At 46.6% G+C, this 56,279-nt stretch overlaps 1 protein-coding gene and 1 long non-coding RNA gene across 5 annotated transcripts; one reads left to right on the forward strand and one right to left on the reverse strand.

Annotated features, from left to right (window-relative positions):
* The first annotated feature begins 2,124 nt into the window (after window positions 1-2,124).
* Window positions 2,125-50,705, forward strand: LOC309371888. 2 transcript variants are annotated; one of them, XR_014169316.1, is made up of 4 exons: window positions 2,125-2,470; window positions 11,963-12,041; window positions 46,882-46,987; window positions 49,040-50,705. It is a non-coding gene; the product is annotated as an uncharacterized lncRNA (long non-coding RNA). The 2 variants fall into 2 exon arrangements; XR_014169317.1 differs by lacking the exon at window positions 46,882-46,987.
* On the reverse strand, window positions 3,803-41,673 carry LHX9 (LIM homeobox 9). 3 transcript variants are annotated; one of them, XM_081914929.1, is made up of 5 exons: window positions 41,273-41,552; window positions 38,269-38,471; window positions 34,261-34,631; window positions 13,743-13,945; window positions 3,803-4,935 (listed from the first exon to the last, which is right to left on the reverse strand). In XM_081914929.1, the coding sequence occupies exons 1-5, from the start codon at window positions 41,444-41,446 to the stop codon at window positions 4,879-4,881; spliced, it is 1,008 nt and encodes a 335-aa protein (XP_081771055.1). In that variant the 5' UTR covers window positions 41,447-41,552; the 3' UTR covers window positions 3,803-4,878. The 3 variants fall into 3 exon arrangements, with proteins under 3 accessions (XP_081771055.1, XP_081771056.1, XP_081771054.1); XM_081914930.1 differs by lacking the exon at window positions 3,803-4,935 and adding an exon at window positions 8,436-11,177 and having other exon boundaries at window positions 41,273-41,673; XM_081914928.1 differs by lacking the exon at window positions 3,803-4,935 and adding an exon at window positions 8,436-11,177 and having other exon boundaries at window positions 34,261-34,628.
* Window positions 50,706-56,279: the final 5,574 nt, after the last annotated feature.

The following is a 56,279-nucleotide window of genomic DNA, read 5'->3' on the forward strand; positions in this document are numbered from 1 at the left end:
CTCTCACAATTCATCTGCTAGTTACAGAACAGCTTCATTTCAAACACATTCAGCAACCTTCAGTACCTGGGACAGGCATCTGGGGCTGGGTGAAAGGTAATCCATAAACTGGCATTTCTGCGTGTATGCGTGTATAGTTGATTGTGAGACCCTTATCTAGCGCATGCGCACTAGAATACAAAACATTTCTGCCCCTGCCCCCCCCCCGACTTTTGACGTGTAGAGAACATGGCCTGTGTGCAGGGCGATGGGGGTGGAAAGATGCCTGTAGAACTGTAGTGCATCTTAATATTTTTGAAACACACCCTCAACTTCTTAAAAAAGAAAGGAGGGTCAATAATGGAGCACAGATTCCCCATGCAAATTAGGGGCAGTGCTGGCATATGATAGGACACACAGCATGTATTTAAAACACATGACTTCCCCTCCCAAAAGAATTCTGGGCCCTGTAGTTTACCTCTTTCAGAGCTACAATTCCCAGCACCCTTAAAAAACTACTGTTCCCAGGAAATCATGTGATTTAACTGTATCTTGAGCACACTGCAGAAAACAGATTCTGTGTGTGAGGGAGAGAGCAGGAGGCCTCATAACCTACAGGAGTTAGGTTTTCAGTTCAGGAAGCACCTTTATAAAATAGGCAGCAGTGGTAGTTTTAATTTCAGTTTACAAATGGGGAATGAGTGCTACCTAGTGAATTTATGTTTGGGGTGAGATTTTCATAGCTACTGTACTGCATGATCTCTGCAAGCCTGCTTTCAGGCATAACATTTTAGGCAGGCCTTAATGCAACAGGGTGGATTTCAAATTATTCCAAATTAGCATATAGAATTCCCAATTAGCTCTACTCAACTCAATAGAGGTTTACACACCAGGAATCAGCATGAGTAAAAGGAGAACAAAAACCAAAGGTAGCTATTCTGGCCAGTAAGAAACATTCTAAAAGGTAGGGCAATACCTTTCTCAGGCCAACCATAATGAGAGAATGAGCAGGGAAATGGCAAATCCAATGTAAACCAGTGTAAAGTGACACTTGTTGGAGCAAAAAAAAGGTTTAATATCACATACATACTCATAAGATGTCAACCCAGCTTATGCCGGGCCATGAAAAAGGCAAATTCCATGCCATGGATTATTAGAGAAGGAACTGAAAATTAAAGTGCCACTATTATATATATATATATTCCAGCTGGTATTTGTCTCCATCCTGAGATGAAAAACAGATTCCTTGACAGGTGGAAAACAAATGAGAGGGGAACTAGTTGAATGTTGTTGTTGTTGTTGTTAAAATTTCCATACCGCCCTCCATCATTTTAGGTGATACACTAAGAAATAATACAAATGGTATGGCATGTTCCATGACCCAGGTGGTCATTTTGAATTGATGTAATCGTCACTTAGCTCCAGACTTGCCACTTGGCAAATGGAAGGGCTCCTTCTTTTTCTAGAGGAATCTAGCCGAAGCTCCCCGCTGGAAGAAGAGGGGAGTCCATTTTTCCCCAGATTTCCTCTGCAGGCCACAGAGCCACTGCCCCCCACCGTGCCAGAGAGGGTCCCCCACCCCTTTGAAGCAGCTGTTGTGAGGCCACAGGGAGGTGGAGGAACAGACCAAAAAAATAAGAAATAAAATAAACCCCCAAAGCTGTTTCCTTCCTCCAGCACAAGCAGAAAACTGCTCATTGCAAGCCTCGAGCCAGCAACTGAGCTAGCCTTCCTTAATAAAATAGCTTCTATTTCAGAGATATCACATCTTCTCAGCCCTCAAACTGCTGTTTGAGCCTCCTGCTACTGTGGCGTTTTGTGACACGCAACGCTTATGAGTGTCAAGTGTGCAGAAAGGTCAGGAAGGGAGATTGGGATGCGTTCTGTTTCCATCCACATTTCGTGAGTTCGCTTCCATCCTTTAGGGCGGGCGTTTTCAGGTGTCCCGTTTCCGAAGGAACTTTTGCCCTGACCACCCGTGTGCTGAGCTACAGCAGATTCCTCGTGTGTTGCAAAGGATTCTGGGGCATATCCTGGCAGCTTTGGGCAGCCGTCAGGGCCCACTGCTGAGTGGACCCCCTAGAGCCCCATTTTAATAATAATAATAATAATAATAATAATAATAATAATAATAATAATATCCAGCCCAGCATTCAGAGCAGCATTGGCTTGCTGACCCAAGCTGCCAAGTCAGTTTCCCACAATGCAGCTGGCATAGCTTTGCTCTGGGGCATTGTGGGAAATTCAGCTGTTGACAATACTCAGAGACCTTGGGATGCTACCAGATGAGTCCGAAGGGTCTCATTGACCAAGGAAGAGACCTACCAGGATTCAGTTGGCCTAAGTCCCCCTCAGACCTGGAACCGACCCCAAACCAACCTAGTAGGCCTCACCCTACACTGCCTATCCGTGAATTGAGAGTATACCCTTCAACTCTGACTACATGTTGTGGGGAAGGCGGACAGTGACGGATTATGTTTTTAAAAGCCAGGTAGGTTTAAACACCTTTGATTTTCTCAACAAGAAATTCCCTCACAAGCCCCAGTGCTCTTAGGAACACGGCTTGAAAAGCACTGCTTTGAGGAAACCATAGGAGTATTTGTGTAGCTTTAAAAAGGGGTGGGAGTGGGGAGTCAAGGTGGACAGAAATTTAAAGTTCCTCATTCCCTTTGTGGCATTCCCCCTGCATTTTGCTTTAAAAGATTAAAAGTCTTTAAAGAATGGTGCTCCCTTCCTGCCTCTGAATTTCACATCTCGCTCGATTCTTTTGAATATGTAGGAAACACAAGTGCGGCCAGGCTTCTCTTCTCCATTGTGTGGGGTGTGTGAAAGCGCACAATTGGTGCAGGATTGTTCATATAATCGTACACACTAATATAAGGAAGGTCCCTGCCCCAAAGGAGCTTACAATCTGAATTCACTCAAGATAACATCCAGAGTTTCTTTTTTAAAGGGCAGTCCCATGGACACCTTCTCAAAAATTCAGTGGATCACTCACTCCTGGGAAATGTGAGTATAGGACTGCAGCCTAAAATAATCCAAACATTGTGCAATATACCTATGTTTTTCACCCTACTAATCTGGATTGAGATCACAGAACAGCAGTCACGTTTTCAACAGAAAGCATTTTTTAAAAGTTGGTCCACAGTGTGTAACTGAGAACTGTTATTATAAAAGCCACAACCTTATTTCTGGTGTTCAGAACATTACTGAAGTAATTTCTTTGTAAATTTGGTACTATGTTGTTCGGAATGGCGTAGTTTTCTTTCTTAATTTCCCCCCGGCTTTCAGAAAACCAAAGCAGCTTAGGAAAACATTCAAAATGCTGAGCATACACACATAAGCGAAATATTTTAATGTCAGTTCATATTCATAAAAGTTACATTGTTTACATAGGGTTCATTTGTATATAATAAAATTTCATTTGAATGAAAAGGGATTATTTTTTCCTTCTTCTTTTTTGGCAAGCCTGTTAAACAAATTAACATATGCTTTGGATGTACAGCTTAAGAGGAATATAGTTATCCAAAAATCTTTTGCAAGAGAGGTTGCCTTTGAACAATTTCAAGGCCTTCGTTTCTGAAGTAGTAATAGCATTTTAACCTTCATAGCTGAAATTCAGCTATGGGTTGGATGGCGCACAGATCAAGTCTTCTATTATTATTATTATTATTTTAAAAATTGTGAAGTGAATTTCCTCATTGCATAGTGAACATGTAAACTTATTAGGGATCGTTAGGTTAACACCTTTAATGGTGTTATATACTGTATTATGTTAGCCTTCCTAAAATGATGGATAAAATAATGTAGCAGGAGGGTAAAAATCCATTAGCCATTGCCACCTTAAATATTGGCAAGGAACGAGGGTGTATTCCTCATCCACAACTCTCTCTGGCTGCTAGAAAATCTTGCTGGCTCCAAAATTTGGGAGGAAGAATTACACCACTATATCAAGCCATTGGTATATTAAGCCATTGGAGAACAATCCAGCCAAATTAATCATTCTACAGTCCCATAGATTTCAATGGCAGAAATGCAAGCTGAAAGTTGGCTGGATCATGCCCATAATTCATGATGGATATTCATTATCTATGTCAGTTGTGAAGAAGAAAATGGGAGAAGAAAATGAAAAGCAGGAAAAAATTCCAAGGAAGTCATTTTACATTGTGCAACGTCCTTCGTTTGCTATCTAAAATGGTTCCCACACCCTTTGTTTTGGTGGGAGGGAAATGTACTGTTGCACCGTTTTTGTTAAATTAAATTAATTCCAACAGTTATGTCTGTGTTAACTAGGTTTGCATCAAGTAAAATATTTATTAATGAAACTACTGTACAAGAAACATCAAAGCGAAATGCATCATACAGAAAAAGTACACTCTAGGTGACAGATGAAAAAGTGCATGCAGATTGCTTTAATTTTATTTATTTTTAAGTCAGAAAACAGAATACTAATCTTGATCCCTATTGTCTTGAATTGGTGAGAATTTTCTTCTCTGAATTTACAAAATGTCATTGAACATATATGACTAATACACATTGGCAAGCAAGATGAATGAATTTCAATTTTTGGATTTTATTTTACAGGTACTTTTGCTTGACAATTGTGAGTTCTTTTAAATATTGTGTTTGTTTGTTTTTTTAAAAAGGAAGAATCTTCTCATATTGGACTGGGTGGTACTGCCAGGTTGCTCTGATGCCATACACAGCCTTCAGGTTTTTAGTTAGACACCGTCAAATAACATATGTTGTGTTAACATTCAGGAAATGACATTGAGTCTATTTTTTAAAAAATTATTTTTGGCTCAATAAATTTTAAATGTATGGTTTATCATAACCTAATATTGTCTTTGTCTTCACTGCAGTGGATATCCGATCAAACTTTCCCCTTCTTTTAATACTTTAGGGAATTTTCAAACGTCGGGATGTTTGGCTGTAATGCCCCAAGATTTGTTCTCCCTGAAAGAAATCATAGTGACAATTTATTAAACTACAGAGCAACCTGGCTTTTAGGGGTCTGTACTTTTAGATTGTGCTCAATATACCTAGCAACTAAATTGTGATGCATTTCATCATCATTATTTGTTATATTTTTCATGCAATTACTTCCACTTCTAAAGTGCCTGGGGTTGGGGGTTTGGTTTATATATATACTGTATTTTACTTTTAAAAGAACATGGTCAACCTGACCCTAAACACAAAAGGCCACAATCCAGTACGAGTTGCTTGTGATTTACAACATAATCCTATACACATTAACTCAAAAGTAAGCCCCACTGAGTTTAGTGGGGCTTACTGCCAAGTAAGTGGGTATAGGAACGCAGCCTAAGTCCCACTAAATGCAATGGCATCCATTGATTTCAATAGTGCTTCGTTTTCACCAACATTTTGGATTGTACCCCACAATAGCTTAGAAGTAGGTCCCACTGATTTTCAATGAAACATAAACTTCCAAGCAACTGACCCAATCCACTTAAAGTTAGTTGCATTTGCTTTCAGTGGGACTTGACATAGGCTAGTTGCAACTACTTTATCCAATTCATTTCAATTGGATTTAAGCACAACTAATGTTCATTGCATCAAAGCCATTGTGTTTAGCATTGCAGCCTAAGACAGGGTTATAATATCAAATCAGTGGGGCATTACTTTTCTTTTTTAAATAAAAAATAAAAACCTCTGAAATTTCATCATGGATATGTACTAGGAAGCAAAAACTTAAAAATAAATCCTGTTTTAATATAGCACTAAGATTACTGTGTCCACCATCACACACTCACACATACAGTAAAAGCAACACAACACACTGCCATGGGTAACACTCCATTAAAAAAAAAAGATGAAGACAAAAATTGATGGTAAATAAAACTCCTTCAATTCAAAATGGTTTATTCACACAAATTTAATAGGATATATCACAATTGTTTGGTCCATAAATATTTAGGGGAAATAGTTTCTATACAATGCATTTCTCAATAAAACAAAGAAACATGGACAAGTTTGCTAGACCACTTAACTGTACTAGAAACACGAAGCTCAATATATAAGATTATTGAATTTATCAACTATATCCGAAAGAGTGCACAACTGCTTTCTATGACATGTTTGTCCCCTCTACCAGGATATACACCATAAAAAGAGTTTCAGAAATAAGAGGTAAAACAGTACAAAACTAGTGAGGTGTCAAAAGGGCTTAAAACAGTTAATTTAACAAACAACACATATATATCCTGATTTTTTCCCCCACAAGCTTACTCCCAAGTTATCGCATAAGGCACATTGTAGAACTGAGTTATAATTAGTCTACTTAATAAAGTAGATCTATAGTACCATATAGTTGTTCTGTCAAAGAACAAAATTTATAAGTATCAATATTTTATTTTTTTTGTACCTGTAAAAGTGTATTAATAAAGATCTCAGCCTCTCCAAGGTTGTTTGGTCTGGTTAGTGGTAAATGCCCATAAGGTAAGAGAAACAGGAAACGTCCAAGGTTGGCACCTCAATCCTAAATGTATCAACTTGGAAGTAAATTCCACTCAAGTCATTTGAACTTACTTCCATCTAAACACGCTTCAGGTCAGCAAGCCTTAAGCGTTCTAGAAGATGATGACCACACTTGCTAAATATATAACGACAAAGACACATTTTCCTCTGTTACAGTGTTAACATCTCTTCCATTGTTTTTTTTTAAAAAATAAGCTACTTTTCTGTGCTAATTTTCTAAAAACCCTGAGCAAAAGTTACAATAATGCACTTTAATGTGGGCAGTGAAGTGTCAGTATGTATCCACGCATTAGTAGAAAACAACAAAAAGAATTCCTTTTTTTTTTAATACCAAAAAATAAAATTTAAAATGAAAAAGGAGGTCCTACTGAAGGGAGGTTTGGAGGAGGAGGAGGAGGAGGAGGAAGGGGTAAAATCCAAAGTACTTGTGCAAAAGTTAATCTTAACAATCCACCCAAAGCAATATCTTCTTGGCGGATTTTGGTTTGGTTCTGGAGTGTCTCCCGTGTCTAATTAGGGGGTTACTGGAATAAAGGATACAAATGAACATTCACCACTGCCCAGACCATTCAGACTTTTAGCTTAAATTAAAAAAATAAAAATAAAAACAAACACTTGCAAATGTAAACTAGGAAAGGTATTTCCAATTAGCAATGCATCCACAAGGCTTCTGAGTTTGGCAGCTTCAATGATTGGCAGCTTTAAATCCCTAGGGGTTCCCACCACCCCAATGCATTTTCTCTTCTTCTACATTATTTTTTAAGGGGAAACGCTAGATTTAGCACAGAGCCCTTTAATTTAAATGGGTTCACCATGCTTGGATATGTAGCCAGTGTGTCTATCAATGTACATGGTAGTGTGTTTATTATATAAATACAAGTATACACACGCATAGATAGAGATATGAACTGACGATTTGTAGAGGGCACCGTTTAGCAAAAGTTTGCCTTGATTCTCGCTCCTTTAGAAGCCACGGAACAGAACTTGGTAACAGCTAGCTGAAGTTCTGTTGATTTTAATGGGCCTTGTTTAACCAGGTCTGATGCATGTTTACTTGGAAGTAAGCTCCACTAAGTGGGCTGACTTCTAGGCAAGCATACAGCTGCAGTCTTACATTTGCTGGTTTGTGCCTTTTGAAGTTAATACATTAACGTGGCAGACAGACACCATCTCATGGGAAAAAAATCAGAAGGATGCTCAAAACAGCAATGAATACAAGATACTGGAATCAGCTTTTAAACGTCTTAAGAAATTATATTTTGCTTATTTCCATCTGTTACCTTAATAGTGGGTAGGAACACTCGAGCCAGAATTGTGTTTGTGATTTTGTAAAAGAAAAACCAACAGCACCTCCTCCCTGATCTCAGGTATGTTCCAGCCAGTCCCATTAGGACTTAAAAGTGTTTCATGTATGCTGGATTTCAGCAGCAGGAGAAAAACCCCAGCTCAGAAACGTTTCAATCTTCAATTGTTTAGCCGCCATCCCCAAGCCTCTTAACCCAGAGCAATCTAATTCATTTCAATGGAACTAGCCCAAAGCAAGCATATAGAGGACTATAGCCCTTTTTATAATACCCAGGCTTGCTACGAAGAAATATTGTCCTCAAACTACCCAGATGATGCAAGCTCTATTCACTGGCCCTCCAATTTTAAACACTTTAGGAGTGATCCAGCCAAAGCTAAACCTAATGAAGACTCCTAGTAGTTCTAAGGGAGACAGATTTAACTCTCTTGCTGAAATCAGTGGGACCCAAAGTGTTTTGTGTGGAGTGTGCCAAATACTTGTTCCATTCTAAATAAATGAAATATTGATTGGATATTTGTTTGCTCTGAACAGGGGTTCCAACTTGAATAAAATATTGGAGAGGAGGGGGAGGTTAGCCCCGCCCAGAATAATTGATCACATGCCACAGTGCACACACACCATTTGAATGGCCCATCAATTGGGCATGGCCCCCTCAAATATTTTAGGGGGGCCGAAGACACACACACACACTGCCCCCTAGGAGTTTGCTCATGTGGCTCCGAAGTAAATCCCACTCATCTGAATTAGGATTATTCCCAAGTGTGCATAGAATCAGGGGGGTTGCATCTAAAATGGGTATGTTAGAAGAAAGTCAAGTTGGTGCTGTCTAAGCAGTAGGAACTTCACAGCTACGAAGTGCGTAAACTCAGCTGGGGTTCTAAACATACCAAAGAGTTGTATAATTGAACTGTGGAGTCTTTCTCACACAGACACAACTTCTGAAAACAATTTGTCACTTCCTTCTAGGGAAACTCTGGGGGAACTTTCTACAAATTCTTGATGAAAATGTGGTAGTAGGAAGTTGGATCTGGCCTTCAAGTCACTAGCTAGTGACCTGAGCTGGACCCAACCATCCATCTAAGAAAGTCTGTAGGACTTCCCACCAGTGACCACTAAAATGTGAAGACTTGATTTCGTAGTTTCTTGGATTTATACTCCACCCTACCCAGGACACACTTTCCCCATCTGATTTTCTAAGTCACCTACATTAGGCCTGATAATAACTGTGCAAACTTCAATTAAACAAAAAACAACAACAAAAAACCCTACTGTTATGCATTAACAAAAATCTTACAAGGGTTTTGTCTGCATAGAAAATAAAAAGGAACAAAATTTAAATGTCCTGATCATAAAATAATAGCCAGCATTGGTGACCTATAGATGTTTTTGGACCCCAACTCCCATCAACTGATGGTGTCTGATGCTGTCCCATCAATCTCTGGAGGGCATCACTTAAGTTGCCTCTGCTACAAAATGAAGATTAGGAACCTAAAACCTAAAGTTGTTCCCATACAATCTTTCAGTGGTGATATACTGGTGTTGATTGAAAATGGCCACAGTGTTTTATACTAAAAAAACCTGACTGGCCACATAAGTCTAGGCCAGAATGAGATCATACTGACCTCAGGATATTAAAAGCACAGACCATCTACAAGTCAAGGTGCAGATGGTGGTATTTGAAGGGTTGAGACCCATGTTTACTTGCAAATCAGCCCTACCTCCAAGATTCTTGATATCCCCATGGTTGAGGGGGAAGGCAGATGCAGATCTCTTACCATACCCCTATACCTGAGGCGGGGTGGAAGGAATCATTATTCCAAGTAATATGGAGATGACCTCAGGGTGAAAGAACTCTCTGTGAGTATAGACTCTCTAGTACCTAGTCATCTGTCTGCACCCCAGTTCACATCCTATGCAGTAGCTACTTTCCCCTTCCGCCTTTGGTGGCTCTCTTTGGACAGCACCATCAGTCAGCTGCCTGCCGGGTTGGCAAGTCAGCACACACCACTACTCTGGTACAACTGGCAAATGAGTTGGAAAAGTGAGCCACCATGGACCAAAGAGGAAAGAGGAGAATATCTGACATAAGCTCAGCAGTCACACATGTCATTGTGACTTGCAAACTGTTAAGAGGTACATAGTCCTGACATCTATTTTCAGGAGCTACCTGTCTGCACTTTTGTAAATGAGTCGGAGTTGTTGAACTCCAACTCCCATCAGCCCCAGCTGCAGTCCAAACAACATCTGGAGGGCCACCGGTTTCCTATCTCCAATTCAGAGGCAGCTTTTAAGGCTGCAAGTTGGACCACGTGCATACCATACATTGAAAGCACATTTATACCACTGTAACAGTCACGGTTCCCCACCACCGCAAGAAACCTGGGAACTGCAATTTACCTCTCACAGAGCTACAGTTCCCAGCACCTTTAATGAATTACAGTCTCCAGGATTCTCTGGGGGAAAGGCATGTGCTTTAAATGGAGGGTGTGACCTATCCTCATTTACATAGAATTATGTTCAGCTGATGTCAATGGGAGGCCTAGCCCTGTTATGTGGCAGAAGGGAACAACTGCCTCAGGTGGCAGATTTGGGGGTGCTGAATTTGCTGACCTTTACTGCCAGACTTTCTTTCTCAGGCATCAAAACACCTCAACCTTATTTGACCGACAGGAATTTCTGACATGTTTATATGTTCTTTAAGAATAAGCTTGAGGATAACAATCCATGCCTTTTTTTAAAATAACACAATTTTCTGACTTCCATGGTAACCATTCACCCACCCCCATAAAAAAAATATCTGGAAATAAGGAACATACAATTTTAAGAGGCACTTAATAGAATGATTCAATAGTTTCCCTTTAATTAGGCAGTGGTTTAAAAAAAAATTCCAAAGACAATTTAGAGACAAAGAATACGTAGTTGTAGAACAGAAGTCTGTTACTGCAAACTCATTTACCAAGTGGCTGCAGATGCTACTGACCAAGCTGGTTTTCCCCAAACATTTTGTGGGTTTGTTTTTCTTTCAAAAAATAAAAAGTCTTGCAAATAATATTATTAATAATATAATTATAATAATAATGGAGAAAGAAGAAGAAGAAGAAAAGTAAGAATATTTTTCTTTTTTAAAAGTCAAATGTTAGAAAAGGTTTGTTAAGGTAGTTTGTGAGGGGCTTCCGGAATCGTGGCTGTCCAAGTTAGAGGTCACTGATGACACTACAGTGATAGTGGGATTGGTCAGGTCTGTTAAAGTGGTCGCAGTGCCGGGTGGAGTGAGAGCGCCGCTGTCTGCTGAGGGCGGGGCCGGAAGCGACGTGCCATCAGCTTTATCAACACCCCCATTCTCCTGCCGCAAAAGGTTCCTTCTGAATTTGGCTCGTGCGTTTTGGAACCAAACCTGCAAACCAATCCCAGTTGATTTCTTTACCAATGTTTGCCTTTTGATTTTGATGGTTTTCATAGAAATCATAGAATTGTAGGGTTGGAAGGGACCCCGAGGGTCATCTAAGTCCAACCCCCTGCATTGCAGGAATCTCTTCGTTTCTCTCTCTTTTGTAGCAGCTTAATGCATTTTAAGGGGTGTTTCGGTGACCCTTTTATAATTATTATCGGCAAATCCTCTCTTCCAGGCTTTCCGCCCATCAGTTAACTCTTTTGATACCAACTTGTCTTATGGGAAATGCCTTCAGGCCCTGTATTTTGTGGGTAATCCTAGGACATGATCACTTCAGGCACAGCACTACCGAGGCGGCTGTGGCGCCTTCGTTGCTCCGTCTGAACTGAGAGGGCAGTGCTCAGATTACCTTGATGAAATCTATAATCCACACCCACTCATCCACCCACTTTTAAGCTTAGCTAAAAGCTCAGGCCGCCTGTATCATTTTTACATCGTAAAAATGTCCCTCAAAACACACCAACACACAATACTTTCCTGCAACTGTGCATTGCAGAGAGAGTTTGATAGAGGCAGGCAAGCAACCTTTCAGAAAAGCTTGCTTGCCGTTACTGGCCTTCTCCCTAAGGAACCTCTGATGTGTTCCTACGAAGTCCCAGCTTCCCTGGGACACAGCTGGAAAACCACCGATCCACATCATAATTAGAGTCATTATTTTTTGGCTTAGATTTGTTCTGTTTAGAATGCTAAGCCAAAATCTATAGCTACTAATCCATGTCTTTCTCCAGGATACGGTGAAGCACTGCTGGAAACTGACCTGAGAAGTTCTGCTCAACTATTCATGCTAGAAGATCATTGCTTTGATGGGTATGTAACTTAGCTCTTTTCTCATCCCTGCTACAATATCTGGGTTTGCTACCCCAAACACAATTCTTAGGGTGGAATTCAGTGTCACATTATGGTGATTCTCCTGTCATCCCAAGCATTCCTGCTTGCCAGATGGAACTCCCCTCTCCTCCCACCCCAAACCCCCCACAAACAGTTCTGGGGGTTCTCTGGAACTCATTGCACGGGTTCACATTCATGCAACTATTTAGTTGAATCCAGCCCTCAGTGTTTTATCCACCAAAGTGGTCCCATCAGTGCAAGGACTTCCACATGCACAATGGTGCTTTCCCTCCTCTCCTACCCCCCCAACTCTTCCAAATTACTTCTGGGGGGGGGGTCTGAAGAACCCTCAGAACAGAGGGAAGGGAATTTGTTTTGTGCAAACGGAAGTCCTTGTGCTAACTGGTTAACTTTTTTGGACACTGCCCTAAAAGTTGCATTTGGGGTGGTTAACTTACACAGACATTTTAAAACATGAAGAAGAAATGCAAAGAGAAAGAAACTATCTCCCAATAATGAACTACTTTTCTTACACTCTTTGCATTCTGTTTCACTATCAGGTGAGTTACTGCTTTTGCTCAGACACTACTTTGCATATACTTTGCTTAATTTTATTTAAATATCTTCCATTCATTGGTGGTGGTGGTGGTTGATGGTTTCTACGAAGCTGGCTTACAACATACGATAAACTATGGGCAATTTAAAGGTATGATTAATTTATTTTTTACAAATGGGGGAAAGCCACCATGAGTCTAATTAGCATTCTTGCATGGTGATCATTTATTTTCACTGAGTAACTCAGTAGACAGACCTCAGATCTATCATATTCCCAAGAATAACCCAAAGTTGATCAATGGGAAACATTCCTAAGAAATGCTCAGTTTGTGGGAAAAGTCAGGTTAAAGGTGCATTTCCCCCCCTACATAATCAGCAAACCTGTGAGATTTATCTCTTGCTGGATTACACTACTATGGGCTTCAGGAGTAGCAGAGTCAAATGTTTGAATGCGCCCCAAGCAGAGTGAAAATTAGCATGCAAGGAAGAAGACCAAGCTAGCACCTCCTCCCTGACATGCTAGCTCTATATGTGGAGACACGTTATTTTTTTCTGGAAGGACATTGAGGAAATCTATCCCCTGCCCACATTCTAAAATGGTACAATCCAGCAACAGACGTGTCACATGGGGCTGCTGATCATGCATAGCAGCCCTCCATTCTGTTTAATAGGGAGGCCCCTTAACGGACCAAAAAAAATGGGGAACTTCCATAATGAAAAATTACTACAGGGGGAAACAAAAGTTTGTACTCAATGGCTTGACTGGATGCCCAAGGAATGTAACTTTCATTTGCCTTCAACAAAGCCTACTAGATCCTGTTTCAGTTAAGAAGGACGCTACATGAAGGTCCTACCCTGATGAGAGCAGAAGATCTGCTCTTCTGAGAGCTGGATGCCCCTTCTGCGCTGGGAGGTGTTGGCCCTGCAGGGTAGCATCATGCTTCCCTTGAGCATTCCCTGGGTGCATTTGGATCTGAAGGTATACATGTTTAGCCCTGAACCCTCTGTATCTTTGGAGGGACACAACTCAATGAAGCCTAGCACAAGGGCGATGGAAGGCGTTGGAAGTAAGGGGTGTGCTATTTTGAAGTGGAGGGGGGAAGTTTTGTAATGGAAGGCTCTTACCTGCAGAACTCTCTTAGTTAGGCCCGTCTTCTGGGCAAGCTGCTTGAGGTCCTTGGCATCTGGGTTGTGGTTAATAGCAAAGTAGGACTTCATGGTGCGGAGCTGGTGGTGCTTGAAAGAAGTGCGCATGCGCTTGGTCTTCTGAGATGGGGGATAAGGCTGCTGGTCTCTGTCCAGGTGGTCTGCCTCGTTCTCATTGCAACCTGTTTGGAGAAGCCACAGAAAACGCCCAAAGAGTTGGGTGGAGATCCTACATGAACATCTCAAGCAGGCAGATGCCATGGAGGGGAAGGGCCATAGCTCAGTGGGAGAGCATCTGTTTTGCATGCAGAAGGTCCCAGGTTCAAGCTCTGGCACTTGCAGGTAGGGCTGGGGAAAGACCCTTGCCTGAAACTCTGGAGAGCTGCTGTCAGTCAGTGTAGACAATAATGAAGTATATGGGCCAATTGTCAAACTCAGTACAGTGGTGCCTCACAAGACGAAATTAATCCGTTCTGTGAGGCTCTTCGTATAGCGGTTTTTTCGTCTTGCAAAGCAAGCCCATTGACAGCTTAGCGGATTAGCGCTATTAGCGGTTTAGCGGCTTTTAACGATCAGCTGTTAAGCAGCTTATCAGCGGATCAGCTGATAAGTGGCTTAGCGGCTTAGGAAAAGGGGGGGAAACCCGCAGGAGCTCGCAAGACATTTTTGTCTTGCGAAGCAAGCCCATAAAGAAATTTGTTTTGCGAAGCACCTCCAAAACGGAAAACCCTTTCGTCTAGCGGGTTTTCCGTCTTGCGAGGCGTTCGTCTTGCGGGGCACCACTGTATAAGGCAACTTCCTATGTTCCTAAACCTTTTTTAAAAAAATAAGGGAGAAGAGAAGGCAAATATATTTCCCCTAAGAATGGGATTAGATGTTTACCAGGCCCATATAATACTGTGGTGTGTTACATTGCCTGAATGCAGTATTATTACTACCCTCTGCAAAGAGCACATCTATATGTCACGCCAGATAAGGGGGTACAGTATTGGACTGCCACACTTCAGACAACAGGTAAGGGGAAGTGCATTTTTGAATGCTCTTGCAGGATTAAAACAGGAATAAAGGTGGTGCCTGAATGTAATATACTAATGTATCCGAGAGAAAGATTTAATATAGCATACCCGGCAACATTTCCCCAATGAAAATAGGGACATCCTATTTATTATTATTTATACCCCACCCATCTGACTGTGTTGCCCCAACCACTCTGGGCAGCTTCCAACATATATAAAAACATAATGAAATGTTAAACATTAAAAAACTTCCCTACAACTCTCAGCACCCTTAACAAACTACAGCTCCCAGAATTCCTTGAGCGAAGCCGTGGCTGTTTAAAGTAGGATCATGGTGCTTTAATAGTGGCCAGGGAGAGAGAGAGGCTCCACCAGCAAAATGCTGAGACAGAAGTGGTACAGTCCATAAATCTCCCATTTCATTTCACATTAAACCCCAGAATAGTAAGTGAAATCACTTGTGGCTGCAGGGGGAGAAGTGCTGTTTAGGCGGAAGTGCCAAAGGGTCCACCTTGGCCTTTTCCTGTTTTAAACATTTGAACATTTATTATGTTCACTGCTTCCACATCTGTTAAGGGAGCCGGTGTTTTGAGAACAAGCCTGCCAGGTTTCACTCCTTTTGCATTATTATTTAAGGGAAGCCTCTTCCCCGGGGGCGAGGAAGAGCTTTGCAGCGCGTTCCCAAGGAATTGTTTAAAATCTCGCTCAACATTTTGAGCAGCAAAAGGGAGGAAAAATTCACTCACAGAAATCGGCCAACTGTGGCAAGAACTGAACGTTGCACAGCCCTCTCATGTGCTGCTGACATCCTGAGACCCACTTTCTCTACCTGGCACAGGAGGGGGCAATTTGCACCAGAGAAGGAGGAGGCCAAAAGTGACGGGAGCAGTTAACCTCCCTACAACCACCGCCGCTCCCCAGAAGTTTGCCCAACATTTATCTGATTAAAATAGGGACGTCCTATTCAAAAAATAATAATAAATACATAATAATAATAATAGGGTTACTCCAGCACCAGCACAGAGGCTTAAACATGACCTCTGCCCTGTCTCTCCCTTTAGTTCTCTTAAATTCTCCTCCCCTTGGCCTCGGAAATGTAGGAGGTGTCAACAAGCACCCAGTTTCTCCTCTTCCATGCATGTGACTCTTAATCTCATGGCTGTGAGTTGGGCAAAAGATCCCCACATTGCAGGGGTTTAGACTAGATGACCCTCGTGGTCCCTTCCAACTATGATTCTATGATTCCTTGCCTCCCAGAACTAGAGCAAAAGCCAGGACTGGATCTTCCTCCCACCTGCACCTGCCATACGTAGGACTACAAGCATTGCAATCCGACAAGCATTCCCTGGATGGATGCTTACACGAGAGCGTCTGCTCTGCAACTCTGATAATGCATCTTGCTTGTCTGAGTGGAGGACGGATGAGCTGTATGTGAGGGGAGCGCGCACAGAAACCTGTGATTTGCGTGTGGGTGGAATGTAGCCCTGCCAGTGTTGCACCCACTGCTCGGCCCACGTTTGCCTTTGGCTGCCCCCCTGCTGGCATGTGCCTCCTCTCAAATGTGGCAGATGAGGGAATATGAAGAAGAAGAGTTTGGATTTGATATCCCGCTTTATCACTACCCGAAGGAGTCTCAAAGCGGCTAACATTCTCCTTTCCCTTCCTCCCCCACAACAAACACTCTGTGAGGTGAGTGGGGCTGAGAGACTTCAGAGAAGTGTGACTGGCCCAAGGTCACCCAGCAGCTGCATGTGGAGGAGCGGGGAATCGAACCCGGTTCACCAGATTACGAGACTACCGCTCTTAACCACTACACCACACTGGCTCTCTGGAAGGGTTCCCCATCCTTTACGCACACAAACATTACCAGCAAGTTTGAGCAGCAGCTTCAAGAAACTGGCATGTAGACTCTCACATCCTGGGATAGTCAGTTGGTACAGCATGAGACTCTTAATCTCAGCACTGTGGGTTCAAGCCCCATGTTGGGCAAAAGATTCCTGCATTGCATGGGCTTGGACTAGATCACCCTTGTGGCCAATTCTATGTCTTTAGGATTAAAAACATGGTTGGTCGGTTTTGTGTACACGTGATGAGCTGTGACTCCCGGCATGTATGCATTCCAAGTAAAACAGCCTGCATCTCAGATTACCATGCAAATTGCATCCTAAACCTATACTGGCAATAGGAAGTCTGCAATGTGTAATGATGCTGTATACCAGGCCTGTGCAAATTACAAGCGGGATATCAAGTGCAGACTGGCTACCATTAAGGGCAGCCTATCAGGAGCTGGGCACATCTTTTTGTTTCACTGCCTTCCAGATATTTTTTTTTTGGGGGGGGGGGAGACCAGTACTCTTACTCAGTTTGAGAGATCCCAGTTCTGTAACCCTGGCCTACATGCATACTAAACCAGGTCAGATTATGAAGTGATGAAGAGTTGTTTTGTACAGTATAGGATTCTAGGGTGGAATTAACCCTGTAAGCAATTCACACACAGCTGTGGCATTGAAAGTCCTGTGTGGGGGTAAGAAACAGACGTGAGTTGTTGGCTCATGCCTGCCCCCACAACACTTAGGAAACTAGATCACACCAAGTCAGATCATTAGCACAGTATTACCTACACCAATGGAGGAAAGGTTATTTCAGGCATAAGAGTCTTTCCCAAGGCTGGTTCATATGCAGCCAGAGTATGTAGCACCTGCACAGAAGTAACCTTCTGATTGGTGGCTCCTCCCTGCCACATGTGGAACACAAATGTGTGCCACAAGGTCCACATACACCCACAAGCCTCATTCACCCTTGCCTATCCATTGCCCGTCCTTTTCCCTACAGCAGTTGGCCTGATGGGTCAATCCTACACACACATGCATGGATTCTCTCTCACTGTATGCTCTCATGCGCCCATCCCTGATAGTCTAGTGCAGAGCTTTCCAAACTGTATGTCGCGACACGTTGGTGTGTCAGCTGCAGTGTGTAGGTGTGTCGCGCGAACACTCCCCATGATCCTCCCGGGGCTGGAAAGGGGTTAGTTTAACCTCCGGTTTGCTAGCAAAACTGAATTCCCATGTCACAAAATGATGCATGTCTAAAAAATTGTGTCACCAACATGAAACGTTTGTACAGCTCTGGTCTGTTGCCTAGGATTAGTCACTTTCGCAGCTATGACTCACTCTTTGAGGAAGGGGTGGGACTCTGTGGCAGCGTACGTGATTTGCATAAGAAACATCTCCAGGGCTGGAGGTGCTTCCAGATGGGAGTTTATCCCGGGGAATGGGTGCTCCTCATGCATGCACCTTTCTTTCCTTTTTTGCAAGGTCCACGCAAAATTATTGTCATTAAAAATTACCAGCCTGTTTTTTCTTCTTCTCATTTTAATCCAGATTTACACTTCCCACGGGAAACTTGCAATATCTCAGCAATTCATTTACAGTATTAAGTCCCCATCTCGAAGCACCTACAGTTTGGATTCATAAATGAATAGGTGGTAGTACTAGAAGAAGAAGAAGAGTTTGGATTTGATATCCCGCCTTTCACTCCCTTTAAGGAGTCTCAAAGCGGCTAACATTCTCCTTTCCCTTCCTCCCCCACAACAAACACTCTGTGAGGTGAGTGAGGCTGAGAGACTTCAGAGAAGTGTGACTAGCCCAAGGTCACCCAGCAGCTGCATGTGGAGGAGCGGAGACGCGAACCCGGTTCCCCAGATTACGAGACTACCGCTCTTAACCACTATACCACACTGGCTCTAGAGAAAAAGGCCAGTGTGGAAGCTCCTGCTTCAGTTTCCAGCACTGATAAAACAGGAAGAAGAATAACCAGTGTCACAGGAAGCTCTTCCACACTTCCTCTTGTTCTGCTGCTTTCCCCGGGAAGCCCACTCCTTACTGATGAATTGGAGCAAACACCAGTATGGTTTCCCACAGGTTGACGTTGGTAGTGGCGTAGCGTGGGGGGTGCAGGGGGGGCCGGGCGCACCGGGCGCAACATCTGAGGGTTAGGGGGCGCAAATCCACGGGTTAGGGGGCGCAAATTACTTGCCTTGCCCTGGGTGCTGACAACCCACGCTACGCCACTGGACGTTGGCTCTGATTCAGTGGCAAAGAGCAGGCTTCCCCAGGAATAGCAGCAGGAGGAACAGAAAACCGTTCAGCTTTCTAGGCATGGGACAAGCAAAGTGGATGAACTCAGGATGTCTGAGAAATTTGGTTGTGCACTAACAGCACAAATCTGTGCATGTATACCCAGACGTAGGCTCAATTGAGTTCAGTGAGACTTAACTCCTAGGTAAGAGTGCATGAACTGCAGCCCCAAACTGATACATATATTAATTAGAAACCATGGAAAATCTGACTGCAAAGAGGTAGCATTGTTAACTTTAAAGTAACATAATGGTTCTTAAGCTTTGTACTGGGGATCACTATATTCCAGCTTGCTTTCTGTGTGTGAACCACCTTCTGTGTGAAGGTGCGACAAAGGTCACCTTTCCTCAGTTGCTCAGTTGCTTACATATATATATATATATATATATATATATATATATATATATATACACACACACACACACTTTCCCACTGTACTGCTGAAGAAGCAACAGTTTCAAGTTTAGATTTTTACAATTAAAAATGCCTTGCCTCTTCATGTAGTGAAAGCTTCTTTAAAAGCTCTGGCTCTTCTGTATTTTCTTTTAAGCAATTTTTTCATGGTCTTGGGGATTATTTGAATGCATGGGGCACTTGAGCCAGCCTTTCACAGTGGCGCTGAGAAAAGCAGCTTTAAAATGCTGCAGGTTATTTTTTTCCCTTTTGGAAGGAGAGGGTAAATGCAGATGTGAGATGCTTTTGCCTCTTTTTAATATATAAACTGTAAAATCTAAGTCTCCATGGACTGATGTAATGTGCAGAGTATAATGTATGCTTTTCCAGCTTTTTCTCAGGGGTTGGGGGTTGGCTTAAGCTTTGTGAATAAATCCAGCCAACTGTTGGGAAGCTGTCCAAGGTGTCTCTCTGTGTGCAAATCAGATGATACACACACACTCACACATGCTTTAAATATGGACTAATTAAATTCCTTTAGAGCCAATCATTTCAATTAAACTTAATTCACATTGTTTGCTCTGTGACATAAGCAGGACCATTGAAGTCTCTCTAGCTGTTCCCACATTGAACAGATCCTGAAAAGTGATCTAATTTTTCATGCTAAATAGTTAAAACAAATCTGCTTCCCCCACTCCAATTCCTAAATGCATTGCATGATATCAAGTCCTGTTGATCTCTACTGGGAATCTTTCCACATAATAGGATCAGGGTGTTAGAAGACGGCTAATTTTGTAGGTTACCAGCTCGTTTTATTCATTTTTTAGTGGTACAAGATAAACTACAATGTCTGTAGCAACTAAAGACCCATGAAACAATGGGCTGCGATAGACTGTTTTTCCCAAAGACCTAACCCTTTTGAGAATATTGTTTTAGGTTTCATGATGCAGTGGCTGGTTTTGTACAGAATGAAAATCGACTATCCGTTCTAACCCAGTTCCTCTCATTTCTCCAGATGGTTGTGTGACTTATTTTTAGCATGTTTGGGGCTTTCCATAGACAAAATAGTTGAGGTCAGAGCTAATGTGACACTATCGCCCCACTTAATTTGTTTGTAGAGTTCCAGTCATGCTCAGTCAGTAGAGCATGAGACTCTTCATCTCAGGATTGTGTGACCAAGCCCCACGTTGCGCAGAAGAATCCTTTGTTGCAGGGGGTTGGACTAGATGACCCCTGTGGTCCATTCTAACTCTACAATTCTATGATTCTATGAAAAGGAGTATAATCTCAACCCATTTCCACTACCTGTCTGTCCCTTCTTCTATGTTGCACATCCTAGAGATGAAACTAGAGCATTTCTCTCTACAGATTGACCAATGGATGAGGAATACTTTTTAAAAAAGCACTATTTTCAGTTCAGATGTTTCAAGTGTATGTTACTTAAAATATAATATCATTTTAGTTTGATGAGCTGTAAGACACCTTGGGAATCATATGGTCAAATAGCAGCGTAAAAATATTGCAAATACTATGGACTAATCTCCTGCCAACCTAGCAGTTCGAAAGCACGTCAAAATGCAAGTAGATAAATAGGTACCGCGTTGGCTGGAAGGTAAACGGTGTTTCCGTGCACTGCTCTGGTTCGCCAGAAGCGGCTTAGTCATGCTGGCCACATGACCCGGAAGCTGTACGCTGGCTCCCTTGGCCAATAAACGAGATGAGCTCTGCAACCCCAGAGTCGTTCGCAACTGGACCTAACGGTCAGGGGTCCCTTTACCTTTACTATGGACTAATAGCAAACTCATTGGATAGCCAAAAGGGCATCCTCCATTCTCAAGAAAAGAGGGTGGTTATCAGCAGACTCAAGAAAAAAACCCCAGGTTTCAGAAGTACAACATTGTTTTTAAAAAGACACTTGGGGGAGTAGGTGGGGGGAACAGCCCAGTGCAGACTTAACATGCTCATTGCCCATGGATTGCTGCTTGAATGTTGGAGGGGAGAATAGAAAACCAGGAGTATTGGCAGGGATGGGAAAAATCTGTCCATTTCAGCTCCTCTCCATTTCTTATACTTCCACTGAGTTTTCTGCATTTCCATGTTGGTTTCCAGGGGCGGGGGGCAGGCAAGAATTAATTTAAAAAAAAAATTAAAAAGAACTTAGCTGGCTACAAGGGCTCTTATCCTGCTCGGTTCTCTTGCCCGCTGTGTTTCCAAGACAGGACTGTGGCTGATGCCAGGTTAGAGCTCCCTCTTGCACAGAAACACCCTGAGTTGGCTGCTTGATGGATGCCTTTCATTCGAAAGTATCTCTGATTGGCACTGAATGGGTCAGATTAAGCATCCAGATTAAGCATTGGCACTGTCTGGAACGGAGAAGCCTTTTGTATTATTTGGGAGCTAGTTCCTTTCTGGGAACCCTGTTTCCAGACTGTTCCTATCTAAATCCCACTGCTTAGAAGATGGCATCTGTTCTCTTCTCAAGACAGGCAGAGGCAGTGGTCTCCCCTACCTACCCCTTTCTTTGGAAGCAACACTACTTTAAATAGAGATGCCCTGGCCAGGAGGAGAAATGGAATACCTTCTGTACCAGAGGAGGTCTTCAGGACTTACAGGGGGGTGGATTTGACGACCCTTTGGGTCCCTTCGAACTCTAGAGTTCCACTATTCTAACCCAGGGGCTTTCTCCTCTCCAGAGAAGCAGCAATAGCGGAACTGTGATGAGAAGGCACAGCACCAGGTTGCATGTTCTGCAATTAGGCTAGGGATGCCTGCGGCCTTCTGTTGTTGGACTCAAACTCACATTTTCATTATCGTCCTCAGCATCCCTCACTGGGACTAAAGGAAGTTGGAGTCCCAAACATCTGGAGGGCACCAGGTTGAGGAAAGTTGGCCTTCACCCTGTCGGTTCCCTTCCAAAACTATTTTAAGAACACCACCTTGTCCTCCGTATATTTCCTTTTCAGCCTAGAAGAGCAGAGCATTTGGTAAAGGGATCATGGGTTCAAATTCAGAGCTAGAGACATTCACATATCTTTTGAAATCCCAATGTGGCTCACACTGCCCCATCCCTCCCAGCTCTGACATGCATCCCCCCCCCCTCCTGCTTGCTGTGTGGCACACCTGGAAGTCTGTGAAGGGGGAAGAAAACAAGGCTGGGTAGGGAATGGGCAAGGAAAGAAGCTGTGGCCGACCACACAGAAGGGCTGACCGATAGGAACATTGGGAAGCTGCCGTCTACCGTGTCAAAGCACTGATCCATCCAGATCAGTATTGTCTGCACCGACTCGCAGCAGCTGTCCTGGGTTTCCAATTGGTGACATTCCCAGTCCTACCTGGAATTGCTATTGGGGGTTGAACCTGGAACCTTCTGGCTGCAAAGCAAAGGCTCTGCCACTGAGCTATGGATGTTCTCTAGATTTAAATCTAGCACCCCAAGTTCAAGCACCAATCCATCAATATGCAGCCACGTGTGGCAGTCCCCTGCAGGGTCAAGCAACCAGCTGTTTTTCCTCCTTCGCAAAACTGCAAGGACAAAGGAGATGTCGAGCCACACGATGCAGCTGGTGTGCTGCATTTGATTGAGGAGGGCCACATATTGAACCAGCCTTCCCTAGAGTATGAGAAAACAAGGTGCCGTTCCCCCCCTCCCCATCTACAAAACATTCTGTAATTCTACAAAAAGAAATGTCATGCAAATAGACCCTTTGCTTTCTTGAAGCCCTGTAGGCAGGGATGAGGGACCTGTTTCAGATCCTTCTAGACTCCGTCTCCCACCAACCAGAGCTAGGAAGTCTGCCAGTCATCGATAATGACATCTGGAGGACCACAGGTTCTCTGGCCTGTAACATTTGTAACAAACAGCCTGCTGATCATGCGTTAGGGAGGTGTCTCTGCCACACTGCATATTCCACTGCCATCTTTTGCTACTTTGCATCAGGATTAGACACTTGATACCATCTCAGACTGTTTGTATATCTAGACCAGTGTTTCCCAACCTTGTGCCTCCAGCTGTTTTTGGCCTACAATTCCCATCATCCCTTGCCACTGGTCTTGCTAGTCAGGGATGATGGGAGTTGTAGGCCAAAAACATCTGGAGGCACAAGGTTGGGAAACACTGATCTAGACCACTAATGTCTACTCTTACGGACATTGGCTCTATAGTCTCAGGCAGATCCCTGCAACTTTTGTCCCGCCTAATGAAGATGTAATGAAGAGGTTCCACCTGAGACCTTCTGCAGGTCACTTAACTATAGTCTCTCAAGTTCTTCTGCAGCTTTTGGTGCCATATATTCTTTTGGCATTTGCACAATCTTCTCAGGTTTCAGCTATGAAGTTACTGCACTCTCAATTAAAAGGAGACTTCTAAAGCAATGCCTTTGTAACACCTTGTCGGGAAAAGGAAATTGCCTGGACTTTGGAGAAATTCTGATAGGCACCTGCCTTTGTGCTATTTGTCAGCTCTGGACAATATATTCTCACAAATAGTCTCCAAGTAAAAACACTACATATAATACACATCACATAATATGGCAGAGGCCTTACATTTATGCTTAGGGTTCACACATGCCCCCCCCCCACACACACACTTGCTATATCACAGAAATAACTAACATTGGCTGCACAAGTATACAATAAAATATTACTATAGTGCAAGATCACAATCCATTGCAGAGTTAAGCCTAGCTGAACACATTGATTTTTCCATGCAGAGTATGACCAAGAAGGCGGAGTGACTTCCTCCTTGCCCCTGCAGACCTCCACTATTCAATTTAAGTTTCCTACTGACCACGCACACTAGAGGAGTGGGGGGTTGGCCAGACCTGCTCTTGTGCCTTTAACAGCTGATATAAGCTGCAAAAATCAGCAGCTGGAGCCTTTTTGTAGAACGGAGATCAGCATCATCATCATTTGCTATGCTTGCCGTTGAAGCTATGGTTGATGTCAAAACTATGGGGGCTGGCAGAAAAGTTGGCAATCCTTCCTTGCTATTGAATTTGAACTCTGCCTTGCACAACAGAGACTGGCACCGCAGGGAGCAATTTAAAGTCACCTTCGTGTGATACGTTTTTCATTCATCCCAACCCTTCCTTGGAAGCACAAGGTGGACATAATCTGAGGCTGCCATCCTAAGCAGACACATTCTCTGAGCAAAGCATTTAGGATCAAACTTCATGAAGCTATCTAGGACTTAGCCACACTTCCTCTTGTCCTGCTGCTTCCCCCCCACCCTGGGGAAACCACTCTTTAGCACTTAATCAGAGCCCCTCAATCGTGTCCCCTCCCATTGCCATTTGTTCTGACCTATCGCTAAGAAGCAGATTTTCCCTTCAGAAAGGAGCTGGTCAAGAGGAAAACCACTCTGACCCATGCTTTCCAGGAGGCATGGCACAAGAGGAAGTATGAAGAAGCCCATAGTCCTGCCTTCACACGTGCGCGTGTACAAACTTCCCTTCCCCTCATAATTATAGTATTTTGCTCCTCGGATCAACATGTTGCATTCCTTTTTTTTAAAGGACAAAATAAAAGGTTGGGATAACAGCAGTATGAGTTTATTAAATCCAGGTATCATGATGAGTAGAATCTTAACGTTTTCCAGAGTGTTGTTGATTGGCTTTCAACTTCCCCCTCCCTATATTAAATCTATTTTAAACCACTTGGTATCCCTTTTTAGAACAAACCAGCTCACTTGGACTGCAGTCTTTAAAAAATTATATTCAGGAGTCTACAATCCTATACACATTTCCGTACATTCATCCATGCCTGCAAACTGGACTGCAGGTCCTCTTTTCACATACCTTTTTAAAAAGGCCCTCTTTTTTTAAAAAAAAACATAGAACTAAAGAAGAAAATGGAGAAAAACCAAATTTAAAAATAACTCCATCTACAATGTTTGCCACCTGATTGCGTGTGTGTTTACTCAGAATTAAGGCCCACAAGTGAGACCTGCAACAAATTGTTGCAGTGCAGAGTGTTACTATTCAGGCTTCCAATCCGGCTTTATTTCGGAACACTCAATTTTGTTCCCTCCCCCCCCCCAGTAGCTCAGCATTGCTGAGCATTATCATAATGTGCTGGTCTACGCTTGCACACTTAGGGTCCCCCCCACCAAAAAACCTTTGTTCTACTTTTACAAACATTAGGATTCTCTCAAGCATGCTGATAACTTCCCTCTCATGTGTGGCTGGGGCTGTTTTTGACTACGAAATAGCCTGCACTTAGAGAATGAGCTCAGTATTAACATGGAGGGTTGAGCCCAGTGAATATGACCTCCAAAGCTGCTCAGATCAGGACAATAAAATGGGGTGGGCTAGCGCTTGCTCTGTTATTCTCTGTCCCTGTCCCCCCCCCCCCCGAGATGTGAAAGCCATTGGTGAACAAAGGCCAGGTGAGACAGACCTGTTATTGTCCTGCAGAGGTGACATCAGCAGGTGTGGCTTTTGCATGACAAGCTACCCCACTGGAATCCCCTCTTCCATACAACTATTAAAGGTTCAGGAATCCTGGCATCTTTGGCATCATGCTGCCTTACTTAAAGCCTTTTCAGCCTCCTGCAATTCCCTACCTAGGAAAAATCAACCAAGCTGCTACTTCCTTACTTGATTCCTCCCAAAACCAGGTGAAAACATTCATAAACAATCAGCTTTGCTGTTCGGTTTTTAGCTGGCATGTTAATTGTTTTAGCTTGTATTATATGGTGTGCGCACACACCAATATATATATATATTTAACTAAGATGACTAGATGAAATAGAAACCTTTTTTTCAATCTTTGTAGCAGAAGGAATTTCAGTAGGTGCAGCCTGTCAATCAAGATGCACCAATGGGAATTACTTCTGCCCCACAACCATCAAAGGGGTAAGAGCCCAGTTTCCTTTTTCATCTAGCCACCCTACTTTGAAAACTTATTTTCATGAGAAAAGAGATCAGCTACGCAAACCTAAGCCATACCTACCCAGAAATTAAATCATATTGGCTTCAATGGGGCTTACATCCAGCTAAGCAGATTTGCAGGCTAATAGTTTTGTTAGCGTGATGAATAAGTGATCACAGGGCTGCAGCTATGCAGCCCAATATGTTAGATGAGAGCTTGTCTGAGTTCAATAGGATTTACTCCCAGCCAAGTAGGCATGCTTACACAGGACTGTAGTACCCCAACCATGTTTTCACATGTGATGCTTTCATACAAGGAAGCACCCTAGAGCTATTCTTGTGCTTGTTATTCATAGTTAGCATACGAAGACTGTTTGTGTGGAATTAAAAGCAGAAAAAGGACCCTTTTTAAAACCCCAATGGATATTCTAGCTGTAGGTTAGGCTTTATCCCTGTGACTTCATATTTATGTACAGATTATAGCACATCATGTAGGATTGGCAGCTTTTAAATCCGGCTGCCCCTTTACAACAAAAATTTGATATGTGGCAAGTAAAAATATTTTTCTCCACACCTTAAGCAGTTTCACATCAATCCGCGGTTTAAAAGACACAGGAACAGACCACTGCACTTGACAAACCTCACGTCGTGGGTGGAAATGCTCTTGGAACCTGAAACATCATGCAAGTTGATGCTGTATAAAAACAGCACTCCAGCTCACAGGCTCTAGGCCAGGGAGATCTCTTATTCACAAAGCAGCCAGGTGGTAAATCATGACATCTAGATGGGGAACTAACAAAACATGGCAGAAGTGTTGTCAGGGAATTATAGGCACCGTTCCTAAAGACTGTAGGAAAGTGTACCGTCTCAAATGGGACAGAGCCTTTTGCTAGCTTTTCCCTCTGCCTCCTCAACTCACACTTCTCTTCTTTAAAAATAAATAATTCAAATATTCACATCCTAAAGGAGAACCTCAGGAAGGACATTTGTTGTTGTCCTTGTTATATCATTAAAATGTTCTTTAAAAAAAAATTCACATCCTAGAACCAGAGGTAACTAGTGGTGTAGCGTGGGTTGTCAGCACCCGGGGCAAGGCAAGTAATTTGCGCCCCCTAACCCGGTAGGGGCAGAGAGCTGCGAGTGCGAGTGCGCCCCCCCCAGATGTTGCGGCCGGCCCCCCCTGTACCCCCCACGTTACGCCACTGGAGGTAACACAGCTGCCACTGAGAATTGGATAAAATGAACTAGTGGGCCAGAGTTATTGGTCTGAACTTTTACGAATGTACATTTTAAAACTGGATCTGAATCAAGCCACATTTCCTAGGAAAGGAACAGTTGGCATCTAGCTCATTAAGGGAAACAGAACTTTCTCTGATTATTTTATAATTGACCTGGGTAGGTCACTTTGCCTCACCACTATAGTTGGGAGTGGAGGGTGGGCAGCATACCTGGCAAAAATCCTCCTTCTACACAACACATGAAAAGCACGCAAACCCCTCAAAGTCTGAACACACACAACAGCCTCAAACCCAGTCAGCTTCTGAACGTTGCTCTGAATATAAGGCAGCTTGGCAAACCAGAGAAAGTTGGCCTATTAAAATATGCCATCTTTTCTTCGCTGTCTCTCACATTTAAGGCCAATGCAGCAGCAACAGACAGCTCCTACACACACACACCCAAAAAACCCCTACGTTTTTAAAAATAAATATTCTGCCTCCTCTCTCTGAGAAAGGCTTCTCCCTGCAGAAGCCACCAGAGGTCACTGCTACATTCTTTTGACAAATCCCAGTATGTTGGGAGTTAGAATTTCGGAGGAGACAGCAATCTTTTTATTGGTGGGAAATGTTACTACTTCTTTTTTAGCTACAACACCCGAAAGGGGTGGGGGAGTCGAGGTCAACGGACACATAAATTCTGCTCAGCAAGGCCTTTTAAAAATAATAATAATAAAGAAATAAGCCAATCCCAGTCTGCCTTTCAGTTATCTCCTTTCTGTTCTGTTAAACCCCTTAGTCTGTCATGCAGGGAGCCATTGATCACGGGAAGAAGAGGGTTTAGGCTGTTATTGCCATGTGAAAGGATTTGGTGCCCTAGATCTGAATATTTCTGAACCTATCCTGCACAAGTTTCACTCAAAAGGAACGTGTTCAGTGAGGGCTGATCCACAAGCGTCCGTTGGGACGTAGCCTTAAAGGCACTGGTTCAATTATACAATATCATAACAATACAGTGGTACCTCGGGTTAAGTACTTAATTCGTTCCGGAGGTCCGTTCTTAACCTGAAACTGTTCTTAACCTGAAGCACCACTTTAGCTAATGGGGCCTCCTGCTGCCACTGCACCGCTGCTGCACGATTTCTGTTCTCATCCTGAAGCAAAGTTCTTAACCCAAGGTAATATTTCTGGGTTAGCGGAGTCTGTAACCTGAAGCATATGTAACCCAAGGTACCACTGTAATTGTCATGCCATTTTCACACGCTGCATATATATCAACCCAAAATGCAAAGGTGAATTGGGGAAGAGAGGAATCTGAAAACAAGCATGACAAGAGCCCAGCTGGACCATGTGAAGGAAACAGCTCCTTGACCTGAAGCTCCAAAGGGCACATTCAGAACTAATGGAAAGGCTGGACACAGACCTAGAACTAAGTCTAACTCAACATCCATAACATCAGGCTGTGGCCTGATATGTGCTTCTTCAATTGGGAAGAAGTCCTGTTGAACTCAGTAGGCTTTTCCAAGTAAACAGGTCAAAGATTAGGCTGCAAGAATGCATCTTGGCTTATTTTGTGCCACTTGTCAACATTATTAATTCAAGAGGAGAGAAAGCAGAACAGAAAGCCATTTGGAAAATCAAATGTACATCATAGCCAGTGGCCAATGTTGTGGTTTTGCTTGAAAACTCCAAAGGCAGCACAGGTGATTAATAAAATGTGCCGTATGTTTTGAAAGTGGTCCAGGGTAACAAAGCACCCTAACATTGCTGCCCGACAGGTAGGCTTTGCTCATGAACAGGAGAGCTTCCCACTGCAGGGGGGAACCTTCAAACTAGGAGAGGCCCCTCACCCCAGAAATTAGCCAAATGATACCATAATATGGGGAAATGGACCACATGTGCATTGCAGTCAGCTTGTAGTTCTAAGTAACAATGCAAACCTATGCACATTTTCCAAAAGGCATGTCCCGTTTTATTCAATGTGACTTCAGCTGCAGTCCTATACACACAACTGGGAACAAGTTTTATAGAGCTCAGTGGAACTTCCTTCCAGGGTTTCGCCATTACACCCAAAAATGCATACATAGAATTCCATCTGGAACCTGCAATTTTACCCGGGAGCTTGCATCACTAGGAATTAGAGATCAGGGATGCATTTGGGATGGGTGGAAATCCAAAGTGGCCCATTACAGCCAAGTAGATGGTTCTCTCTCTCTCTCTCTCTCTCTCTCTCTCTCTCTCTCTCTCTCTCTCTCTCACACACACACACACACACACACACACTCCCCTAACAGCACATTGGAACCTCATTCCCCCTATTTGTGTATCCTTTAGAATCTTGTTAATAGGGAACAGAAAGCAGAAGGCAGCTGTTTCTAAACATGGTACCTACTTTGGTCAGATTTACCTTTGCATTATAGGTGTGGGGGAAAATGAGAGGTGGCATTGTGCAAAGATGACCTAGGTGCCAATCCTGTACCCATTTACTTGGGAGTAGGCTCTACCGAACTCAATGAGACTTACTTCTAGGTAGGCATGCATAGGATTGTGCTGCTAACTGGCTTATCTGACTTGATATTTCACAGGCAGTACCTTCACATCTAATGAAGTAGGCTGTTGCCAGGTTCTTTCCTCCAACTAAATCAGGTATGGGGAATCTTTAGCTCTCCAAATATTACTGGACTACACCTCCTATCATTCCTGACCATTAGGCATGCTTGCTAGGGCTGATGGGAATTGTAGTTCATTAACATGGGGGGGGGGGCAAAAGTTCTCTACAGTCTACACCTGTGCTAAATAACCCAGTTCCTCTATTATTACAGGCCTAGTGAAGACAACAACAAAACTAAGGGAGAAGGATGACAGCCCTGACTCCCTGAATGCACTCTTGCTTTGTGATTCTTACTTCGTAGTAACTCTGATCAGAAACATAGAAAGCTAAGATTTAGCTTATCATTTCTGTATGATTGGAACACTTGCTTATTTCTACATCCTGAAATAAGGAAGTGCTCTGTATTCATTTTGCACGCAATCTAACCAACGTTAAGCATTTTTTAAAAAGGAAAACATTCATATATTTGGGCAAAGATAGGTGCCTCATTCTCCTGTTGAAAACCATGGGACCTTCAGATCACAATCCTGTCTGCAATTAATGTAAACAGCCCTTATTTCTGCAGATATCATGTGTGTTCACGATTCAGGTTTAATTCTCTGAAATTAACTCAGCAACATTCTAGGCTAGTCCCTTCTGCCTCCCTTTGGAGACACGGATCTGCTCTGCAATAAATAGCAAAGTTATTACAAAGAGGCAGGTTGTCTAATTTGAGGACAACCCACTCCAGTGGTTTGGGGTTTTGCCTTTCACTTTTCCAGCCAAATTAGAGTAAGCATCAAAAGATGAACAACGCCAACTTGACTCCTCTTTCCCCCACCCCCTCCCTATTCAGTTTATTATATTTAACCGGTTGTGGACATGATCCACAGGGAAATTCTCCTACACACGACTTCCAAATGAATGAGGGCCGATTTTCATTTGGGGAGAAATTGGGAGCCCTTAAACTAGCGCGCGCCGTCTTGGTATAGTCTTTTCCATCTGTCTGCTCCGTCTCTCGCTCTCTATCTCCAAACTAACATGACTTTCCAGAAAACACTGAACACTTTTTCTTTTGTCTCCTTCTGGGGAAAAAAAGTGCTCTGTTTTAAGAGCGATTTTCTAGGGAGGGTTGCTTTGTTCCTTGAAAAAGGAGGGAGAGAGAGAGAGCGAGAGAGAGCGAGACGCTCTGAAGCGAAAAGGAATGATCGCAACGAATCCGATGCTCCCAAGCCTTTAACGAAAGTTGCCCAAGGCAGGAACTTAAGCCTTCACTGAAATCAACTATTTTCAAACAACAGGGGGTCGTGATTCTGGTGTGGGAGGAAAATGGTACAATCCAACCTGGTCGAATCACTTTGATGGCTTCTGAAGTCCTACGTACTTTTTACCTGAGAGTAATGTCTGGTTCTTTTTTTCTGAATAGACGCGCATAGGATTGCGCTGTTCGGCAGCGGATTTACTCAGAAGGGAAATGTCACTGTGTTGTACTGGAAAGTAGACCCAGGCATAAGATTGCAACGGAAAGCTCGTCCGTACTGGGGCTTTAAAAAAATGTTTCCATTTCGGCTGGATCGTGGCCCAGTCCTGTTCAAAAGATAGCTAGGATTCTCTGTCTGGCAAATATGTTTTGGGGTCGTTCGGAGCTGGGCAGTTGCAGGATTTTTTCCCCCCGAACGGGCAAAGTAAAACCTTGAAATTGAGGAGCAGTTTACGTTTTCAGTGGGAAGATCCGTACCGTTTGCCTCCTGTCTCCGGTTCTACAAATGCTAGAAACTTAATAATTTTTCAGAGTAAAAGCTAGAAAATGGGGGGGGGGTTGAGGGGTATGATTTAAGGTGAGGGGCAACAGAATTGCAGCCCATCCCCACGATTTCTGCCCGTTGCAAGATTGTGTGCATGCATTGTTTGAAATCTATATTCCATATATTGGCTGCAGTTCTGTTAGTTTGGGGTGGGGTGAATACGCATAACGCTCTGAAAGCAATCCCAATGCCTTGCCCAGCCCCCCCAGCCCTTCCTTCAGTCTCCCCCCCCCCCACTCCTTCTCCCCAGCCCCCTTGGAGAGGAGAGGCGCCTCAGCGCGCGCTCTCGCTTCGCCTTCCTACATCTCGCCTAGCCTAGAAGCGGCTCCGCTGCCAGAGATTCCAGTGTCATCTCCAATTAACAGCCAACAATTAAAACTCGGCTTCCTCCTCTTCTAGTTCCCCCCGCCCCCCTCCGCATCAGAGGACACGAAATTGCCTCGCTCTTCCTTGCCAAAGGTGGGGGGGCGAGGAAAGGAGAGGCTTCGTGCCTCCAGCTAGCGCGGGAGAGTGAAATCCGGAGCAAGGCGCTTTCCAGTAGGCAAGCAAGCAAAACTCCTTTAGTGCGGATTGGAGCAGGAGCGCACTGGCACAGCATCTGTCTGCTTTGCAGGCAGGAGGTCCCGGGTTCAGGCCCCGGCATCTCCAGGCAGGGCTGGGAATGCCCTCCATCTGAAGCCCTGGGGGAGCAGCTGCCAGTCTTAGTGGACAATAGATGGCAGAATGAGGCAGATTCCCAAGTTCGTTAGGAGAGCGGAGCGCATCATTTCAGGTTAATCCGTATTGCAAAACAGAAACCCCGGGCCCTGACTTTCTTTTCCCTGAGAATGGTCCAGATTCAACAGGGTCAACTCTCCCCCACCCACCCACCCACCCAATTTCATTATTATTATTATTTTGCCTCCTATGAGCTCAGATTCTCTCAAACACACACATCCAGCTCTGTGTTTAGCTTTAGTTCCGCGCGTTCACCACCCACCCATCCAGCCAGGGACAAAGCAACGCGGAGCGCCTCTATTCGAGCAAACCACAAATTTCATGCTCAGGGACCTCCTCCGAGGGGGCGATTTCACGGCTAAATTGGAGGTCGCGGCACAGTCTGCGGGGGCCCCGACGAGGCTTGCGCTCCCTTTTACGCATCCGACGGGCAGCCGTCTCGGTTTCGAATTGAGGCCAATATATCCTGAAACCTGGAAGGACTCTAGGCTAGACTCTAGGCTAAACGGGACTAGAAAATGGGGTTGGGCTGTGCGTCCTGATGATGGTCACACTATCACCAGAAAATAATTCTCACTTGCGTTTCAGGCAGATTGCGAGGGTTGCTTCCCTCCCAAACAACACCCAGTAATATGGTGTTGCTGATATTTCAGCAAGTATAATTGATCGGGCCGCCTAATTCTCAGCCAGCCATGAGAAGGGAAATGGCTGAGAATGAACTTTTCGTTGCTGTAGCTTAGTGCGTAAATTTACGCGCGTCTTCTCCTAGGTCGGTCCGGTTGAGTTCAGCGAAGCGCGCTATGCGCATTTAGCTGAGAGTAAAGCCCGTTTAACACTGGTGAACCTGCTTTTGAACAGAGATTCAGAGGATCCCGTCGTAAGAAACATATCCGATTCCCCAGCCCCGATCTCTCCTCTGCCACACAAACTTTAAGGGGCTTCAAGGAAATCCCCCCGCTTTTATCTGTCACCTGGGGATCATAATAGTGGCCTACCTTACAGGGCTGGTTCAAGGATTACAACGAAGTAATACGTGGAGTGCTTTGGACATTCGGAAGCACTAAAAATTAGCCCCCCAGCCGCCGCCGCCACCTCTATGGAAAGCAAGCTGCTTTTGTTCTGATTCAAACTAAACTCGTGTCCCAGTGAGGTCGAGTTAAATTAAATCAAAAGGTATTTGTGTCCTATCTTTAAAGTCAAAGTAGGTCGTAATTCGGTCCTCTAAGAGCAAAAAAAGAGCGTTCTAGAGAAAATAAGAAAGATCCCGGTCAGTGAGCTTCTTGGTATTTTTTTTTCTCTGTGCGGAATCCTTAACCTAAATCTGAAAATAAATGCCAAGGGCGGGAGGGAATTCAATGGAGCGTCAGAAGAACTAAGTCCCATGGAGTTGAATGGGACGTGCCCTCTTTACACCGAATATTTTACCTACGCTGCATCTGATTCTCTCTAGCCCACAAAAAGCTCAGGCAAGCCAGTTTGCTAACCTTTAAGATGCCACCCCTTCCCCGCCTTTCTTCTCTGGAACTAAGCACTTCCCAGGGGGGGTTTCAGAGAGGAAGCAACCCGTGGGAAATCGAGGGAGTTTGCCACCCTCCCCGTGTCGGCGGCGTGTCACATGTGAATCGGCCTTTCTAGGCGTGTAGGGCGAGTTTGAGGCCCACGCCCAACCCAGTTAGGCGACTGGTACCTCGAGGAAGGCTGACCCCTCCCTTCCCCCCGCGGTAGCCCCGGAGGCTAGTTGCGGGGTCGCCACCCACCTGAATTGTAACTGACGAGGTCCACGCCCAAGGCCGGGCTCTTCCTCTTCCTGGGCCGGCCTTTCTGGACCGTGCCGGTGCCGTTGAAGTAAGGCAGCGCCAGGCCTCCTCCCTTGGCCGCCAGCTCGGTGTAGCTCAGCTGCGGAGGCGGGTAGGAGGCAGGATCGGTGCCCTGCAGCAGGCTCTCGAAGTGCGCCCGGCAGTAGACCACGTTGTCCTTCATGCCGAAGTGGTCGCCCGTCGTCAGCGTCTTGTTGCACGTGGTGCAGGTGAAACAGCTCAGGTGGTACACCGAGTCCCGGGCGCGCATCACCATCTCCGAGGCCGAGATGCCCAGGTGGCAGCGGGCACAGCGCTGCACGGAGAACCTTCTGAAGGGAAGAGCGCACAGCGTTAGAGCCAGCGGGCGGCAGGAGGGACCAGCGGGCACGCCGAGCCCATCCAGACGACCACGCTTGCGGACCTGTTGTCGCGTCAAGCGGCCTGCGAACGCTAAGGAGACCGAGAGGCGAAGATGCGCGTAGTTTTCACAAGAAACCAACCGACGTGGTCGTCTGCATGGGCTACACGCGTCAAGGGCTTGCGAAGTTGTGGCGAAGGAGAAACGGGGGTCTTGGTTGGGCAACGGATGGCAAGGGTTTCGTTTATTTTTTATTTTATTTTTTTAAAGCTTCCGGAGTAGCAAGGACTTAAAAAAAAAATCGGACACAGAAATGAGACTTCAGATGCCCCATTTCAAATATGGGAGAGAGACGATAAATCAGTGTTTTTTTGTTTTTGAAGACAGAAGGAAAGTTAAATTGAAAAAACACACACAGAGTGGCTATGATCTAGCTCAAGGGGAGGGGGAGTTTTCCGGTTCTCCTGCTCCTCCCGGGGCGCCCCGTTACCTGCGATTACGCCCCACTGAACCCAACAGATTTTCCTTCTTCGTCCACAGGTAGAGGAGAGAGAGGGGCGCAGAATAAGGCCACAGTTCAGTTCCACTGTGGCCTGGAGAGGTTAAATCTCTCCTTTGGAATTAACCGGACTTCTAAGCTATTCCTTTGGGCCGGATCCTGCCCCCAAACCGTCACAGCAAGCTCTCTTGACATGCTCCGGGGCCCCACCTGTCTTCCCCCGTTATCTCATGTTCCTGCCTGAGTTCCCCATTCCTCCGAGCGATTGTAGCGAGACTATCCAGATGGCAAAAATGGCGGGATCCTCCCCCGCCCCCGCATTTTTAAGGAGCAAATATGCTTTATTATGCCCTTGGCACACGTGCTGGTTCCTACGGTTGTCACCCGATTAAAAGGACCGTCCCTCGATTGATCACACTTTCAAATCGGCATGCATTGGAAAGGAATAAACTGAAGGGGAGGGAACGAAGTGTACCAGTTTGGTTGCTGCAGGCCTTCTCCGAGAACGAAAAATATATAATACACTGTATATATGAATATTTTTGTTATTGGAAACCCTAGCACCAATGTATATAGGCATGCATCTTTCAAGCGTTTCAACGATTCATCTAACCAGTTGATCGACTAAACTTTTGAGGTTTGCTTAGCACGTCAGCCCGCATCTCCGTTTTTGTAATAAAAGAGGGAGACAGCCCACAGAACCAAATATTATGACGCCCCCCATCAGGCAAGGAGTCAACTCATACACGTTGCTGGGAGGGAGTCGAGGAGTCTCTGGGATTCAAACCTCAGATTTGATAGTTCCACGGTTGCCTTTTTAGTGGCAACGCATTCAGACGTGCTCTTTACGACGGTTTAAGCTGGCAGGCTCAATTAAGAGTTCTAAGTGGGAAACCTAAAAAAGCTCTGGATCTAGATATACTGGAAGTTCCTCCTGACAAATCTCCATAGCTCTCGAAACCCAAATCTGAAGCTCCAGGACATTTCGCTATCCACCCCCCTGGATCAGTTTCGTCCCTTTTCGACTGGAAGAGGGAGGTAGAGAGCAGGGAGCAGGCTCTGAGTTGACAACCGCAGGACCTCCAAACTAAGGCATTCCGTCCCCAAGGGCGGAGGAACACGCTTCCTCCTGCCCTGCTCCGAAACACGCTAACTTTGCTCATTCCATCCCGAGAGAGGAAGTGTTTCACACATTGCACCGGTATACACTGATCATGCTCTCCGGGGAGGAGTTCTGTGGAGCCGGGAAGCTGGCGTGATTCTAGGCACGCATATTTATTTTGGCTCTATCAGGATCATCTGAGCCTTTTAGCAGATTCGTTTTGCGGAAAGGCTGCGAAATAAAGCTGAGAATACAGCGGGACATCGTCTTTAAGTTTAGGATTTCCTAGGTTTCTGGGGATCTCAAAAGCTGTCCAAAGGAAAGGAAAAGGAGAAGGGGGCAAGTAAACAATACCCTTTCCCATAATTTTTGGAAGATTTCATTAACTGCAACCCTATGGCACCATCCCTTCGAAGTCGGTCAGTTGCACTGACTCCGGATTGCTTTCATGCGCACGTCTCTTGGAGCCCGTTTCTCTTGGTTGGAAATCAATGGGCAATTGTTCTAGCTTCGAGCCGGGGTGTAAACAGGAGTGTTATAATTCACTCGGAAAGGCTGGGAGGGACCTGGAGAAATCCGGATGCGTCTCTTTAAGCAAAGGGGGGGGGGTCACACACAAACAAGGCTTGTCTGAGGGCAGCTCTGCGCTAACAAGAGCGCGCGGCCAGGCTGCCCAGCGGGAGGGCCGGATCCGGTTCAGCAGCGAGGGGCTGGCGGAGCTGCAGGATGGAGAGCCAAGCCAGGCCAGGCCAGGCCAAGCTGTCGCCCGCCTGCTGCGGGCTCAGGAGAACGTCTCCTCCGGACCAGCAGTGTGGCCCGCGCCGCTGGTTTCAAGGCCCGCAGTATATGACACAGCCGGCTTAATGAGGGCAGCAGCCTTGCTGCTCAACAAGGACTAACAGCGCGATCCTGAATCGTGCGATGGGGCTTCTTTCCAAGCAAGCAGGGTTAGGGTTTGCAGCCCAGCAAATCTCACTGAAATTCAACACAAGAAGACTTGGCTTCTTGAGCTGCAAAACGGCGACCCGATTCAGGCTTGAAAGCAAACTCGGATGAACACACAGCTTTGTGTGTGTGTGTGTTGGAGGGTTTTTTTTTGGCAGGAATGTTTTGGGAAGGATATAGCCCGCCCATGCCTAGGACCGTTTCTCAAGCGTCCCTCCCGCTGCTTTGAATTGTATCCCGATGCTCTGGAAGAGGAGGCACTTTCTCTGCCAACGTCCCATGCGGAAGTGAGAGAGCTAAGGCTGCCCTTCCTCTACTAGGAGTTATTGGGGCGGGGGGTGATAGCCGAATTTTCACTCTCCCAGCCCTCTTCTAGGCTCCCCTTTGCACTCAAGCCGAGGCCTTTGAGGGCGTATTTACACGTGCGGAACTTGAGGGGCGATTATTTTGCACGTGTGAATGGTCCCCTAGCAGACCAAGCGCTGCCACCCGCGCTTTCTTTCACACCCACCCAATTGATGCACGCATTCGTTCTGAAATCTAGAGCGGGACTTTTATATGACCCGATGTTTGCTCGTTTCCGCGCCGCAACATTTCACATACACACGCTCAGTGCTACACGCGGGCATCACGTGCGTCACTTTGATTTCGCCACCCCAGCAGCTAAACGCCTGAAGCGACGCCCTCGAAAACCACAACAATCGGGGAGGACATGAAAGCTCTTGCTGAGCTTCCCACATTGGGGGGGGGGGAGGTTTCCACCATTCACACGTGAAAGTCATTTTCAGCGGGGCAGCTGAACCCCAGTGTGTAAGCAGTTGAGCCAGCGCAGACTGATAAACCCGTATCTGTGCGAACGCGACCCAAGTGGAAATCATGCACGTGTGAAGTGCTCCTCGGCTCCTGGTTGATTTCTCCCAGGAAAATCCAACTGAGCCAGGATTGTGGAGGCACCTTTTCTGGTCGGGAGGAGGAGGGAGGGGTCTTTTGCAGTCCCAGAGGGCCACGTGGCGCTCCCCAAACGGGGTCCCTTCTTCCCCCCCCCTCCCTGGGGTGCGTTACCTGTAATAATCCTCCTTGCAGTAAATGCTGCCGTCCTTGGCGAAGCAGGTGAGTTCGGACTCCAGCGCCAGTTTACATTCACAGCACTTAAGACACCGCAGGTGCCACTGCTTGTCCACCGCCAGCAGGTAGTATCTGTCGGAGATCTTCCCTCCGCAGCCGGCGCACAAGGCAGGCTTCTCCGGGCTCAGCGGGGGCATATTCTGCGGAAGGAGAGCCACACTCAACAACAACTCCGGGAGGGATGGGAACAAAGCAGGGCTGCGGGATCAGACCCACCCAGGATCTCCACCAACCCCCATTAAGGCCATACGCAGTGGGTCTCAAGGAAGGGCAACCCCTAAATAACTTTTGCCAGGAGAATCTGCAGGGGTTTCGCCGTTTCCAGCACCCAAAGCTTCTCCTATTGCTTAGCCATGGCCTCATATCTCACTACAAGGCGGTTTGGGTGGGTTTTGCGTCGCGTTTTTCCAGACTCTCTGCGCTTTCCAAGGACCCAGACTTGGGACTTTCAGCCGGATGGCCTTAGAAATGCGAAGAAGCCGATCTTTTACCACGGAAGATCTGGACTTAGGGAGCGGATTGCAATGCAAGGTTTTACTTCTGCGATTTTCTGTGCTTCAAGGATAACGAGTTTAACTCTCTCCCCACCATCACCACCACTGTTTTATTTTTTGCCTCCTACAAAGGAGAAGCTTCTTCCCAAGCAAGACCTGAAGGCGGCAAACCGAAAGCAGCTCCGTTCTCTTGCAAATAATCAGAGGCGAAGCCTTAAAAAATACTCGGTCCGTAAGACTTCATTACCAAAAAAAGGGGGGGGAGCTGAAGGGCGACTTCCCCGAGGAAGTCTGGCTCCAGTTTAAAAGTAGTATTTTAAAAGCTGCATCCAAACCATGTTTACTGGAAAGAAAATCCCTTTTATCACACCGGGCCTAACATCTCTGAGTTGGACCGGGTTGCAGAAGTTTGGAAAGAAAGATCAAATTGTTCAGAGTGGTGGAAATGCCAAATAAAGACGAAATGCCCTGCTAAAACTTCGTTTCCCACCCATCTCCTACTTCTATATAATATATAAAAATATATAATCGCCTGGATTTTTGCATCCAAAATGCGATCAGTCAGGAAGGCGGGAGAAGCTCTCCCAAGCCGACGACATCTTATGAAAATCTGAATGGATGCAGGGGGTTTGTGTGTTGCTTTTGTTTTCTCCAAAAGTTTATCTTTTGAAAGAAAGAAAGAAAATCAGAGGAGTGCAGAGAAAGGATTCTTTTGGGAGACGCCACTAAGCCTCCGGCTGATTAAAAATACGAATACCGTTGAATCCCAAAAAGAGAAGAAGGGGAAATCATCTGCCTACCCCACCCCACCCCCAAAAAAGCCCTGGGAGGAGGGAAGCGCTTGAAATGCCAAGCCGAGCCTCCCCCCCCCCCAGCCTGCTCCAATTCCTTAATGAACTTGGTGGGGGATGGGGAGAGGACCCAGAGGCCAGTTCAAAGAGGCGAGGCTGAGTTTTCTTGCAGGCCATTCCTTCGGTTCATTGTGGGTGCTCAACGGAAGCTCTGAGATTTAGCAGCAAAAGGAAACTTCCTTCATCTCTCACACACAGAGAGAGAGTTCTCGGGGAATTAAACCATCTGAAAGGAAGCGGCTTAGCCTGCGTGCAGCTCTGGATTTACTTCATGCTCCTCAATGCAATTCCGGTGAAAATTATGAGACATTTTTATTACCATTTCCGGAAGCTGGGGGGGGGGCGGCGGCGGAGAGAGCCAGCCCTTTCTCTAAACTTAATATCACTACCGATTTCTGTTCTGTTTGGGAGCTGTACCCCCCCCCCGGCCCAAGCTGCGCCGTTAGGGTTGAAAAGCGAAGGTAATCTATATATTAGCCGAAAAGAATTCCTTCCCAGCATTCGAAGAGTTTAGAAAGAGAATATTTCGTTTTAAGTCGGGCTCTTCAACCTCTCCAAAACACTATGTGTTGATAGTTGTGTTGGACTTTAAATGGGCCTTTGCAGTTTGTTCGGGAGGAAATCTTGTCCGATTTTTTTTTTTGGAAAAAAAGTCAAAGGAAATGCGTTTATACTAGTACCAAGATGTTGAGTATGCGGATGGGAGTTAAACTCCGCCAAGGTGTAGAAATTACGGCAGCGCGCAAATTACTGCCTTCGCTTCTTGCTAGACACGGACATATTAAATCATTACTTCCAGCCCTGTTGCAATCAGATTTAATCCATAACATAACAAAAGGCAAATGACCCTGGACTTGCTTCCGAATAAATGCGTTTTATTAGGACCCGGCTGCTAAGCGTAGACTGGACGGTATATATAAGTGCATGCATGCATGCGTGGGGTAAATATATGGTTTTAACCGCAATCTGCAATGATCCAGAACAAACTTGTTCGACTCCCGAGATTCTTTACTCGGAAGCAAGTCCCAATCAACTCAAGGGGAGCGTCTTCTCTAGTAAATTTATATATTTTTACTTAATTCAGACGGGCTGGACTTTTTGATTGGATCCCGCTTTCATTTTTATTTGCATCATATTTAAAAAAACAAAACGAAACAAAAACAAACAAACAAAACCACGACGAACAGGACTGAACTTTTCCTTGACCTTACTTGGAATGAAAACTCAATCTGATTTCACAATATTCGTAGGCTCTTGCTGCAATATATAGATGGTGAAATGTGGCTATTCGAACGGCCGAATAAAAATCCTCCCGAATTTCCAAGTGGAGAAATGCTCTTTTTAAAACTGCAACTTTCGCAGAGTTCAGGGAAGCCCGCGATCCGGGCAAGCTCGGCTTGGATGTAAACAAGCAGAAAGCTGACTTTGCGAGGAGAAACTGTCGGAACAAGAGGTTCCGATGTCCCTGCAATATTTGGGTTGATTGATTCTTCTAGCTACACTTTCATTTTTCCTCCCGCTCTGCCTGTTCCATTCCCTTCCCGTCCCTTAGGTTGGCCACCCGCGTCTTCCCCCTATGCCCCTATGACTCCTTACCGCTTCCCGGCCGTTCATCTGGGCGCCTTTGGCCAGGCGCGACTCGGTCTTGGACCTCCTTTCCATCTCCTCCATGATGCCTTGGATGTGGCCTCCGGAGATGCCGTGGAAAAGCATGGCTGGGGAGCGGAAGGGGCAAGCGGTTCCTTCGGCTCGACACCCCACTATTTCCATATACAGGCCCCAGAGTCTTGGGCTAGAGCATCCGAAGCGCCGGGAGGCGGAGGCGGCGGCGGCAGAAGAGGAGAGACAGCCCGCGGGGAAGCAGCGTCGCGGCTCCGGGCCCGGAAGGCAGGCGAGGCGGGACGGACGGACGGACGGCGAGCAGGAGGAGGAGGAGGAGGAGGAGGGTCTCTTGCGGGGCTGCCCCCCGCCTCGTGGCGCAAGGAGAAGGCGCCTTCCTGGGCGGGCAAGGAGGGAAACGACGCCGGACCCCAAAAAAAGGGAGGAAGGAGAGAAAAAAGTGTGAAGAAGAAGAAATAAAAGGGGGGAAAGGAGGGATTGGGCAGAGCAGAGACGAAGCAAAAACCCACGAAGCGGAGACTTGTCTTGCAGCTTCCTGAACTAGAAAAACGGGAGTTTTTTTGTAGGAGGGGGAGGTGAGCAAAAGCTATTATGGCCCCCCAAAGGGGAGATTAATATACTTATAAAAATCAAAGAAATACACAAATTAAAACCAGAGAAGGGTTTGTAAGGGGGGTGCAGGGGAAGGGGGGGTCGGTTATTTCTTCAAGCAGCGATCCCTGGTTGCTTGAAAAGTTCCCACTTGCCTCTAGGTCGGATTTGGGACTGCTGCTCTCTGCGGCTCCGTCCAATTTGTTGGAGGCGAAAGCCAACCCATTTTGGATAATTCAGGAGGAGGAGTTCTCGCCCGCGAGCTGCCACCAGCTCCCCCCCCCAACTCTCCCTCCCTCCCCGCAAACTCCCTTCTTATACAGACAACAAAGAGCTGTCAAACTCCTCTCAGCCCCCACAGAGATGGGCAAGAGCGGTGACAAATATTCCTAGGGAGGGGGAGAGCCAGACCCCCCCCCTGCAACCACGAGGAGGGAGGGGGCCTTTTTTTTAGGGGGCTGGCTTGTGTGGGCCCAGATTGTATTCCTGCTCCTCCCACCCTCATCCCCACCCCCTCCTCCTCCAGTCCATCTCCCTTCCTCAAATCCCCATCCGGCGTTCAGTACTCAAGTTCAAAACGCATTTTAACAATGGGAAAGTGTGTGTGTGTGTGTAAGAGAGAGAGAAATAAGGCGGATTTCTTTGAATGAATCTGGGCTTTGGAGGGACTTTGCTGGAAAGAAAGAAAGAGGCACAATCTTCTCCACCTTAAGCAAATCCCCTTGTCCCACCTTGAGCTGAGCTAGCCGGGGAAGCACGTGGCTGCCATCCTGCGCGCGCCTTCTTGGGAGGGAGGGAGGATTTTAAGATCAATCCACTGACCGACTTCCTGGCCAAGGTGCACAGGATCGCACTGCGCACATTTTTACGCGGTTAGCAATCTCACAGATGCTTCCGTTGAGCGGGATCGCGCCCCCAAGAGTGGCAAGCCGGTTGCTCCGGAGGGAGCCCCTGATCGCTTTCATGGCCGCCCCCAATTCGACGCGAAAGAACCGAGGGAACAGATTTAAGAAACCTCGAAGTTGGGGATCGGGAAGCGGGACTTTGCGCGTGTTGGGAGACGCCTTTTCTGGAGGAGCCCTTTTTATCTCTCGTAGGCAGACCCGAAAGAAGAAACTTCTCTGTTTCTTACCGTTTTAGTGTTTAAAAGTATGGGTTTGATCTAATTCCAGACCTCCTAAGATAAAAAAGGCAGGGAGCGCGTGGTATAATGTTAGAGTAAGAGAACAACTGAACCGAGAAAGACATTAACCTCAATTTGAGAACATATTTGAAGTAAGGAATAGCAGGTTTAGGGAACTCCCCAATGGGGTGGGGTTTAGTAGTTGAGGATTCAACTCTTTAATGGCTTTCAGCCATTATCATGTGATCGAGAAAACCCCTTCCGTTGGATCAGCGGAGTCGCTCAGCTGTGGGGCGCAAGCTTCAAGTCCCACAGCGCTCTTCTCCAGGCAGAAAGGAAAGCGCACCTGGGAAGCCAGCTGTTTCCGCCCTCCGGACACAGCTTGGTCCATGGCAGGTGCCGGACCCTTCCACCTTGGGAGAATCGTATAGGTTTAGGGCCAACACAGGAATCCTCATCTCTTTCTCTCCCCTCTCTTTGGTACATTTATTTCCCTTCTTCGCCTCCCTGTTGACTTTTCACACTGCTGCCCCGACCGGCTGTTTCCTGCCCTGCCCTGCCCTCCCTTCAGAAATACCCGCCGCAGAGTCTAGTGTGACTCCTGAAATGGCATCACTAGCCTCCACTGCCTTCCCCCCAAACACTTTCCTTCCATGCCACGGACCTTACTGGGCTGGAAGAGATAACCTTCCTCCCCCCACTGTTTGTTAGTGGTTCTCTAGTCGTGGGGCGCGAGGGTGGGATGGAAAAGGGTGCCCTTTGCGTCTGGATAGGTCTCTCCCTCTTCATCAGCCGGTCGAAAGGCAGAAAGCAACTCAGAAAACACATTCGAACCGAGAAGAGAAAGCCAATCAAGTGAAATAAGCTTGGATTATAATTTTTTGAAACACACACACACAAAGAATTCCTCTCTTTCTGTTGGCACGCCACAGCCCAGAACAGCAGGGCTGTCTATTTACTGTAAGTAATGCAATTAGGAGAGAAATCTCCCATTGAAAGGGGAATCTAAGACGCAGAAACCGGTGGAGAAACAAAGAAAGAGAGAGAGAGAGAAAGGACAGACCTAGGACTTTTCACGGATCAAGCTTGTTTGTGGCAGGACCTAAACACACACACACACACACACACAGAGAGAGAGAGAGAGAGAGAGAGAGAGAGAGAGAGAGAGAGAGAGAGAGAGAGAGAGAGAGAGAGAGAGAGAGAGAGAGAGAGAGAGAGAGATAGAAATTGGATGGCCGGAAAAGGTTACAATGGAAAGACTTTCCTTGGGCGCAATGCCGCCCGTCTGGAATCCTAGAGGAGAATTGCGATGGCTTTGAATGGAGCAGAACCTGCAGCCCTATGAGCTCGTTCCGGTGAATCCCTCGGAAGTCCCACTGTGGGTCAAGCCTCTCCGGACCCAAGTATAAGTGTGGCTGCGGCCTCCGCTCTCAGTGGTAGTCAGGCAAGTCTCTTGAGAAACATGTCCACTTGAACGCCATGAACAGGCTCTTCCGTGGGCGTAGGATTGCAGCTTAAGCGCGCAACCTCAAGTGCGTTTTCTGAAAAAGCCCTACTGCATTAGATGGGGCTGGCTCCCCGCGAAGCGCGTACAGGATTGCAGCCTTACGACTGGAGCTGTGTTCTGAGCAGACTCGGATAGGGTTAAGCTGATCTACAGGAATGTGAGGCTAGGAATGAAAAAGAGGGGCGGTTTAGGATTTGCTGGTTGACGGGACGGATCAGATTTTGTTGGCAGGAAAAGTGCGGGTCGCTCTGTCGTTTGGATGTTACCTGAACCGCCAGGTCTAAAACCATTTAGTAGGTGATAAAAAACCACACTTGTTCTCGTTGTTTTAAACACCTTTACAGATCCGGGGTCAAAAGAGGCTATATGGATATTTAAGAGGTCGGAGCTGTGGAGGCAAAAGGAGCTTCGTTCTAAAGCTCCATAAGGTTTTACTGTCAAGCGCCTTTGGCACTCTAGCTGAAAGGCGATATGCACTAAAAACAACAGCAAGCGTGAAATTCATTTCCATTTGATGTAATGGAAGGGCGGGTTAATACTGGCAACTGACAAGCAAGAAGGCAAGTTTGACTCTCACTAGGAGAGCCACTTTCACAGAGTCAGGACCGAATGATTCAGTCACATGATGCCCATTGGTGGGATAAATGGTTTTTACATATACTGTATATATTATCTTCACCCTCGTTTATTTATTTATTTATTTGTTATTATTTGCTAAAATTAAAGCCAGCTAGGGGCAACAGCAAAATGGAACAGGCCGCCGTCTCCCTCGCGCTTCTTGAGCGCGAAGAGACACTTGGCGGAGCGCAGTTGGAGACAGAATGCTGGGCTCCAGTAATGGGCCGGGACCATTCTGTTCCTCACTGGGGCGCTGGGCTAGGCCTCGTCCTCGCCGTCCTCTCCAGCCACCCTCCTCTAGTGACACGAATCATACTTTGCATTCTCTCCAGAGAGAGAGAGAGAGACTCCTAGGCTGCTTCTGCGCATAAGGGTCGGCGACTCCAAGTCCTGCTGCGCTCGAAGTCAGGGCGCCGAGGGCTCAACCAGATCCAGCTTGCGGGCTTCCCAGAGGCATCTAGATTGCCATTGTGAGAGCAGGCTGCTGGCTTTGGGTGGTCGCTGGCCCGATGTCCAGTAGGACTCTTCTTAGGTCTCCAAGCACACTTACAGAGTTGCTTTTAAGTGAACATGTTTAGGGTGCAACACTAAGCCCAGGTTGCAGACCGGGTACCTGCAGTTTAAACCATAAACGCGCAGTTGATCTCCTGGTTCCCAAATGATGACGGTCTAACTAGGCTGCCTGTCTGCCTATCTTTGCTTTCGCCTTTTCATCTTTCTGTCTTGGAACTGGAGGTTCCGATGGAAAAAGTGATCTCTAGAAAGGTGATCTCTCCAGGTGAGCGCTCTGGAAAGGATTTGAAGGTTCCTTCTTCTCTCCTGGAAGCGGGTCAGAAGAACCCCAGAAAAAACATTTCCGGGCTGAAGCTCTTTTCCTTCCTGGGTCTGGAATCAAAAGCGAGAGCACTTGGGAAGTTGCTTGCTTCCCTTTCCTTCCCCCTCCAGACTCCTTGGCTTGTTCTTGAAGGTAAAGCCGGAACGGCGGCAGGAGCAGAACAAAAAACGCTGGGTCCTTCCGAGACGCTGCAGCCGCTAGGTGCTTCCAATCTTAAGGCGCAAAACTGAAAACTGAAAAGCCCAGGGAGAGTTCTCCCCTTGAAACCAATGAGGATCTTGACAGAGCTTCACTTTGGCTGGATCGTGTCCTAAATTTAGACGGGAGGGGAAGCGAAATAATAACGTAACCAAAACCCCGCCTCCTTTTCTCTAGAGTTGGGCACGCACGCTTCATTCATGAAAAGCAACCCTAAAGTTGTTCTGGGTCAAGTTTCGATAGTTTTGAGATGACTCCCTTCGGTGCCTGATCTTTCACACAAAACCTACCTCGCAGTGTAGTTGCAAGGGGTGGGGGGGATAAAGACCTACAGAACAACAACGTGTTTCCTTTTCTACAAGAACTCAGCCAAGGAGACCCAAGTGTCCCCACCTTATCTAAACACACTCATCCAAAACCCACCGTCCTCGGAAGCACCCCCAAACACTGCTGCTGCTCTTGCGCAAGGGCGCAACCCGATCCTATGCTTCTCTGCCCAAAAACGATCCCCACACCGACTTTAATGGGAGTTTCCTCACAGGTCAAGGGCGCAAAGGATTCTCGCCATAGGGCGTGTTGTGTTGGACAGCAGCACCTCCCGGGTCTTCCCCCGGAGAAAGGATGTTGAGGAGTTTCCTGCGAAGAGCCGGCGAGTTTCCAAAGGCCTTTCTTTCAGCAGTCAAGGTGAATCTCCTTCAATTTCTTTTTACCAGCTCTCCCTTTTTTTCCTCGAGAAGCTGGAAAGGGCTGCCGCTTGCAGGAAGGCTGGAGGGGGCGAAGGAGGCGTCTCGGAGGAAGAGCTGGCAAAATACCCCCCGGGTATGTGAGCAATTGGGGGCAGGAGGAGACAAGTTGCTGGTGGGAGAGACGGAGAGATACAACCGCGCTCGGGAAATCCTAGAGGACGCGCAAGGTGAAAGCCAGCGGCTAAACGAGGGTTGCCCTGTTTGTAGACATATATTTTGGGTTTGGAAGAGAAGGCCCTTCCATGTTTGGGGCCTGCAGGGAAACAGAGCTTGTAGACGCCCCAAATTAGGAAAAACATTTTTTTGGGGGGTGTCAAGTATTGTGGAGCCACTGGGCGCAGAAGCTCCCGGACGCTCTGTATAAACGCGGATTTATTTATTATCATAATTATTGCCACCATCATAATTAATAACAAATAGAGTGGATTGCTATCGTTGTTGCGTTTGTTATCATAATCATCGTTTCGTATAGATGAAGCGCCAAAGGGGAGGGAACCAAGCTTGTTCTTACAACAGAATCTGAATATAACAGATAATCAGCGCTCCTTGTCGGAGCGTTACATGGTAGATAGTGACAAGCGTCGTTTTCACACGGCCATCGTGCTTGTCCATTGTCGTAGGAGGAGAAGGGTTTTTTTTGGGGGGGAGGGAGCGGAATACGGGGGTGTAGTGAAACACAAAGCTCCAGATTTTGCACTCCGGGCTTCAAGGCGCGTGGAGGATGGATGGGGGCGATTTGTTCAGCTCGGGCTAATCCCCCGGTAAACGGCTCTCCCAGCCTCTGCAACAAAACCGTTGGCTGCGAGCCTGCGAAGCAGCCGGGCTTTGGCACAGGCAAGGAACATGCTCTGGCGAGAGGGTTTAAAGAAATAAAATAGAAACCCAAGCCATTATCAAGAGAAGAGAGGAGATGGGGAGGGGAGGGGAGCCAGTGGAACCCTCCGTCCGGCCCCCGTTCCGCCACAGGCGAGGGTTTAAAGCCTATTACAGCGTGAAGGGGGCTTGTCGTTGGCTCTAGGACAAAGTATCCACGTGCGGATTAATAACTGACCAACAAATAATTAGACAGAGGAAGGATAAGGAAACCCGAAAGCGGAGACGGCTAATCATTTTGCTCTACGCACTGGCTCCCTCTGAACAGAAAGTGGCCTGGCTCCGTTTTAATAGAGCAGGGGGGACCTGAAAGAGTGAGAGTGTGTGTGTGTGTGTGTGTGTGTGTGTGTGTGTGAGAGAGAGAGAGAGAGAGAGAGAGAGAGAGAGAGAGAGAGAGAGAGAGAGAGAGAGAGAGAGAGAGAGAGACTCAGAAGGGTGACTGATTCTATCCACATCATCGCGTAAAGGGACAAGGCGAGTCACTCTTCATCGTGTGAGTGACTGTGGACCAAAAGTCAGCAACAGATTCCTCCTTTCAGGGGAATCTTGGATCTCAGACGTCCCCCAGCCTTTCAAAAGACACCGCTTCCTGATCTTCTCCTCTGCCAGAGGGAGCTAACGATAGATCTAGCTATGTTTGGAACGTTATCATCCCTGTTCGGGGCCTCCAGAGCTGGCTGGCGATGAAACATAACTGTCTCCAGGTTGGCTCCAGAGTGTGATGATGGCATTGAGAAAGCAAAAGGTCCCAGGGTGTCTTCAGTGGGGCTTACTCTCATCTGAGTTGGCAAAGGATTGCACTCTTAATCACAGATGTATAGGCTGAAGGGACCATTAATATTATGGTTAAGGGTGCAAGCCTAGGCACACTTCCTTGGGAGTAAGCTCCACTAAAGATGCATCTTACAGGCACCTAGTGAGCACAAGGCTGCCAAAAGTTCAGGGCTTCCTTGGATTCAACGAAGCACGTGCTCAGATCCTTTCCTTGACATCAGTGGGACTTGCTTAAGTGAGCCTGGTTCAAGCCCATTGTATTGAAGAGCGCAGCACACCTATATTTTAGAAAACAAAGGAAGAGCCCAGAAGGAGCAGAATTGTTTTGGTAATCGTCTCCTGAATCTCACACGCACATCAAGCGCCGGAACGGAATCAAAATGCTAAACAAGGCAAACGAGGCAAAAGTCCCTCCAAGATAAGTCTCCCCTTCTTTATTGGGGACTCCGTTTCAGGGGTGTTGCTTTTTCAATTTCAGGTTCCAGAGGTACCAAGCGTCGGATCGCTTTCCTTTCCCTGTCTGTTTCCTCCGGCTGTCTCAAGAACCACTTTTTTTGCTGTTTACTGAGGTTCCCTCATCTTTTTCTTTTTTTTAAACTATTACTCATTTGTGCCGGGACCAACGGACAAGAAGCAAAAGAAACCTTCCAGGGATGCACATATTCAGATGAGAAAGAGAAACAAAAGTTTTCTCCTACCCGATTAAACTGAAAGGAAAAAAAGGGATGATTTGGAGCAAAGCAACGAGGAGCTTTTAAGGAGCGGACTGAAAAGCCCCTGGCGCCGGATTGCAGGTCTTCAGCCTCCAGCCAGAGAAAGAGAAGCGTAAAAAGGGGGGAGGCGGCGGCCGGGTCTCTAACGCGAAGGGGGTTTCAAGAAAAGGGCTTCTGGAGCTAATAATGGAAGCTCGCCTTGTATACCTCGCCCGCCTGCGACTTAAGCCAGTTTGCCGGCGAGGCGAACCGAGGTAGGGAAAAGGCGCACGGGGAGCGCGTAAAAATTCACATTGCAAAAGGAGGGCTGGTTTTATTTCTGGCGAGCCCAGATGCAAAACCCCCGCGGCTCAAAGAAACCCCTTCTTCCCTTGAAGCAGCCCCCAAACCTGCCAGCTTGACTTCTAAGCTCCACAACCGACCGGATCCTGTCCAGATAAGGCACCCACACACCCACTCAAAACACGTCTCCATGCCTCAAATGGGAACACACCTGAGGAAATGCAGGTTGCTATTGTAAAAGTTATTGTTCTTATTTTTATCGCCATCATCCTCATTATTAGCAGCAACAACCCTGAGATCCGTAGCAAACCTTCGAGGCAGCGTCTTACCTGAAGAGCTCTAGAAAGGGGTGTTTATTTGGGGGGCCCCAGAGTGGTTCCTCCTTAAGGAGTAAAAAAGGGGGATGGGTTTGGGGATGGAGGGACGGAAGGGAGAGACGCGGTGATGTAACCAAGAGGAGGAGGTTGGTCCTTCTCGCAAAGGATTCCTGCGTTAATTAAAATAAACAAGCTAATTGGGGGTGGGGAATGAGAGTTCCGCTCTTTCTCTTTCCTTTCTCTCTCTTTCCCGCCCCGCAATCGCAATCTCCACCGCACCTCTATGGAGAACTGGCGCAAATGTCTAACCTCTGGCATCTTATCACAGCGCCTTGCTTTTGAGGGGATCTATAATCCCGTGTAGAAATGCGGCTAGTAGTAATACTAATAGATAGAAATTCCCCTTCCCAGCAAATGAAAAGCAATAATAATAATAAAAAATAATATTAATAATAATGAAATCGGACCCTACCTGCCAGTACTCGCAAAGCTGCGAGGTTTGCCTGCTTAGCACTCCATCAGTGATCAGGTGAGGGAGACCTTGCGGTAAAGGAAAACGAGGGAGCCAAGAGCGTGATTGGAAACGAGGGATGAAGGGAGCTGCCAAACGTCTCCTCCCCACCCCACCCCCACCCCCCGCTCCCCAATAGACGCATCAAGGGGGGGGGAGAGAGACGCTGTTTGGCGCACAATGCAACCTTCCTTCGCTTTGCCAGGATTGAGGTCTAGGTGGATTGATTTACAAGAGCGCCTCAGCCTCGATTCCTGCGCTTCTCTTCTTGTCTGAAAGTGCGCGCTCTGTGTGTTTGTGTATATTGAAATACATACATACATACATACATATATATATATATATATATATATATATATATATTTAAAGGGGGGGGAAAGACCACTGTTGCTAGCCTACGGGATGTCTGATGCCTTCCCCTTCCCATTAAAGATAACTCCTCTCTCTTCTCTCTCTCTCTCTCTCTCAATCGTCAACTTGATGTGATCTGATCTGATCCGCGGATGCGGAGAGAAGACCTGGCTTGGCCAGCTAAAAAGGAACTTGAAACACACAGGATTATTCTAAGGAAAGCAGGGAGGATTGCAGAAGCACGGGCCCCATCTTAACTCAATTAAATAAAGAATCAGGTGCTTGTAGGGACGGGATTCACTCTTGCTGCTCTTTCCTTAGAATGACAGCAATGCCCCTGAAAGAGCGATCCACCGAGGCCAAAGAAGACAAGGCGAGGGTTGGAAATCACCTTGTAAAGACTTGGGGAGAATCACTGCAGAGACTTTATTCCCAGGGTTGAAAAGGGCAAGGACGCAATCGACGCGGGGGAAAGTCTCCTGCGCAAGCCCCCGCCCCTTCGCCCAGAAATGAATGAGGTTAGTGGTTTTGCTCGGCTGATGGTCCCCATTTCAACCGAGCTGCCTCCGCAGGTGAAGTTCCCAGTCGATTGTCTCGCTAAGCCCATCTTCCTCTTGCACAGGAATGTCAACTTGAATAAAATATTTGAATGGCAATGCCCATCAACTGGGGGGGGGGAATCAAATATTTTATGGGGGGGCGAAGGGACCTCGGCCCTTAGGAATGGGCTCCTTTGCTCCTGCAGCTGGTTATTTGCAGCCCGACCCTAAGAACGCCTTACTTGGAATTTCGATGCCATTCAGTTAAAAACAGGAACTTGGAGTGGAATAAAAATTAATTCCCAAAGTTACATGTTTACGACCAACCACCCAAAAAAATAATAATCGCGGTTTCTATCCACAACAGGAGGGAGGGGGAAACTGATCGCTGATCAATAATGAGAAACCGTGGTCGCTCTCCTCTCGTCTGCTTTTATCTCTTGTGCAACCTTTCTCAGTTCAGTTCCATCTCATAATTCTCTACGATCAGCTCCTTCATCGACTGATGATGATGGGATGATCAACTTTGTTTATATCTGGGAGGAATGGCTTTTAAACAACAACAACACAGAACGTGAATATATTTAATCAGACTTGAGTGGGAAAGAAATCTGTCTCACGCGAGTGGGCGAGACAGCGCATAAACTTCTTCACAGCGCGTAAACTTCTTGTTTATTTTTCTCTTTTTCCAAAAATAAAAAATAAAACATCCTGTATTTTAGACACTAAATAAATCGTGCCACCGAGCCACCGTTACTTTCTAGTTGTCAAAAATACTGGGCAAGTTCCCGCCCTTCTAAAACTCGACGATTTCAGTGAATGGAGTGTATATGTGTTTGTGAGAGAGGGAAAAGTCTTTGTGCCGAGGCACAGAAGAGAGTGGCATATGGCCACCTTTCCAAATGGATGGGGGGTGGGTGGGATGTGGCGAGACAAGCGTGGTCCCACTTTAGTTGGAGGAACCAAGTTGGTTTGGCTTTAAAAGCACCTCACAAAGTGTTTTCCCTACTGCTGGAATAAGAGCTTCGAGGTCTCCATTTACGCTCCAAAGACAAGTAGCAAACCTCCGAGCAGAGGTCTCCTCCGCCCTACTAAGCGCCGTCCTATATGCCTCAGAGCAGCTAAAGAGTAGGGTACCCCCCTCGGCTCCATCTCTTTACGCACGATAAATTCGACGCATTAGGCAGAACGAGGTGCTCGGATTGTGGACTGTACCACTTCAGGTGTGTGCATCGGGCGCGGTATTGTGGGCATAGCCTCCGATGTTTACACAACCCCCTCCAAAAAAAACCACAACTTCCTTAACCTCTTCTCCATTGTGTACTAATGTGCTCCGCGCAGAGTACTTTGCAGGGGGGGGGGTTTCCTTCTCAAATCTGATTCCGCCCCCCTCACCAGCAATCTGCAGTGGTCCTTCCCGAGAAGGAGCCACCTTAAGTCTGCCACTTCATCTTGGCTAATGGCGTGGTGGATGCAGTGTGTTACTCACGTGGCCTTTTAAATAATAATAATAATAATTGAGGGGTTTTTTAGTAGTGGGGAGGAGCCTTGCAGTGGACCTGCCGGAGGTTATAGCGCTTGGGGTCTCTCCTCTCTATCCCCCACCCCACCCTGCCTTCTGTTTGTGGGATAACCAGATGCTCCGGGTTTTCTTCTGGCGTCAGAGGTTCCTTAAAGTTAAAGCGGGGCGGGGAGGTAGAGAATAAGAAGAACCGGGAGAGAAAGAGGGCAGAACCTTATGGGCCGAATCCTCATTGCTCTGTTTCGTTTTGGAAGAGAGCAGGGAGGCTTTTCAGCATGCAGAAAAATACAAAAGGCATCTGCATCCTTCTCCGAAGCGCCTGACGTTAAACAAATCCTACACAATCTAAAGGTTAACAAGATAAGGCCAGTCCTCGGATTACTCGTTCTTACTTGTTGTAGTGCCCCCTTTCACCCCACCCCACCCTTCGCTACTGTTTGGGGAAGGCAATGATTTGGCTAAAATTGAAGACAGCCACGGAGGAGCGGAGCTTGTGGATTTCATTAGGGGCTCCTCGACCTTTCCCACTCGCCCTTCCCGCTACGCGCCCCCAATAATTGAAGCATTGGGAAGAACCGTAAAACAAGCTATTTAGAAAGGGAGGGGGCGGGACAGCGGCACCACCGCGAGATGTCCTGTCTCAGTGAAAAGCAGGACAGTCTCTACAAGCTGCGGAATAGCCAACATTCAAATCTTGCTTTCAAAGAGGCTTCAGCAGCCGTCTCAAAAAGGAAACGTGCGGAGTCTCTGCAGGAAGGGCGTTCCAAAGATTGAACGGCCGCGGCGCCGCCACCAAAGAGGCCCAGTTTTGTGTTGGGGCCTCTTTTTCTCAGTCCTACTTAGCATAGGAGCCAATTTCAGGGGGCTGTGGGTGCTTGGGCAGCCACAATAATATAATGGGGGGCAGGCACCCACAAAGTAAATGAAGGCAAGTCCAGCAGGGAGAGAAGCAGTTCAGCTCTGTCCTTCGCAGCCAGCGATGGAGTCATTTTTTTCTGGGTGGTGGGGCTGGGGAGGGGAAGCAGAGTGTCTCTGCTTCCAAGTCCGAGTCCCTCACCACATAGAAGGGTGCCTCGCTGGCTGTTGGCTGCATGACATCACACGCACTAGGTGCAGGTGTGTCCGTGTGATGTTGCACATCCACGTGCAACAAGATGGTACCCCTGCTACTTGGAGATGCCGGGAATTGATCATGGGACCCTCTTAATGCAAACCAGACGCTCTGCCACTGAGCTAGAGCCCTTCCCCGCTTGCATTCTCCAGGCAATGTGGGGGTTAGGGAGGGAGAGAGGGAGAAGGACCTCCGTAGGCCGGCTCTCCCTTGCAAATTGTTTCGTTCATTTCACTCGCCCGGGGGCGCAGTCTATGCAAAGCTACGACAGAGGCCGCAGCTGCCCACCTGCAAGGCAAGGAGGCGAGCAGGTGACCAGGGCAGCAGACGCTGATCGAAGCGCTGCGTCTAGCTTAAAGCAGCTCTTTGAGGAAAGGCTGGCAGATGGTTTTGCGCAAGGAGAATATAATGGGAAACGAAGAGAGTTGCTCTCCCGACTGTGGACGGCGTCAGAAATTGGGTGCCACGGGCTGCAAACCTGGCGCCAAGCCAAATCTGCTGATGTTTAGGGTGTCTCGAGACTCATTGCTGCGGCAGGTTGGAGGGGCTCCGGGTCTGGAAACGCCATGCACACCGTTTCCTAGGATCGAGTCCCACACGGGCATCGGGTGGGGCTTGCTTGTGCGGGATTGGGCAACCTTGCGTCTCCTCCCTAAAAGTTCCTTTTGAACTCATTTTGACACGAAGGGGAAAGGTGTGTGTAGCAGCCACCCAGCTACAAGACAGCTCCTTCTGTGCTCGCTTTACTGGGGAAGTGGGTCTTACTTCTGAGTAAACAGCAACAGGACCACGCTGCATCCGTGCGATGTGCAGGTCCATGGGAGCGTCTGCCTCCTGCGGGGCTTACAGAAAAGGAACCTCGGAGCCAGAGAGAACGCGGCCCTTCAATGCACTAAATGTGGCCCTCAACCTGCTTCCCAGGCTAAGCGCCCTTCTTATGCCACGCACCTTCACGGACCCTGCTCTTGATCTTCCTGGGGCGCTTTTGCCTGGCTCTAAAGTCTCCTTGAACTGTCATCATGCATTTTGCGTGGAGGGCAGGTGATGGGGAAACGTTTTTCCGTGTGGACGGAGCTAACTCCGACTTCTGGCCGCTTGAAATGGGGAATGATCCCTTCCTCGCCCCGCCCACTTGCTTCTGGCCCCACCCACCATTGATTGGCATGTTGCCTCCCGAAAGCAATGCGACCCCTGGGCTAAGAAAAGCCCCCCCCCTTTTCTAAGCAAACCATCTAAAGTTTAAACCACGTAGCCAAATTGAAGCGGGGTTTGCTCCGAAGTCAGTCTCACGGTGTCAATTCCTATGTGAAGATGTCAGTCCAGGTCTGGCAGGAAACGGAACCCTTTGCGGTGATCTGGAGAAGCTGAATGCTGGATCCTTTGCTTGCGCAAAGCAATTCTGAACCCTCCCTCCCCACAGAAACGTCTTTCCTTTGACCTAAAGATGAATAGAACGATCATCAAACTTACCGCAGTGCCCAGACAACCATGTGGCAAGATCAGGAAAGGTGCATTCACACGTGCACGGGATGCTTGCAGCACCAGTCCCGAACTCTACAGAAAACCTTCCTGATTATTACGCACAATCTAAAACGCCGTCCTTTCCCACAGCGAGCGTTTACACGCTTGTTCAGCAAACAGTCACCAAACGTTGAGACCTGTATGTGTGGATCGGGGCTCTTTAACGTCCTGCCAGACAGTAGGAAGAATGGCTAAAACCATTAGGTATGACGAAAGGCTCGTTTTTATCGAACCACTCCTAAACACAGTCAGGTCACTTTAACACTTCGGAGTTGCTTCTTGCAATGCACCCGCGCTGCATTTCCTTCTTTCAAAATGACACCGATTTCCAAGGCAGCCTTGGGCAAGCCACTTTTTTCTTGAATTCTCCATTTCCTAGATGTCAGACGCCGCTCATAGCGCCCTGGGATTGCGGAGAGACCGAGCAAGATAAGTTGCTCTCCGTGGGAACAGATGCAGCGAGCAAGGCTCCGATCCAAAGCTCATCTTTCCCCTTCATCTGAAGGCAGCCCAGTTCAGGGAAGTTTTTAGTGCTTGGTGTTGTATTGTGCTTTTCCTGTTTTTTGTTGGGAGCCGCCCAGAATAGATGGACGGCATCATCATCAACGTAGGAAGAATTTAGCAAGAGCTGGGATTTCCTATTAAAGGCAACTGAAGCCTGCTGCAATCCTATATAGCACTTCCCTTACTTCCGAGTAGACACGCGTAAAAGGCTTTCGCTATGTATTTCTTCTTCTTTTCCTCGGTTTAATTAATTGCTCAGAAGGGAGAAAGGAAACGCGGCCTGCCGCCAATGTCACCTGCTGCGGCCGGCCTCAATAATGGACTGCTCCTCCTTGTTTGTCCCTGGA

This window comes from Podarcis melisellensis, assembly GCF_964234715.1.
Source record: "Podarcis melisellensis genome assembly, chromosome: 6".
In the NCBI taxonomy this organism is placed as follows: Eukaryota; Metazoa; Chordata; class Lepidosauria; order Squamata; family Lacertidae; genus Podarcis; species Podarcis melisellensis.

Excerpts from the sequence above, each read along its gene's own strand:
- LHX9 (XM_081914930.1), bottom strand. The coding sequence starts at position 41,446 with ATGGAAATAGTGGGGTGTCGAGCCGAAGGAACCGCTTGCCCCTTCCGC. Across the intron at positions 34,632-38,268 it reads TGCAAGGAGGATTATTACAG|AAGGTTCTCCGTGCAGCGCT; the intron begins GTAACGCACCCC and ends TCTTCCCTTCAG. Across the intron at positions 13,946-34,260 it reads CCTCGTCAGTTACAATTCAG|GTTGCAATGAGAACGAGGCA; the intron begins GTGGGTGGCGAC and ends TTCTCCAAACAG.